Source organism: Epinephelus fuscoguttatus, linkage group LG1 (assembly GCF_011397635.1).
Source record: "Epinephelus fuscoguttatus linkage group LG1, E.fuscoguttatus.final_Chr_v1".
Classification (NCBI taxonomy): Eukaryota; Metazoa; Chordata; class Actinopteri; order Perciformes; family Serranidae; genus Epinephelus; species Epinephelus fuscoguttatus.
This window is the reverse complement of record NC_064752.1, coordinates 32,590,909-32,662,997: the sequence shown is the minus strand read 5'-3', so window position 1 is coordinate 32,662,997 and position 72,089 is coordinate 32,590,909. Positions and strand designations below refer to the sequence as shown.

Here is a 72,089-nt window from a genome sequence, read left to right as displayed (position 1 = left end):
TAGTTGGTCCATGCCCTCCACAACACAGATGCATTTTTGCATCAGATGCCCCAAATAACAGGACAACATAATTTGTCTGTGCCCTCCAAAACAAAAAAATAAATGATAATGATGATGATGTTTATGATGGGACATTGGTTAAGGGTTGGTTAGGTTTAGGCCCAAAAACTACATTATCTGCATCAGAGGAAAGATTGTGGTTTTGGTTTAAAATAGGTACTTGGTTAAACCTAGTTAAGGTTAGTGGAGCTTTGTCACTATGGTTACAGTAATAGACATGTGGATAATGTTGGGGAATGACTGTGGTTATGATTTAAAAAACAAATTCGACTTGTGGCTTGGAACAAGAAACCAACAGCGGTTGTTTGTGTTATATCTGAAATTACGCTGTAGATTTTTTTGGCTGACAGTCTTGGTTTTCATGCAGTGCTAATGTCTGATTTTTTTCCACTCCAAAAAGTATGATCTACCTGGATGTATTCTCATAGAACAGTTGAGATGATGAAAAATGCATGCACAACAGTTTTATATCCCAAAAATTAACGCCAAACAAATGACATCACGTCCTTAACGTACAGTTACATGATTAACTTAAAGTTACAGAGGTTAGGTTAAGGAAAAGAAACATGGTGAGAACATACCTGAAAATGACTCAAAGTTCACATGGTTCTGAACATCCATGATGGCAACCTTTTAAAATATGTGGGATATGTATGAATTTTGGTACGAGATGTACAACTTTGGGTGCCTTACTTTTCATAGGAAAACATACAGTTTGTGAGAACAGACTGCATACCTGTTTCCATAGAGGAAATATCACCAGGCCTCTTTGGTGATGCCACACAGACAATCTAAAGGACACAAATCTGTCTCCGTCAAATGAAAGAAGCCTGGTGAAATTCCCTCCTTGTTTGTCAGTGGTGTGGCCGTGTATGAAGCAATGACCAGGGGAGATTTTTTCCCTCTGTTGCCATAAAAAAGCTCTACAGGCAAGAGGGCAAAATGAAAACCCAGAACAATTACCCATTCTTTAGGATATCTATTACCTGATAAGGTCAGCGCTCATTCGTCTCCTTAAACACCCCGTCAGCTGTTGGCGAGCAGGGAGGTTGTGCCGTGATGATCCGACACAGAGAGGAACCGGACAGAGCGCGATCACCGGGGTGCCTTAATGAACTGTGGGACTGTTTTTATCAGCTCATGCCAGGAGAAATCCTCCATCACCATGACAGACTGGACTCACCTGGGGCTTGATTGTGAAATGTTTTCTTCCAATCCAGCTAGCAAGCGCTCTGAGCAGATTCTTCATGTTTTGTTGTTTGGTATTGTTCTTGGGTCATTATACCTGGAAGGAGAATTTATTATTTGTATTTAGGCCAAGGCTGTGAAATTCATCTCTGCTGACAGATCTGTGTTCACAAAAGGAAAAGTATCAGGACAGTTCAGCTGCAGATTGTGTCTGGATTACTCAAACTTTTCCAGTTTACTGGACAGTGAATGCTGGATTTTAGAGACTCTCTAGAATCAGCCTGTTCGGATGGCCTGGGAATAAACGTTGGTGGGTCTTTGCCATTTTCATAGACTTAAAAAAAGAATCAAATCTAGGATAACTATCATATTTATTCTCAAGCTGCCCGCAGCTTCGGATAAGGGATTTGTTTTAACAGGTAAAGTATCATTAACAGCCACATATGGTTTCAATGTGGGAGTGAGGTACACATGCCATGACTCAAAAGTCACAAGCACTGTTATGCTTATATTTCACACTTAAAATTTTATTTTTTCACAGCAAGAGTGTTCTGGGTTTCAATCCACCAGCCGGCCAGGGCTCCTCTGTGTGCAGTTTGCATGTTTTCCCCGTGTCAGTGTAGGTTTTCTCCAGGTACTCCAGCTTCCTCCCACAGTCCAAAGACATCCTCCCTGGTGACGTGTTAGCCGTAGTTCATCCTTGGTTCTCTTTTGCTTATATTGTGCACTCACCACTGTGATCATACATGAAGTCCTTACATTACTGATCCTACAGACATCCACATCCCACTCTTTGTGTTTGTTTCATTTTTCTTGCAGGTTCAGTTACTTTTGTTAAATAATTTACTTTGTCTAATCCTTCAAAATAGCCTGTCTCATTGTCTTGTCATGGCCCAGCAGCCAGGTTGTGCCATATGCCTCTGAGTTCTCTAACTGCCAACATAAATAGCAACAAAAAAGTAAAACTAAAGTAAGATCTCATTAAAAGTTAACAATGTAGAATTTCCTTTACTATTGTTTTCTGCCAACTCAGATTCGCATGCATGGTCTGTTACCACTGTTGCTCCACGTGTTGATAGAGGTTTTCATGCAATAGATTGCAAAGTCAAAGAAACCAATCAACATCAGTAAGATCATTGATTTGTCTGATAATGAGTCCAGATAGCCACTTTTCACAGGGGTCCCAAGGCATAACACATCAATACACACTGCATTTAAAAACTTTTTAATGCAAAATTGTATCAGGGAAATCCTTGATGGCAGTCAGATCTAATGCTGATGACAATACACTGTTTAAAGGCTCAAAATGCTGATTTAAAATTCTTTATGTGCTTTGCTCACTAAGCATGATACAATATGGGTCCATAAATGTTTAATTTATTTGTACTGTAATATAATCTATATTTAAAGCTTTGCTGAGTCCTTTATTGCAAACTAATGCAGCTGATGATCAGGACTAGCGATGCTTTAAAGGAAACACGCTGACAGATAATGAACTGGTACATGATAAAAAAAAATAATCACAGGTGTATGCCTCCATAAAAGTACCTACTTAAATTCATGAAGCAGCTTAAAGTGTCAAGCTGTGTAACATTTCAATTACTAAATCAATAAAGGGAAGAGGAATAATAATTGATGTTAATTGTTTGACACCAGAATAAAGTTGTAGTTGACTGTTGTACATGATACTCTGCAGCTTCATTTGTAAAAAATAAATAAATAAAAAAGATAAGGTATAAGGGTGCAAGCTGGAGACAAATAGAGTGTCAGCACTATAAAATGCATTTGGCTGATGTCCACTACAATGGCAGCAGCAGTGATTCTGCTTTATCCCTCCCAAACATCTTTGCTTGCGTGTGATCCAATTAAATGAATTTGTCTTGGTAGTAGGTCTGTGAGCACACAGTGGCGGTGCAGTGTGCTGAGGTATTACACTGTAGGGTCTCTGTGAATGGTGCAGTGAGTAAAGGGTAAACACTGGACTGTGGCACTTGGACTCAGATAACATTATGGTCCAGAGTTGCTTTCACAAACTTTAAAGCTGCACTACCCAACATGTTTTACATGGTTGAGGCAGAGTTAATCCCGTCTGATAAAAGCCAGAAGATTTGCTCTGTTTGCTCAAAAGAAATTTCCAGTCTACGCCTCAGTAGTGACAGAAAGAGAGAAATCATACCAACACTGCAGCTATTGTGTCGCTGGCATGCTCAAACCTGAAAGGAGGCCTGCTCTATGCTGCTGAAGACTTTCTAGTCCTAACTTAAAATTGCTACTTCCACACTAGTGACTCTGTGAGGCTGTACTAAGGCACAAGATGCACAACATGCCAATGTCAGCAAGCTAATGTGTTCCTAGTGATAATGTTAGCAATTGACCTATGGCTAAGTCCCGCCCTCAAACGCGATGAGCCAATCACAGTGCGTATAGCCATTCCCATACACTCGGACATTCTCTGCCTGACCACGGTACTAAAACTCCACAGTAGCCTACATATGATATTTCAAAGTCCAATCGCAAGATGGTGAGTGTCCATGCGCCGTCCTGGCATGCGCTGGTCAATAACAGCACGCGCCGGCCACCTGGCACTCAATATGCTGCTGTAGTGGTTTGTTTTCCAGGCATGTGAGTATCTTTGAGCAGTGAAAGTTATTATTTATTTATTTTTACTTGTCGGCAGTGATTTGTTTTCCACAGCTCTATGTGCGAGCATTTTACTCGCATTTGCGACTAAAAATAGTTTTGTGCGCGCAAATTAAATCATTCAGCTCGCTGTGTGAGTACAGATTTCAACCAGCAGCAGAAAGGAAAATCAAATCCTGCCGGCTGTGGGTTGAACGGGGGTCACAGACAGGATACGGCGGTCAAATACGGCGGAGGCTCATAGTGCTCCACGCCGCAACATAACGGCTTACCGGCGAGTCCGACTCCAGGTCCAGTAATTTCCTCTTCTTGGTGTCATGACTGCCCAGTAGTACCTGGACAACTGAGCCATGGTAGCACACAGGTCTGTGGCGTGTCAGAGGAGAAACGAGCCGTTCACATTTCTCTCTGTGGCAGGTAACGGCCCACAAACCTCACCACACTTTAGGGACTGTTCTTTACTTATGAAGGGACTGTTCTTTACTTGTCAGGGGAGGAGGGTGGCTGGTTGATTTTTATTTTATTTATTCATTTTATTTTGATCCTCCCTATGTTAAGCACTTACTGATGCTGTTTTTGAAGTATGAAGTAATTTATTCCATTGAAATATCATTGATGTATTATAGAAAAGTGATTTATCTTTTTATAAATGACAAAAGGCACATCTGCCTCATTTTTGCCGTGGTATCCTGATACTACTCAGAACCGTGATACTTTTCACTGGTATCATACCGTGGGTCCCAGTTTTGGTATGGTGACAACACTAGATGTCACAATCATTCCATTCGGAGTTGCGCAGTGAGGTGGCTCGGGTGCCGCTTAAAAAAGTGTTCCCCCACTTTTGGGAGTAGGGGAACACTGCTCTCTCAGAGACCCAAAGTGTTCCTCTACTTCTAATTTTACAAATTAAGCACCGCATTAGACCACAATATCAACTCAACATAAATAAGATTAACAAGGATGTCTACATTTGTTTGGTAAGACAGCATTGTGTTTGAGGCAAACTATTGTCACTTTGCTGGAAAGAAATATAAAGTTATCTTTAACATCTCTAGCTAACGTTAGCTAAAATTAGCTTAACGTTAGCTGCTAGCTGCGTTGTTCATCATGTCACCTTGTTTGCTGGGAGTTCATTAGCCTATTTTGTTCTAGTTTTGTTCTTTGGTGATCGTACATCATTGTTAGCTGTCATCCAAAAGGCTCTAGTTAAGCTAACATTAACTTCTGGAGCTTAGCTTCATTAATTTATCTGTAATTGCAGAGCTAACAAAGGTTGGCAAACGTTATGCTGAATGATTCAATGTCAATACTGTAGCACCAAACTAACGGAGAGACACTCTTGGTAAAGATGGTGAAAAGGCCGTTATCCTTTTCTCACATCTGAGCCAAAAACCTTAACTTCAGTGGCACTTAAACTTGTTGTCTTTGATGGCGACGGCAACGAGCTGCGGTTCACAAGTGTACACTGTTTCCTGTAAATTTTGTCTTGTAATTTAAGCTTTTCATCGACCTTCTCAACAATAAAATGATTAATATATCCCTCCAACGCATAGTTTAGGCCCTTTTGGTTACTTCTCAATGACATCTGATCGTTTTGTCCCCAAAATACATCAGTTGCGGGGCAGGGGCCCCATGTACAAGGCTGTTGCCGCAGCAGCCCGGGTTCGACTCCAGCCTGTGGCCCTTTGCTGCATGTCACTCCCCCTCTCTCTCCCCCTTCACACTTACCTGTCCTATCAAATAAAGGCTAAAAATGCCCCAAAAAATATCTTTAAAAAAAAAATACATCAGTTGCCTCCTGCGAAATGCTGTGTACTGTGACACCTGCCATAGTGCCCGGTCACTGAATGTTGATAGTTTGTCTGAGTGAGTGGAGGGGGCGTGGCTTAGCCATAGGTCAATTATACTGTTCACCAAGTTCATGATGGACCGTTTTGTACACCAACCACACGTGTCATTCAACACACATCTCTCCATATCTGCCATACCTCACCTTAACTGGATTTCTGCTGCTGCTGCAGATGCACACTCATTAGCTGCATGCATGGATTACTGAATAGACCCAGGGACCAAAAGTGTCAGGGGGCCCCTTGGCCTTTTCTTGCAAAATGTCACTCAAATTAACACATGCTAAACAGCAAGAGACTCAAAATTACCACAAAGAGATGCAAAGAAAGTACAAAGAGACACATAATAACCACAGGAACGCCAGGACAACGCTTTGTGAATACTGAAGCAAAGTTTTTCCACCTGTGTGTGAAGGTGCTCAGTGCAGCTACTTCTATCCAGCTGCTGGACACAACATCTGACCCAGCTGTCTGACATCTGTACCACCACCCAACTGTGACATCACAAGCACCTACCCCCAAACAACTTTTCACTCAGCTCTATCAATCCTCAGCACCCTGTCATTATTAAACATTTAGCAGCTTGGGGAAGTTGAAAGGGCAGGAGAGGCGTGGAGACACAGGTGAGTGTAGGTCTTATCTAGACCCTCCAGCTGTGCCCCAGTTACCCATCACTGCCTCTGGTAACAGGAATTCAGTTCACAGAGTTTAAAATTAGCCTGGGCATCTATCATTTCCCAGCGGCTGAATAGGTTGGTGTCGGAGCCCTGGCATAGGCAATCTGTCTCCTAACGTCTGTCTGTCCCACCTCGGAGCACCATCACTCAAATGCACCGCCTTGTCACTGAGGACAGAGCCAGCGCCCGCGGAGCAGAGAAATATTGCTGTAGGACACATAAGCAAACACAGGGAGTTAGTTTAACGCCTATGGTGAGCGTCAACAATGGCAAAGGAAGTATCACTCTGCACGCAACCAAACTGAATTGAAAAGCCAAGGAGAGTGCTTTTGTTATTACTTTTTAAGATCGCTCAAAAAAAAGCAATATTTAAAAAACAATCAGTTAATACATATTTTATTTAATTTTAAATAATGAAGAATAATGTAATTCCACTGAACTTCAATTTAGTTTGAAGTCTCCTGTGGAAGATCAGATAACACATTACAAAAAAGAATTCCTTGAAATTTTCTTTCCACTGAGGCCAAAGCTACAAGAGCATGGCTGACATCACTATAAATCTCCCCGTTTAAGAGCTGGAGTGTCTGAACATTGGACAAGAACTACAACACATCAGCTGGAGGGTACGCAGCAGCAGCACTAACACAGGGCAGCCTATCACTCAGCTGCCGTCCACTATGTGGGTTAATATACTGTGACATTACACACGTACCTCATTTTGCAGTACCAGTAGACAATGGAATAACACACCTGAGGTCTAAGATTTGTAACTGCAGCCTAAAAGCAATTTCCTTTAAAATCATATCTTTGTCAAAGTGGCTCCTGTTATATGAGAGCTTTACTAAATTAGCATATTTGAAACCACCGCAGAGTGACTTTGAAACTGATTCATTTCTTTTAGGTTCTCTTTGTTCCTTTGATTTACTTAATAATTTTCCATTTATTTACTTCAGGATGCAGAACATTGTAGGAAACCCCGACAGATTCTGTTTTTTGTCCTTCTTTTTTTCTATGTAATTCTAATGGGACTAATTGACCTTTTGCAACATTTACAGCAAAGATTACTCAGTATAATAACAAAAAGATTATTGATTTCACACTTAAGCATTGATCAAATGTCTGGACTGAAAAATGACCTTGATTACCACAAACAAGCAAATTCAGATTTACATCCACATCATTATTTGCATGGTGAAGGTCATTATGGACGCTTATGATGCAGGACAAGTTCACAGTAAGCCTGATACTGCAGATATACTGTGCTGTACATGCACACCTGGATGCACAAAAAACAAAACTCTGAAACTTTGTGTTTGTTTTTAATCATATGAGTGTCAGTTCAACTTTTGCAAATGAATTTCTTTGTGCCACTTTGTGGTGTGACTGAGCATTACAGGCGCACAAAGCTAAGAGGAGTGTGAGAGGTGATCATTAAGCTCAGGCTATACAAACCTGCTAAGACAGGAACTCTAACTGAGCACAGTAAAGCCTCTTTCACACTGGAATAAAAAAACCATCTGGCTTTTGTCTTTAGTGGGGAAGGTTAAAATCAGCATTCTTTCCCAGGACAAATGACTGCAGTAGTCACCGGTATTTTATCAGCTCCAGCTCTAATCATCTCTGATTGGCAGTGATGGAAACATGACAACTGGGTGGACATGCTAATTGACCTATGGCTAAGCCACGCCCCCCTCCACTCACTCTGACAAACTATCAACATTCAGTGACTGGTATGGCAGGTGTCACAGTACACGGCATTTCGCAGGAGGCAACTGATGATTTTTGGGGACATAACGATCACATGTCATTGAGAAGTAACCAAAAGGGCCTAAACTACGCATTGGAGGGATATATTAATCATTTTATTGTTGAGAAGGTCGATGAAAAGCTTAAATTACATGACAAAATTTACAGGTCACAGTGTACGCGTGATAAACCACATCACGTTGCTGTCACCATCAAAGACAACAAGTTAAAGTACCACTGAATTTAAGGTTTTTGGCTCAGAATATGAGAAAAGGATAACAGCCTTTTTACCATCTTTACCAAGACTGTCTCTCTGTTAGTTTGGTGCTGCAGTATTTACATTGAATCATTCAGCATAACGTTTGCCAACCTTTGTTATCTCTGCGATTACAGATAAATTAATGATGCTAAGCTCCAGAAGTTAACGTTAGCTTAACTAGAGCCCCTTGGACAACAGCTAACAATGATGTACGATCACCAAAGAACAAAACTAGAACAAAATAGGCTAATGAACTCCCAGCAAACAAGGTGACATGATGAACAACGCAGCTAGCAGCTAACGTTAGGCTAACTTTAGCTAACGTTAGCTAACGTTAGCTAGAGATGTTAAAGGTAACTTTATATTTCTTTCCAGCAAAGTGACAATATGTTGCCTCAAACACAATGTTGACTTACCTTAAAACCGATGTAGACATCCTTGTTAATCTTAATCACGTTGAGTTGATTTTGTGGTCTAATGTTACCACACAACTTTATCCAAAGGAGATACTTTTCTCTGTTGAGATGTGGTTTAAAGTGTAAAAAATACACCTCGTCGCCCAGCCTCTCAGGATACCTTGTGTTGGAGTTGCATGTACCCCATGCACACTGAATGAACATCCAGGCAGAGAACGTCCAGGTGTATGGGAATGGCTATACGCACTGTGATTGGCTCATCACGTTTGAGGGCGGGGTTTAGCCATAGTCAATTCCTGCGCGACTGTTGTTAAGTTCTGTGACTTGTCATCTCAGGCATGAATTACATCTGTCTCCATCCAAGCAGTGCTCGATGAGCATTACAAATAAGCCGGCACAGAGTTTGAAAGAGAGACTGAATCAGGAAAAGACATGAAAAAAGTCTAATGTTTTCACAGGCCTCCATGCAGCGTTTTACCGTTTACTAAACCCAGTTACTGGTGCATTTATGACACAAAAAAAGAAACAGAAAGGCATACTTGTCTACTGGCAATGGAAAAGAAGTCTGTCGCCTATTTTTTGCAGGCTTTACACTTCTAAAAAACTTATATGCACTGATTTTAATGAAAAACGGGTGTACGTGACACCACCTGTGGGGTTTAGCAGGAGTGTGTAGGAACCTCAAAAGTGCCCTCTTTGTTTTAATCCATCTGTCTGAGATGAAAGTTATGGTATTTAGGTTGAACTTGATGGAAGTGGAAATAATATCTTTATAAAAACGTGTCAAAACAATAAAGTCAAAACAGTGTGACCATGTGAAAGGGGTCACCTGCAGTGATGAACCTACAGAGAGTTGTCACTGAAATCTCCAGCTCCTTTCGCTCCACTTTTGATTCAGTCTCGCTGCTCTCATAGTGCTGCTCTCAGCCAAAGCAGGCAGCTGTTGACACTGAAAAACTCTGAATACCCGCTCTGCACCACCTGCTCAGCACCAAACAGCTGAAGGCTAAACAGCTATGACAGTGTTAGCAAATGAACAGGTAGCCTAATGCAGTAATTCCAGTAGATCCCAAATCATGGTGGACGCTGCATGTGGATCATCTTGTTTACAATAGCTGCAGAGGGATCTTGTGGAAAGCACAAATGCAAACATTTGTTTTCTGTCAAAAGTTTGCTCATGGCGGAGTTCTTTTTTTATTACATGAGAAACGTCATGTTTACTAACTTGAGAGCATGCAAACAGTGCTCCATCTTGAAAACACTTTCATGGGAAATAACAGTCAATTGATTTTTTGCAAGAAAATAATAACATTAGATGATTGTTGACTCTCGTTGTAAATAATGTACTGGCAGTTGTGAAAATTTAAAGTGCATGCTCACTATGTCTTTTTCCTGGAAATTATGCTAAAACACACACACACACACACACACACACACACACACACACCTTCCTCATTACCACCTGACAAAGACACTAAGTGATTTGACCCTTACCCACTCCACATGCAGCACACCACTCATCAGTGTTCCCAATTGGGGCTGCTAATATTCACCAGAATCGATCGAGGTGTCGGCGTTTGTGGAAGGTGTAATGTTTATTGATCGTGCTGCTGGGCTCTGGTTAAGGGTAAGGTCAATCTTTTCAATCACTCCTGAGGATTTCTTCCAGTCCCGTGGAAGAACCCCCCTTCAATCAATAGCTCATTATTGTGCTTCTTCACACAGCAGAGAGGGCAAAGAAAACAAAGGTCATTTTCTATGGAGGGATCAGCCTTCTCGTGAACTTTGCTCTGCTGTGTTCTAGATCATGTGCTCACTGCTGTGCTTTCTGAAAACTTGGGTTTTAGGAAAATAAAAGCTAACAAATGCTAGAAAAAGAAGCTTTTATAGTTTAACTTAATCAACCTAAATTAAAATAATGAGTTTGCAGAAGTATGGCTGAATAGTAAGATTTCAGGCACTGAATAGCATCAGCCTTTGGTGAATATAAATACATTGATAATTTTTACTTATCCCCAAATATTCAAATTACATTTTTGCTTGTACTGAATTCTATTCAAAAATTTGTACTTGTAAAACTTGTAGTTCCTGTTCTTTTTCGAAGTCATTCTGAGTTCAAGTTATTTTGTAGGTATGTGTGCAATGAAGAAGCTGCCTTTTGTCCGTAGGTGATATTATTTTCACACTGTACTGTACATGCAAATAATTTGTGTGAGCTATAATTATATGTGATTAGGCAAACATCATTATTGTGCTTTACTTAAACAATGTCAGTCATATAGTTTTATGTCTTCTTTTAAAACCAACACCTGTTTCAGTTTCAATATTTTGCCTTTTTGTTTTGACAGACTTTGTGCTGTGACATCTGAACATGTTTAATGTTTACAGTAATGTAAAGTCACCAATCCAGTGCAATCACTGTGACCCAGAGACAGCAGGTAGCCTCTCTGCTTGCCAATCTTTTTATTTTCCTGCCCCTCTCCCTGCTGTTCTCCTGGAGTTTGAATTCAAAAATTAAAAATCTGCCCTTTCAGTATTTATCAGAAATAGTGTTGTATTGCTGCTGTTTATGACTTAGCTTTTTAAATTGTGTAGCCATACATATTCCACATATGTATCAATAGTGTCTTAACAGACAACATGAGAGTCTAAAACACACGCACACAGGTAGACAGACAGCTCTATTTAAGTTGCTCCATCTCTTCCATCTATATTACATCCCCAGGCTCTACTTGATAGTTGAACAAAAAGATGATTACCTAACTGACGACCTGCCTTAATCAAAGGGCTGACAGACTACTTTTTTTTTTCATTTTCATTCTGATGCCAAACAAAAGCGTAGTGAAATGTAAATGTGAATGCAGCAGAGTGAGATGCTGTTTTGCTCTTTTTATTTGAATATTGTCCACTGTACAGCAAGTTAAAGGAGCAATAAGCGAAATTCATCATTTCTAGTTTGAAGGAATGAAAAAATTGCTGTGAAGAACTAGAGGTGTAATTTCATCTGGAGTATAGCATGACCTCACACACCCTCTCTCTGTGCTGATCTCCAGCCCATTGTTTACAAGCCGGTCCGGCTGCGCGTTCATGTGAATCCCTTGGCCCTCCCTCCCTATAAAAGGCTACAGCCAGTGAGCAATGGCAGCGCATATTTTCGAAATGAAATGGCAGAGAGCAGAAGGAAACCGGGGCTAACCGGTGCTTCCTCCTCAGGCTCCACTTCACTCAGCTGCCTCACAGATCCGCTGCCTCTCCCACTTTAACCTCAATAACAATCCGGAGCTAGCTGGGAGCGGCTGGCGAGGCGTTAGCCGCAGCATGACCGGAGGGAAGCACAGCCAGTTAGCCTCCGCTAGCTTACCAATTAGCCCCGGCTCTCTGTTTGGATCCAACCGGAGCACCGAGCCCTGGTTTGTTATTCAGGTTAATGTGGGAAGAAGCAGCGGGTTTATCGGGCAGCTGAGTGAAGCTGGGTGAAGTGGAGGCTGCGGGGGAAACACTGGGATGGGTTAATGTCTGGAGCTTGAGTTATTAGCGGCTCGGTCCCAGCAATGGGTCAGGCGTTACGGTTGTGTTAAGTGAGTAAGTTAGCCCGGCAGCCCAGCTAACATTTTCAATTAGCATTGTAAAATGTAGTCTCCCCGCTAGGCTACATTTTTGTAATATATTTGCTGAGATGGAGGTGAGGCTCAGTGACTAGAAGAGCTGATAGAAGCGCTCCATAGCTGTAAGTTACTCCAGTAGCTGGTGGCAGGTGACTTGGCTAGTGCTAACACCGGGAGCTAACGTTAACGTTCCTCCTCTTCTCCGTGAGTGAGAGCGATGTTTTAGCCTAGCGGGCAGCTGGCTCATGGGCTGCCCACGAGGCTAACCCATCCCAGTGTTTCCTCCGCATCCTCCACTTCACCCAGCTTCACTCAGCTGCCTGATAAACCAGCTGCTTCTTTCCATTTTGACCTGAAGCAATGTTTTAGCCTAGCGGGCAGCCCGTGAGCCAGCTGTCCGCTAGGCTAAAACATCGCTCTCACTCATGGAGAAGAGGAGGAATGTTAGCGTTAGCTCCCGGTATTATCACTAGCCGAGTCGGCTGCCACCGGCTACTGTAGTAAATTAACAGCTATGGATTGCTTCTACCAGCTCCTCTAGTCACCGAGCCTTGTCTCCATCTCAGCAAATATATAACATTTATTCCAGGTACCATCATCATTGAAGTAGGCAGGGGAATAGCTAAACACAGCAGAGACCGAGAAATCGCTAACTGCTAGACGAGGTGAGTGGGGTGGGGGTGCAGGGTGGAGAGGAGAGGTAGAGGGAGGAGTGGCTCATGACACACTTTGTTTTGGTCTACAGGCAGTGCACAACAGCAAACCTAGCGGTGAAACGATTTCACTTTTTGCCCCTTTAAGTCTTTGAAAATGAAATGTCAAATGCCATTTTCATTTTTATTAATTATGAGAAGATTGCATCTACATTTTTATTTTGACTTGAATATTGCTTGCACCAGTGGAATATCAGCCTACATTGTTTATAATACCTTTTAGTTTTCCAATTTGAAACAACTGCAAATATTGTCAACCGTGCAGCCGTACAACTTTGAAAATTGAATGTCCAACAGCTTTTTTCATTTTCATTTCAATAAAGAGAAAACCCATATGTGAAAATGAAAATGCAAATTGGATTATTTGATTTTCATTTTAAATTTTACTCAGACAACACCTACTTATGTGATAAATTTTAATGCTCTTGTGGAATTACATATTCATTTTCAAGTTCCCATTATCATTTCAATACAATCCCCTACTGGTTTTTATAAACTTGCAATAAAAATCAAACACGAGACATGAAGGTTACACAGTGTTTGAAGAGAAATAACTTCACCGGTGTTAGTGCAATAAGAAATCCGTTATTATGTCTTTTAACTGGAAAAGGAACTGGAATTAATGTAAAGAAAAAGAATGCAGAAAAATGGCATGTATCCCGCCCACCACACCCAAAAACAAAGTATGTCTATTTGTCTGCTTTAATGGTTTATTTGTTGTGTGCTTCACACTTCACACATATCCAAACATTGTTTATGAGGGCTCGTAGAATTCAGTGCATGCTTGTGCAGTTGTGGCATTGTTTGTACTTTCACACAGACCATTTCCTTTCTTTACCACTATGTCTTTCAGATTATCCTCTAAATCACAGAGTGCAGGTTTATGTCCAGCTACAAGACGTTGGAGGAATGTCTTGTAGGGGGCCGAGCACCAAATGGGGAATTTACTGCTTGTCTTTCATGTACCTTTTTTTCTGTGTGTGTCTTTTGTTCAAGAGGAATCTTCGAGAATCATCAAGAAATGGGAAAATAAATGGGAAATAGACAAGTTGGCTGACTATTCAAGCTTTTGCTGCATGTCCTGTATGCTAATACTAGGGGCTTTCTCTGGGTCTGGTAATTGAAGCCAACACAGAAGTGCCTTGAACCTGAATTCCTTTTATTGGCCAGCAGGGTGCGACTCCACTGCTTGCAACAACACGGTCTGAGTGTATGGAAATCTTTGAAAAATGGCCCTACTTCTCCTTTGATTTACTACCCCAATAAACATTTTCCAAATGAGTTTATGGTCTTATTCACAAGTTTCAAGTCTTCTCCAGTCTTCTAGTCTTAAGTCTTAGTCTTAGTAAAATAGAGAGTAATGCAAGGTACGCTTTAGGACACACCTACCTTGTGATTGACAAGTTACTACCATGGTTCTCAGTCAGAACCTTCGCTCTTCCACAGCTCCACCCTTTCATCCAAACGTGGTCACTTCTGGCTCCAAAATACAGCAGTGCCAAAATAAAATGTAAAAAGAAAAAGCCAAACTTGAAGCCAAACTTGAAGCTTAACAACTGTTGTTCAGAAACCAATGAATGACGTCAGGGTGGCTACATCCACTTCTTTTATATGTTCATTCATTCATTCATTCAATCAATTTCTGTAACCGCTTATCCTGTTGGGTGTCACGGAGGGGCTGGAGCCTATCCCAGCTGACACTGGACAAGAGGCAGGGTACACCCTGGACAGGTCACCAGACTATCACAGGGCTGACACATAGAGACAGACAACATCCCAGCATCCTGGCATCCCTGCACTGGCTCCCTGTTAATTTCAGGATCCAGCACAAGATTCTAACCATCACTTACAGAGCCAGATCACTGCGGTCCGCTGAAGGCCACCTACTTACTGTCCCTCACACAAGATTAAAGACGAAAGGTGATAGAGCCTTTAAGGCTGTTGCACCTAAATGGTGGAATGCACTACCTCATGAGCTGAGAGCGGCCTCTTCTGTGGACACTTTTAAAAAGCAGTTAAAAACACATCTGTTTAGGCTTGCGTTCCATTAATTGTCCATTGTATCATCTCTGTATTTCGCTGCACTTTACTTTTTATTTGTTTTTGTGTATTTTGCATTGTTTCTTTGTATTTTATCTTGTGAGGCACTTTGTGAGTCCTCTCTGTGAGAAGTGCTATATAAATAAATTTTACTTACTTACTTACTTACTTACAACCATTCACACTCACATTCACACCTACGGCCAATTTAGAGTCACCAATTAATGTTGCCTGCATGTCTTTGGACTGTGGGAGGAAGCTGGAGTACCCAGAGAAAACCCACGTTGACACGGTGAGAACATGCAGACTCCTCACAAAGGGCCTCTCCTACCCCAGGGCTCAAACCAGAAACCTTCTTTTATACAGTCTATGGTTTATACTGTCCTGAAGGGCTGTTACTCTGTACTTAGAGGGCATATTACCTTTTTTCAGAGATGTATTGCCTGGTGCTGCTGACACAGAGAAATGGTTTAATGTCGAACAATAAGACCAGTGATCCTTTTCAAGGACAACCTGCCTGTAGGGCATGCAGCACGATCAGCTTCTGTGTGATACGTAATGGCCAGGGCTTTTTCATTCTTCTGCTCCTCCCTTTGTGCTGTCGAGCACAGCGTTACAAATGTAACTGTGCCTTGTTACAGATCCATATTAATTACTAAGTGTCATTCTCTATCAAGGGCGTCTTAATTGTCCAGATCATTACAAGCATCACCAGTCAGTGACAGTGACAGAGGAGAACAACAACAGGCCTTGCACAGCTGATAAAAGGTTGGAGTTTGAGACTGCTGGCTCGTCAGTGAGGATTAATGCTGGGTTTGTAGCAACAGGAAAAGTAATTTCCTTTCTCTGGGAGAAAAGATTCATGCATCACCTGTAACTGCTCTAATGGTGATGTAACTGGTTTTGTGAAAACATGAATGGATGCAACTTCAGAACTTGGTGCGTGCCTCCTACCAGTTATGACTCAACTTTAATTGCTCCTGGACAGAATTCAGCAGTTAAATGCATGGTCACTGCCAGCACGCTCAGCCTGAGGTGAAGATAAAGAAAGGACTTTTCTTGTTAACCTGCCAATACAGAAATTTAGTGCACAGGACAGTTCAATCAACAACTGTTTGTCAGCTGTACGAAACTGTGTCTCCACATCAGCTAACATTTGAACTGCAAAAGCTTTGAATCAGTGAAATGTCCAGGTTTCTTTTGTACAGTCTTGTGTGTTGTCACCGAGCAGTAATGAGTGAGAGACTTTGGATCTGAAACCTTTACAAATAGTTATTTTCATATTTGCTTAAAATGACAGTGTAGAATTGACACATTGTAGCCTACATAGATACATGGCAGACTGCAACACCAAGCAGGAAGTGAGTGGTAGAAAAGTGGCACAGCACTGCCCCCATGTGAAATCCATGTGTGTGAATAGCATCTAGATTTTTAGGTAAGACCCTTCTGAGCGTTTTCTTTCATGTATCACAACAATAATGAGAGTGAGAGGCAATCATTTTAGTTCTCAGATTTATTTTATTCAGATCAGATTCATCTGATGTGATTTGCTTTAACATTCATCAGTCATGTTGCTAAGAAGGCTTTAACAAAATAAATCTGGTTTCAACATTTGATCGTGTTTCCTTGAGGTCAGGTTTACCTTCAGAAACTCTTGTTAAGTGATGTCAAACAGCAGAGTAAGAAATGCATCATGAATGGGTACAAATTTAGATTAAAATCAAGAGTTTCTGAAGGGAAAAAAATATATGGCTCTCCTTTTTAATAGCGTCTCAGGGAACTGGATGTTGAGACTGTGGACTTGGTAATAGTACCACCGCTCAGACCGCCATAACCACCAGACAAGCTGCCCCCATAGCCGAATCCACCACTGGAGCTCTGGAGTCCTGGAGCAGAAAAAAACCTGTAAGTGTTATCATTCCTCCATCTGTCAGTGTGGTGTGTTGGTTCACATATTACTTAAACTTACCACCTCCACTGGTCTGCTGCACGTGGATGGTTGCGTTGGAGCCTCCGCTGGCCAGTCTAATGGAGAAATAATGACGGGTTAGTTCTTCATTCAGAGTTGAAGCGGATGCTGCAGCCATGAATCTACATGAAATAATCAAGTTTATCCCACCTGGACTCCTCTCCTTCCAGCAGTTTCTTGTAGGTGGCGATTTCGTGTCCAGGGCCAGCTTGACATTCATCAGCTCCTGGTATTCACGCACCTGGCGAGCCATGTCCTGCTTGGCTCTCTGCAGAGCATCCTCCAGGTCCTTGATGCGGAGCCTGGCATCCTTCACTGCCAGCTCACCGCGCTCCTCAGCCTCTGCGATCTGAGCCTCAAGGCTGGCCCTCTGAGGAAAGTCATGTCACAGGTGGTTTAATAACTGCAAATCCTTTCAAACAATGAAGTGTGTTCATTAAAAGGCATCAGCCATGAGAAGGTCTTAAAATATACCTGTCCCTTGACAGCCTCAATCTCATTCTGAATACGGGCGATCATGCGGTTCAGCTCAGCAATCTCAGCTTTGGTTGTGCGCAGGTCATCTCCATACTGTCCGGCAGAGGTCTGCATCTCCTCGTACTATCATGAAAAACACAACAAGATGTATCAAGAACATGATCCAGAGGTGTTTAAAGAGACACAGGATATACCACAACTTAAATTTTTACTCACCTTCTGTTTGTACCAGCTCTCGGCTTCAGCCCTGCGGTTGGCAATGTCCTCATACTGAGCACGCACTTCAGCCACGATAGCATCCATGTCCAGGTTACGGCTGTTGTCCATCTCCACAATGACGGAGGTGTCCTTGATCTGGCTCTGCAGCTCACGAAGCTCCTACAGAACCAACGGTTGTTACACAACAGTTACCTCTGTCTGTTTGATTTACACGAGTGGATGATCATCAGCTTTAACTCAAATGGTTATTAGAGAATCATGAACAATGAGATACTATAGACACGTACAGCCTCATAGACGGCTCTGAGGAAGTTGATCTCATCCTGAAGAGCATCCACCCTGGCTTCCAGCTCCACCTTGTTCATGTAGGCAGCATCAACGTCCTGGAAGAAGACAGTCATGTAGAAGCAGGAAGTGTTACAACTGGTCACATTGTGCTAAACTCTGGAATTAAGATAATAATAATAATGATAATGATTGTCATCTTGATGTATTTGCACCTTCTTCAGGAGCACAAACTCATTTTCTGCAGCTCCACGTTTGAGGACTTCATCTTCATACCTGAAGAAACACGAGGCAACACTTTAGTAAATCTGCTCCACTTTGAACATCTGCTCACTGTCATGTATTTGTTGTATGTCATGCAAGCACTCACTTCTTCCTGAAGTCCTCAACCAGTCCCTGCATGTTTTTCAGTTCTCCCTCCAGCTTGACCTTCTCATTGCCCAGCCCGTCGAGCTGTCTGCGTAGGTTGGCAATGTAGGCCTCGAACATTGCATCAATGTTGGAGTGGGCGGTGGTCTGGTCCTGCAGGAGGCTCCATTTGGTCTCTAGCATCTTGTTCTGCTGCTCAAGGAAACGGACCTGCGGAGACACAAAACCAGGGATGAGTGTGAGATGTGTCAAAAAAGTATTTATATATATATATATATATATATATATATATATATATATTTATTTATCAAAGTGCATAGATTTGGTTTGGCTGCTGCTTTAATTGACTCTTGGAGTGATTAAGTGATTTGAAGAAAAACCATCATGTTTAATGTAAACAATCAATTGTATCTATTGGTAAGGTTGCTGTTACTGTACTGTATACTAAAGTTTTAACTTTCTAATCATTTCCTTTCAGTTACATGTTGAAGAAGAAAAATAAGACCATTCATTTCACACGTCAGTAGCTACTAAGATAATAAGGTCTCCAGTAAATTGTACAATCATAAAGAGTGCATAGGAACCAACCTTGTCAATGAAGGAGGCGAAGCGGTTGTTGAGGGTCTTGATCTGCTCCTTCTCCTGGGTGCGGACAGCCTGGATGGTGGGGTCAATCTCCAGGCTCAGAGGGGCCAGCAGGCTCTGGTTGACTGTGACAGCTGTGATGGGTGGAGGGATGAAGGCGCCTCCTGCTTGGCTAGAAGATAAACCATAGCCACTCATGCTTCCAGATGTGAAACCACCTCCATAGCCAGCACCAGAACCAAAGCCAGAACCAAAGCCAGAACCACCACCAGAACTGTAAGTGGCTCTTTGTACGGAGTAGTTGACTGGGGCAAGCGACCTCCTGGTGGAGCCACCCGAGCCTGAGACTGAGTATGACTTCCTCATCATCATGTTTGCAGTGGGAAAGGTTGTCAACTCTCTGAGAAGAGGAGAGCAGGAGATGAGATGTCGTCAAAAGGAGAGCCAAGTCCCTCTGAGTGTCTCACTGTGGCCCCTGCTGGCTTTTATGTCTTTGCTGAGTTGGGGGGGGGGGGAGGACTTACTGAGCCACCTCAACCTGTACTGTCACTTCTGATGTCCAGCCTCCCCTCCACCTCAGCCTCTGGCTCTGAATGCCAGGAGTGTCCAGTCCTGTAAAACAGGTAGGGAAGGATTGTCAGAAGATAAATTGTGACACACCCTGCACCAGGTATAGTGAAATGAATATTGGAGCTCAGAAGGGAGGGGATGTGTATGAGATGTTGTTTTGTTGTCACAGTTTTGTTGCTAAGTGATTTTTTTAAAATGAGCTGTAACATTAAATCACCTGTTTCATGTACCCTAAGTACTGTGTATGTGCTTGATTTCGTGGTGGTCAGCTGAGCTCACTGGCAGCAACGTTATTGTTCATATTTCACACAATGTTTAGTTTATATGAATCAACCCAGCAGTATCTTATCTTACTATACAATGATGAAAACTCTGTCTGTCTGTGGGTGTGTCTGTCTGTGTGTCTGTTCCACGTGTTTCTCCTCACTGACTTGGTCAATCCATGTGAAATTTGGCACAGTGGTAGAGGGTCATGGGAGGGTGCGAATGAAGCAGTATTACATCAATTGGCCAAAGGGGGGCGCTTTTGCAACCGATTGAAATTGCAAACTTTGAATGGACATATCTCATGCCCCATATGTCGTAGGGACATGAGACTTTGCACAGAGATGCCTCTCCTCGTGAGAAACAGATTTGCTTCAAGAACCCATAACTTCCGGTGATAGAGATTTTCCACCATTTTGAATTTTTTGAAAAACACTTAAAATCGATCTCTTCCTAGGAAGTTTGACCGATCTGCATGAAACTCAGTGAACATAATCTAGGGACCAATATCTAAAGTTCCCTCTTGGCAAAAGTTGGAAAACTTACTAAAACTGAGCTTCTATAAGGCAATGAATATTGCGGAGGGCGTGGCTCATCACATAAAGGTGTATAACATCTCAAGGGTTTCACCGATCACCACACAACTTTGTAGGCATATGACCATGCATAATCTGAGGGGATCCCTCCATTATTGACCCCATCAAACAAAATGGGGCGCTAGAGAGCTAATTTCTTATCTAGGCCGAACCGCCGTATTGATTTTTACTAGACTTGGTAGATATGTAGAACAGGACACCTCAAGGTGACTGGAGAAATTTAACTCTAATTTGCATCTGGGTGGCGCTATAACAACAGAAAAATGCTTAAAAATGGCTCAAATATGACGGATCGCTGTGGCTCCCCCTGTGGCTGAATGTCTTTGTTTTTCTAATTTTTGGTATGACTAAGTCATGGTATGGTATGCTGTACTCAATGGGTATGGACTAGTAAAAGTTATTAGCCATCTGTAAGAAGTCATCCTGTATAATGAGTACTTTTACTTTCTGGTACCTAAAGCAATTATGCTGTAATGATTTTTATACAGTGTTACTTAAATGAAATTTGAATCCATGGGGCTAATGCTACATGTGGCTATGTAATTGGTTTTTTTTTAGTCATTTCCAACATTGCCAACCTATATCTTTGTCACAGTTCAAATTATATTTAAATATATATATATATATATATATATATATATATATATATATATATATATATATATATATATACATATATATATATTAATGCTATACATTCACACTTACTTTAGCAACATATCTAATTCACTTAAGTAAAATCTGTAAAACTGCATTTTTCTCCCATCTTTGCATCAAATTGTCAGGACTTTGTCAGTTTCTTTTTAGCATCAAATATCATATCAGATTCAGCAACATATTGGAAGAATATAGAATATATGTTAAGACCAGCACAGCAGGTAGAAAATCTCACCAAATCATCTGTCAAATGATTGATTATGAGATGACCCAAACACAACCTGCTTTGCGAACATTTAACTGCCCAAACAAGTCATCCATATACATGTTGAGCAAGAACGGACACAATAAATCGCCCTGTCTAACCCCTTTACTGGCACGAAAGGACTCAGATAGAGCACCAACCCCCCTAACCTGTACGGTCACATAACACGACACAGGAGTCCTGAGATGGTGAGTAGATATTTAGGTCCTCCAAACCAGGCTTGCTTTTAGCCAATCTGTTTCTTTAAAGGCAAAAAACTGTAGCCAGTCAAGCAGCATTCTCGCTGTCATCTTGGCAGAGATGCTGACAGGGCTATAGGTGATAAATCACCTACCACTACTATTAATTTAACATGTTTTGTGTTCTATCTTTTATGAGAAAAACTAACACTAGCATAGAAATGTATAGTTCAACAGAGATATTTCACTCACTGAGTAACTTTAGCAAGTCCACGTGCCTTGTACAAGTGACTAAAGGTTGGAGTTTGAGACTGCTGGCTTGTCAGTGAGGATTAATGCTGCATTTGTAGCAACAGGAAAAGTAATTTCCTTTCTCTGAGAGAAAAGATGCATGCATCACCTGTAATTGCTCTAATGGTGATGTAACTGGTTTTGCGGGAAACATGAATGGATACAACTTCAGAATTTGGCACGTATGGGGTGCCGTTTGTAAAGTGACTTACACTGAAAATAACATCAACATTTTGCCACATTTAGCTTCAAACAATGTTTCACAAAGTGTTGTGAATTTTTTAACGTCACCTTTTACCACATTTACAGCAATATTTGTTAACTTAGAAATATATTAAATAGTTAAATCTAAATATTAAATGTGGCACCTAAATGTTAAATGTTAAATCTAAATATTAAATCTAAATCTAAATATTAAATCTAAATATTAAATCTAAATCTAAATGCTAAATCTAAATCTAAATGTTAAATGTTAAATCTAAATATTAAATCTAAATCTAAATCTAAATGTTAAATCTAAATGTTTTGGGTGGAACTAAATATTTAGCTAATATGCAAATTCACACTGCCGGTCACCGGAAGTACCAAAATAAAAGCTCGAGATGGTCAGACTCTGTTTATAGACTCAAATAACGAATTAAAACCAACTTAGCGGAAATGAACATTAATGAAATGAACACTTTACATTAACACAAAACAACACATCATGTTGTAACTAAGTTTAGACAGTTTAGAGTTAATGAGTCATTACAGACACCGCTAACGGGGTTAACAGCTAACGGTTAGCCCAGCTAATCTACGATAACCATGTTATTAATTTCAAAACATGCACACAGAAATAGTAATGTTTGTTCAATCATTGTGTTTATAGACTTTACAAACACCAGATTAGTCTAAACGGTGATATAGTAAAGTGAAAAATGTGAGATATTCATATATATATATGTAGCTAAAATCTGCTGGTTTTCTACCCGGAAGTATTTGTAAACAACAAAGTAATTCCCTCCGAAGGGACACTAACAACTCAAAGTACACGTCAAATAAAATTTCTCCAAACACGTTTCTTGTTATTTTAGGTAGTTATTATCACGCTAATGTTCAAGTGTTCATTTCCCCCATAAATTGGTTTTAATTCGTTATTTGATTCTATAAACAGTCTGACCATCTTGAGCTTTTATTTTGGTACTTCCGGTGACCGGCAGTGTGAATTTGCATATTAGCGAAATATTTAGTTTCACCCAGAACATTTAGATTTAACATTTAGCATTTAGATTCAGCATTGAGATTTAACATTTAGATTTAGATTTAGATTTAGCATTTAGACTCAGTAGTTAGATTTAGATTTAACATTTAGATTTGGATTTAATATTTAGATTTAGATTCAGCATTTAGATTTAGTATTTAGATTTAGATTTATCATTTAGATTTAGATTTAGCATTTAGATTTAACATTTAGGCCTCTAGTTTCGCAGACCGGGCGAGGCGGAGGTGCAGCGCACCTGTGCTTCACCAGCTGGGTGTGGCCAGGCGGATTTTGCAAGTTTGGCACACCGTGCGTGCTGGCGCAGCCACTCCTCTTTCCCACCTCCATCCCTCCTACTTGCGCAAGTCGGAAAGAGGGAGGAGAGAAGGCGTGGAGTGGGTTTTACCCAGCCGATTCACATCACACCAATCAAATGAGCCCCTCTCCTCGCCCTTAAATGCGCCGCGCAAAAGTGTAATGAGAGTTTACTCAATTCGCCATGGCAGAAGAGAGCAAGAGGAAACTGATGTTTTGGTCCGAGAGGTCCAAGCTCGCAGTGTCCAAATATAGGGAACTGCGAGCAAACCTCCACGGGTTTCCATTACGCATGCCAAACGTGCCAAACGGTGCCAATCCCCTTTGATCTGACATCAGATGTGACGGGACAGTCGATATAGAGATACATTTATGTGCTGATTGCAGATAGTTGCATTGAATAGTGTTTTTTTGGGTATTTATTGCATTGTTAATGTGCCTGACATTCTGGAAACCTGCCTGTGAGGTTTTGGTGACGTGTACACACTGTCCGGTCAGCCAAACTTCCGCTACACCGGCTGCGCTCCGCCTGCGCTGACAGTAGACCTGGTTTCAGCTGGCGAGCTTTTAGCGCACCTTCAGCGAAGCCTTTTGGCACGAAACTGTCACTGTGCCCAGCTGGATCTGTTGACACCTCCCCCTGCTGCGCCACCACACCCATCTCAGCGCACCTCGGTCTGCCAAACTACCAAACTGAGTGTGCCTCGGGTTGCGCTGCCAGAAACTAACTCTGCACGGGGTTCGGCACCCTGCACCACCCTGCACCGCGCCTAAACTAGAGGCCTTAGATTTAGATTTAATATTTAGATTTAACATTTAACATTTAGGTGCCACATTTAATATTTAGATTTAACTATTTAATATATTTCTAAGTTGACATATATTGCTGTAAATGTGGTAAAATGTGACATTAAAAAATTCACAACACTTTTTTAAACATTGTTTGAAGCTAAATGTGGCAAAATGTTGATGTTACTTTCAGCGTGAGCCACTTTACAAATGGCACCCCATAGGCGCGTGCCTTGTATCAATACTACTGTATGACTCAACCGTAATTCCTCTTGAACAGAATTCAGCACTTAAATGCATGATCACTGCCAGCACACTCAGCCTGAAGTGAAGATGAAGAAAGGATTTTTCTTGTTAACCTGCCAATACAGAAACTGAGTGCACAGGGCACATTTAAAAACACACCATTGTGTGTGCAGAAAATGATGCAGTTCAATCAACACAGTACTTTTTTGACCCAGTGGACACATAAGATAGAGATCTAAAATTAAAAGCATGCATTTTTTTTGGACACTTCCTCCTTCCTGTTGAAGAGAATAAGAGTGCTGTTAGTTTGAAAAAAATATGTATCGGTGGTATTTAGGCTTCTGTCTCTATATTTTGAGTGGCACAGGGTGGAATAGTGCTTACTCTGTGTGTCCTCCTGACTGTTTGTCTGCTGTGTGTGGGCAGTATCCTGGCTGCTCACAGTAACAGCACACATATACTTGGCTTGGCCCAGGACGTGAAGCAGGTAGGCTAATGAATTCACTGTGTGGTTAAATACTCTTTATGTTTGGCAGTCAAATGAGTTGCTGACTGGCTCAGAAAGTTTCTGTCATGATGAAGTCTGTACGGCATCAGCCACTGTCCCTTCCTCTTCCTCCTCACTCTCTGTGTGAGCCATGTTGGGCTTCCAGATCTAGTCATACCTAACCTGCCCAACAGGAGCTTACATCTGAGGAATTCTCTACGAAACTGTGTCTCCACATCAGCTACCATTTGAACTGCAAAAGCTTTTAATCCGTGAAATGTCCAGGTTTCTTTTGTCCAGTCTTGTGTGTTGTCACCGAGCAGTAATGAGTGAGAGATTTTGGATTTGAAACCTTTATGAATAGTTATTTTCATATTTACTTAAAATGACAGTGTAGAATTGACACATTGTAGCCTACATACATACACGGCAGACTACAACACCAAGCAGGAAGTGAGTGGTAGAAAAGTGGCACAGCACTGCCCCCATGTGAAATCCATGTGTGTGAATAGCATCTAGATATTTAGGTAAGACCCTTCTGAGCGTTTTCTTTCATGTATCACAACAATAATGAGAGTGAGAGGCAATCATTTTAGTTCTCAGATTTATTTTATTCAGATTCATCTGATGTGATTTGCTTTAACATTCATCAGTCATGTTGCTAAGAAGGCTTTAACTAAACAAATCTGGTTTCAACATTTGATCGTGTTTCCTTGAGGTCAGGTTTACCTTCAGAAACTCTTGTTAAGTGATGTCAAACAGCAGAGTAAGAAATGCATCATGAATGGATACTAATTTAGATTAAAATCAAGAGTTTCTGAAGGGAAAAAAATATATGGCTCTCCTTTTTAATAGCGTCTCATGGAACTGGATGTTGAGACTGTGGACTTGGTAATAGTACCACCGCCAGAGACCGCCATAACCACCAGACAAGCTGCCCCCATAGCCGAATCCACCACTGGAGCTCTGGAGTCCTGGAGCAGAAAAAAACCTGTAAGTGTTATCATTCCTCCATCTGTCAGTGTGGTGTGTTGGTTCACATATTACTTAAACTTACCACCTCCACTGGTCTGCTGCACGTGGATGGTTGCGTTGGAGCCTCCGCTGGCCAGTCTAATGGAGAAATAATGACGGGTTAGTTCTTCATTCAGAGTTGAAGCGGATGCTGCAGCCATGAATCTACATGAAATAATCAAGTTTATCCCACCTGGACTCCTCTCCTTCCAGCAGTTTCTTGTAGGTGGCGATTTCGATGTCCAGGGCCAGCTTGACATTCATCAGCTCCTGGTATTCACGCACCTGGCGAGCCATGTCCTGCTTGGCTCTCTGCAGAGCATCCTCCAGGTCCTTGATGCGGAGCCTGGCATCCTTCACTGCCAGCTCACCGCGCTCCTCAGCCTCTGCGATCTGAGCCTCAAGGCTGACCCTCTGAGGAAAGTCATGTCACAGGTAGTTTAATAACTCCAATTCTTTTCAAACAATGAAGTGTGTTCTTAAAAAGGCATCAGCCATGAGAAGGTCTTAAAATATACCTGTCCCTTGACAGCCTCAATCTCATTCTGAATACGGGCGATCATGCGGTTCAGCTCAGCAATCTCAGCTTTGGTTGTGCGCAGGTCATCTCCATACTGTCCGGCAGAGGTCTGCATCTCCTCGTACTATCATGAAAAACACAACAAGATGTATCAAGAACATGATCCAGAGGTGTTTAAAGAGACACAGGATATACCACAACTTAAATTTTTACTCACCTTCTGTTTGTACCAGCTCTCGGCTTCAGCCCTGCTGCGGTTGGCAATGTCCTCATACTGAGCACGCACTTCAGCCACGATAGCATCCATGTCCAGGTTACGGCTGTTGTCCATCTCCACAATGACGGAGGTGTCCTTGATCTGGCTCTGCAGCTCACGAAGCTCCTACAGAACCAACGGTTGTTACACAACAGTTACCTCTGTCTGTTTGATTTACACAACGAGTGGATGATCATCAGCTTTAACTCAAATGGTTATTAGAGAATCATGAACTATGAGATACTATAGACACGTACAGCCTCATAGACGGCTCTGAGGAAGTTGATCTCATCCTGAAGAGCATCCACCCTGGCTTCCAGCTCCACCTTGCTCATGTAGGCAGCATCAACGTCCTGGAAGAAGACAGTCATGTAGAAGCAGGAAGTGTTACAACTGGTCACATTGTGCTAAAACCTGGAATCAAGATAATAATAATAATAATGATAATGATTGTCATCTTGATGTTTTGTACCTTCTTCAGGAGCACAAACTCATTTTCTGCAGCTCCACGTTTGAGGACTTCATCTTCATACCTGAAGAAACACAAGGCAACACTTTAGTAAATCTGCTCCACTTTGAACATCTGCTCACTGTCATGTATTTGTTGTATGTCATGCAAGCACTCACTTCTTCTTGAAGTCCTCAACCAGGCCCTGCATGTTTCTCAGTTCTCCCTCCAGCTTGACCTTCTCACTGCCCAGCCCGTCAAGCTGTCTGCGCAGGTTGGCAATGTAGGCCTCGAACATTGCATCAATGTTGGAGTGGGCGGTGGTCTGGTCCTGCAGGAGGCTCCATTTGGTCTCCAGCATCTTGTTCTGCTGCTCAAGGAAACGGACCTGCGGAGACACAAAACCAGGGACGAGTGTGAGATGTGTCAAAAAAGTATTTCCTTCATATATGTATATATATATATATATATATATATATATATATATATGTGTGTGTGTATACATATATATTTATTTATTTATTTATCAAAGTGCATAGATTTGGTTTGGCTGCTGCTTTAATTGACTCTTGGAGTGATTAAGTGATTTGAAGAAAAACAATCATGTTTAATGTAAACAATCAATTGCATCTATTGGTAAGGTTGCTGTTACTGTACTGTATACTAAAGTTTTAACTTTCTAATCATTTCCTTTCAGTTACATGTTGAAGAAGAAAAATAAGACCATTCATTTCACATGTCAGTAGCTACTAAGATAATAAGGTCTCCAGTAAATTGTACAATCATAAAGAGTGCATAGAAACCAACCTTGTCAATGAAGGAGGCGAAGCGGTTGTTGAGGGTCTTGATCTGCTCCTTCTCCTGGTTGCGGACAAGCTGGATGGTGGGGTCAATCTCCAGGCTCAGAGGGGCCAGCAGGCTCTGGTTGACTGTGACAGCTGTGATGGGTGGAGGGATGAAGGTGCCTCCTGCTTGGCTAGAAGATAAACCATAGCCACTCATGCTTCCAGATGTGAAACCACCTCCATAGCCAGCACCAGAACCAAAGCCAGAACCAAAGCCAGAACCACCACCAGAACTGTAAATGGCTCTTTGTACGGAGTAGTTGACTGGGGCAAGCGACCTCCTGGTGGAGCCACCCGAGCCTGAGACTGAGTATGACTTCCTCATCATCATGTTTGCAGTGGGAAAGGTCGTCAACTCTCTGAGAAGAGGAGAGCAGGAGATGAGATGTCGTCAAAAGGAGAGCCAAGTCCCTCTGAGTGTCTCACTGTGGCCCCTGCTGTCTTTTATGTCTTTGCTGAGTTGGGGGGGGGGCAACGTACTGAGCCACCTCAACCTGTACTGTCACTTCTGATGTCCAGCCTCCCCTCCACCTCAGCCTCTGGCTTTGAATGCCAGGAGTGTCCAGTCCTGTAAAACAGGTAGGGAAGGATTGTCAGAAGATAAATTGTGACACACCCTGCACCAGGACAGACTGAAGGGGGAGAGTGTGAGAGGTAAACGAGTGGATTTAAAATGCAATTATGTAAAGAAAAAGAGCCTCTTTGGGTATAGTCTTCTTAATAGTCACAGGGCAGTGAAATGAATATTGGCGCTATAGCAACCGATTGAAATTGCAAACTTTGAATGGACATATCTCATGCCCCATATGTCGTAGGACATGAAACTTTGCACAGAGATGCCTCTCCTCATGAGAAACAGATTTGCTTCAAGAATCCATAACTTCTGGTTAACTTCCGATTTTCCACCATTTTGAATTTTTTGAAAAACACTTACAATCGATCTCTTCCTAGGAAGTTTGACCGATCTGCATGAAACTCAGTGAACATAATCTAGGAACCAATATCTAAAGTTCCCTCTTGGCAAAAGTTGGAAAACGTACTAAAACTGAGCTTCTATAAGGCAATGAATATTGCAGAGGGCGTGGCTCATCACATAAAGGTGTATAACATCTCAAGGGTTTCACCGATCACCACATAACTTTGTAGGCATATGACCACACATAATCTGAGAGGACCCCTCCATTATTGGCCTCATCAAACAAAATGGGGGTGCTAGAGAGCTAATTTCTTATCTAGTCCTAACCGCCATATTGGTTTTTACTAAACTTGGTAGATATGTAGAACAGGACGCCTCAAGGTGACTGGAGAAATTTAAATCTAATCGGCAACTGGGTGGCGCTATAACAACAGAAAAATGCTTAAAAATGGCTCAAATGCAACCGATCACTGTGGCTCCCCCTGTGGCTGAATGTTGTTTTTTTTCCTTCTAATTTTTGGTATGACTAAGACACATTCTTGGAACCCATCGGCTGTATTCGGCGTCTGTCTTCCGGCAGACGGCGATACACCCTCTGGGGGCAGATCCCCAATTTTTTGGCATTCCGTTTTGATTTGGGCGGAGGAGGCAAATTTACGTTTCCGTCTTCTGTTTACATATAAGTAAATACGCTGAACCATTGCGATGGATTCAGAATTTGCAGTGACGCCAATTACGTTCTGCCTCGTTAGTTAACCTCACGGACCATTTAACCTGGCAACAACTGCAGCTGGCTCAAATGTGATTGGTCAATATCACGTGGACTACAAACAGCCTACAACTGGAAACCAGGGCTCTTCCGCTCGTTTTCCGGAGGCAAGATCTCCGGGGTTTGCCGACAGACTCTACATTCACTGAATGTAGAGTCTGTATATAGAGACTAACTAAGACATGGTATGGTATGCTGTACTCAATGGGTATGGACTAGTGATACTTATTAGCCATCTGTAAGAAGTCATCCTGTATAATAAGTACTTTTACTTTCTGGTACCTAAAGCAATTATGCTGTAATGATTCTTATGTAGTGTTACTTAAATAAAATTTGAATCCATGGGGGCTAATGCTACATTTGGCTATGTAATTTTTTTTGTAATCATTTCCAACATTGTCAACCTATATCTTTGTCACAGTTCAAATTATGTTTAAATATATAAATATTAAAGCCATAACAAGGAACTTTTAACTGGATATGCAAAAGTTTCTCGTTTCTGCTGATGTCTGTGCGTGACCTACAACAGCAAATGAGACCATCGGTGTCAAGATAAGCTATTTCTATATAGGCCTAGGGTATATCCATACCTTTAGGAAACTGTCTCCGGGTCTGCCCCAGGTCGCTTCCAGGACGAAACGATTTACAGCACTCAGACGGCACACGTCATTTTACCTAGCTGCTTACACACAGAGAAAATCCAATCCTCGGGAAGTCAGGAAATCCTTCAGGATAAATGTTTTGTTCACTAGCGATCTAGCATTTACCAGCCCAATCCTGGCAGGAGCCGGCGGGTCCATGGCGTTAGCTGTCCGGGGAGCCACAAACAGAGGCCGCAGGTTCACCCCACGCCAGCGGGGACGAGGAGAGCAGGGGCCGCGGGGCTGCGGGGCTGGAACACCTCATCCGGGCCAACGACAGGTACCAGCCAGGCATCGACAGGGTCCAGCAAGTGCTGAGAAATAAAGAGGCGAGGCACCGCTCCATATTCAGTCCAAGAAGCCGTGGAAGTGCTCACCAAACAGGCCTTCAGCCTTACCAGCTGACCGCTGCGTTTACCCCGGTGGCAGTGGCGCTTACGCCGGAGAGGTGGAGCTGGGATGCGGCAGAGGTGAGCTGGGATCCCCGATAGGAGCGGGGACAAAGTTTTCCCATCTTGTTGTTTCATTCATCCCAAAAACAAACACATGCATGAGCCAGGTAAGCGTCTTTATGACAATATGCGCTAGAGCTCATGGGAAATGTAGGCTTCATTCTGGCAAAACACTACCGCTTTTGTCCACAGGGTCGCCAAAATCAACTCAAAATGAAAGTTCCGTGTAGGGGCTTTAATGCTATACATTCACACTTACTTTAGCAACATATCTAATTCACTTAAGTAAAACCTGTAAAACTGCATTTTTCTCCCGTCGTTGCATCAAATTGTCAGGACTTTGTCAGTTTCTTTTTAGCATCAAATATCATATCAGATTCAGCAACATACTGGAAGAATATAGAATATATGTTAAGACCAGCACAGCAGGTAGAAAATCTCACCAAATCATCTGTCAAATGATTGATTATGAGATGACCCAAACACAACCTGCTTTGCGAACATTTAACTGCCCAAACAAGTCATCCATATACATGTTGAGCAAGAACGGACACAATAAATCGCCCTGTCTAACCCCTTTACTGGCACGAAAGGACTCAGATAGAGCACCAACCCCCCTAACCTGTACGGTCACATAACACGACACAGGAGTCCTGAGATGGTGAGTAGATATTTAGGTCCTCCAAACCAGGCTTGCTTTTAGCCAATCTGTTTCTTTAAAGGCAAAAAACTGTAGCCAGTCAAGCAGCATTCTCGCTGTCATCTTGGCAGAGATGCTGACAGGGCTATAGGTGATAAATCATCTACCACTACTATTAATTTAAAATGTTTTGTGTTCTATCTTTTATGAGAAAAACTAACTCTAGCATAGAAATGTATAGTTCAACAGAGAGATTTCACTCACTGAGTGACTTCAGCAAGTCCACGTGCCTTGTACAAGTGATAAAAGGTTGGAGTTTGAGACTGCTGGCTTGTCAGTGAGGATTAATGCTGCATTTGTAGCAACAGGAAAAGTAATTTCCTCTCTCTGGGAGAAAAGATGCATGCATCACCTGTAATTGCTCTAATGGTGATGTAACTGGTTTTGCAGGAAACATGAATGGATACAACGTCAGAATTTGGCGCATGCCTTGTATCAATACTACTGTATGACTCAACCGTAATTCCTCTTGAACAGAATTCAGCACTTAAATGCATGATCACTGCCAGCACACTCAGCCTGAAGTGAAGATGAAGAAAGGATTTTTCTTGTTAACCTGCCAATACAGAAACTGAGTGCACAGGGCACATTTAAAAACACACCATTGTGTGTGCAGAAAATGATGCAGTTCAATCAACACAGTACTTTTTTGACCCAGTGGACACATAAGATAGAGATCTAAAATTAAAAGCATGCATTTTTTTGGACACTTCCTCCTTCCCGTTGAAGAGAATAAGAGTGCTATTAGTTTGAAAAAAATATGTATCGGTGGTATTTAGGCTTCTGTCTCTATATTTTGAGTGGCACAGGGTGGAATAGTGCTTACTCTGTGTGTCCTCCTGACTGTTTGTCTGCTGTGTGTGGGCAGTATCCTGGCTGCTTACAGTAACAGCACACATATACTTGGCTTGGCCCAGGATGTGAAGCAGGTAGGCTAATGAATTCACTGTGTGGTTAAATACTCTTTATGTTTGGCAGTCAAATGAGTTGCTGACTGGCTCAGAAAGTTTCTGTCATGATGAAGTCTGTACGGCATCAGCCACTGTCCCTTCCTCTTCCTCCTCACTCTCTGTGTGAGCCATGTTGGGCTTCCAGATCTAGTCATACCTAACCTGCCCAACAGGAGCTTACATCTGAGGAATTCTCTACGAAACTGTGTCTCCACATCAGCTACCATTTGAACTGCAAAAGCTTTTAATCAGTGAAATGTCCAGGTTTCTTTTGTCCAGTCTTGTGTGTTGTCACCGAGCAGTAATGAGTGAGAGATTTTGGATTTGAAACCATTACGAATAGCTATTTTCATATTTACTTAAAATGACAGTGTAGAATTGACACATTGTAGCCTACATAGATACATGGCAGACTACAACACCAAGCAGGAAGTGAGTGGTAGAAAAGTGGCACAGCACTGCCCCCATGTGAAATCCATGTGTGTGAATAGCATCTAGATATTTAGGTAAGACCCTTCTGAGCGTTTTCTTTCATGTATCACAACAATAATGAGAGTGAGAGGCAATCATTTTAGTTCTCAGATTTATTTTATTCAGATTCATCTGATGTGATTTGCTTTAACATTCATCAGTCATGTTGCTAAGAAGGCTTTAACTAAACAAATCTGGTTTCAACATTTGATCGTGTTTCCTTGAGGTCAGGTTTACCTTCACAAACTCTTGTTAAGTGATGTCAAACAGCAGAGTAAGAAATGCATCATGAATGGATACTAATTTAGATTAAAATCAAGAGTTTCTGAAGGGAAAAAAATATATGGCTCTCCTTTTTAATAGCGTCTCATGGAACTGGATGTTGAGACTGTGGACTTGGTAATAGTACCACCGCTCAGACCGCCATAACCACCAGACAAGCTGCCCCCATAGCCGAATCCACCACTGGAGCTCTGGAGTCCTGGAGCAGAAAAAAACATGTAAGTGTTATCATTCCTCCATCTGTCAGTGTGGTCTGTTGGTTCACATATAACTTATGATAATGATGTATAAAATTTGAAACTTACCACCTCCACTGGTCTGCTGCACATGGATGGTTGCGTTGGAGCCTCCGCTGGCCAGTCTAATGGAGAAATAATGACGGGTTAGTTCTTCATTCAGAATTGAAGCGGATGCTGCAGCCATGAATCTACATGAAATAATCAAGTTTATCCCACCTGGACTCCTCTCCTTCCAGCAGTTTCTTGTAGGTGGCGATTTCGATGTCCAGGGCCAGCTTGACATTCATCAGCTCCTGGTATTCACGCACCTGGCGAGCCATGTCCTGCTTGGCTCTCTGCAGAGCATCCTCCAGGTCCTTGATGCGGAGCCTGGCATCCTTCACTGCCAGCTCACCGCGCTCCTCAGCCTCTGCGATCTGAGCCTCAAGGCTGACCCTCTGAGGAAAGTCATGTCACAGGTGGTTTAATAACTGCAAATCCTTTCAAACAATGAAGTTTGTTTATAAAAAGGCATCAGCCATGAGAAGGTCTTAAAATATACCTGTCCCTTGACAGCCTCAATCTCATTCTGAATACGGGCGATCATGCGGTTCAGCTCAGCAATCTCAGCTTTGGTTGTGCGCAGGTCATCTCCATACTGTCCGGCAGAGGTCTGCATCTCCTCGTACTATCATGAAAAACACAACAAGATGTATCAAGAACATGATCCAGAGGTGTTTAAAGAGACACAGGATATACCACAACTTAAATTTTTACTCACCTTCTGTTTGTACCAGCTCTCGGCTTCAGCCCTGCTGCGGTTGGCAATGTCCTCATACTGAGCACGCACTTCAGCCACGATAGCATCCATGTCCAGGTTACGGCTGTTGTCCATCTCCACAATGACGGAGGTGTCCTTGATCTGGCTCTGCAGCTCACGAAGCTCCTACAGAACCAACGGTTGTTACACAACAGTTACCTCTGTCTGTTTGATTTACACAACGAGTGGATGATCATCAGCTTTAACTCAAATGGTTATTAGAGAATCATGAACTATGAGATACTATAGACACGTACAGCCTCATAGACGGCTCTGAGGAAGTTGATCTCATCCTGAAGAGCATCCACCCTGGCTTCCAGCTCCACCTTGTTTATGTAGGCAGCATCAACGTCCTGGAAGAAGACAGTCATGTAGAAGCAGGAAGTGTTACAACTGGTCACATTGTGCTAAACCCTGGAATTAAGATAATAATAATAATGATAATGATTGTCATCTTGATGTTTTGTACCTTCTTCAGGAGCACAAACTCATTTTCTGCAGCTCCACGTTTGAGGACTTCATCTTCATACCTGAAGAAACACAAGGCAACACTTTAGTAAATCTGCTCCACTTTGAACATCTGCTCACTGTCATGTATTTGTTGTATGTCATGCAAGCACTAACTTCTTCCTGAAGTCCTCAACCAGGCCCTGCATGTTTCTCAGTTCTCCCTCCAGCTTGACCTTCTCACTGCCCAGCCCGTCGAGCTGTCTGCGCAGGTTGGCAATGTAGGCCTCGAACATTGCATCAATGTTGGAGCGGGTGGTGGTCTGGTCCTGTAGGAGGCTCCATTTGGTCTCCAGCATCTTGTTCTGCTGCTCAAGGAAACGGACCTGCGGAGACACAAAACCAGGGAAGAGTGTTCAAGAGTGAAAAAGAATCATGTTTAATGTAAACAATCAATTGCATCTATTGGTAAGGTTGCTGTTACTGTACTGTATACTAAAGTTTTAACTTTCTAATCATTTCCTTTCAGTTACATGTTGAAGAAGAAAAATAAGACCATTCATTTCACACGTCAGTAGCTACTAAGATAATAAGGTCTCCAGTAAATTGTACAATCATAAAGAGTGCATAGGAACCAACCTTGTCAATGAAGGAGGCGAAGCGGTTGTTGAGGGTCTTGATCTGCTCCTTCTCCTGGGTGCGGACAGCCTGGATGGTGGGGTCAATCTCCAGGCTCAGAGGGGCCAGCAGGCTCTGGTTGACTGTGACAGCTGTGATGGGTGGAGGGATGAAGGCGCCTCCTGCTTGGCTAGAAGATAAACCATAGCCACTCATGCTTCCAGATGTGAAACCACCTCCATAGCCAGCACCAGAACCAAAGCCAGAACCAAAGCCAGAACCACCACCAGAACTGTAAGTGGCTCTTTGTACGGAGTAGTTGACTGGGGCAAGCGACCTCCTGGTGGAGCCACCCGAGCCTGAGACTGAGTATGACTTCCTCATCATCATGTTTGCAGTGGGAAAGGTTGTCAACTCTCTGAGAAGAGGAGAGCAGGAGATGAGATGTCGTCAAAAGGAGAGCCAAGTCCCTCTGAGTGTCTCACTGTGGACTCTGCCGGCTTTTATGTCTTTGCTGAGTAAGGGGGCGGGGGGAGGACTTACTGAGCCACCTCAACCTGTACTGTCACTTCTGATGTCCAGCCTCCCCTCCACCTCAGCCTCTGGCTCTGAATGACAGGATTCCAGTCACCTAACCTGCCCAACAGGGGCTTGCATCTGAGGAATTCTCTACAGATCTTAGCTCTCTCATTTTTAACTACTGCACACCCTCAGTCCCAGTGAGGAAGTGGCTGTAGGGTTGCAGAAGTCTCAGGCACCATTTCTCTGCCATCATGCTCACGTTTCTTGTGCTCCTCTTCCACAGGTGTCTTGTGCTCATCAGCTGTGTGCGGTCAAGACAGGATAAAATATGTCTTTTCTGTCCATGGAGTTTAAAGGGAGGCCTGTCAAGGTTTGAGCTGTCACTCCGTGAGCAGCATGGGTTTGGTTTATGACAGAATCCATCGTACAGGCAGATTCAGATAATGTACTCAACATAAACTAGCAGGTAACAGAGCATTTGCATTGTTGGGAAGATTACTTTTTAAATGGTTACAGACTAATTACGCTGTTAAAATATAATAAGTAATGTAACTATTTCACTTTGGTTATCAAAATAATGTAACTTATAAATTCTATTGATTACTTTTCTAACAGATGTTTGAAACTGAGCAACAAAGCAACTTTTATTGCCTAATGCTGTGAGAAAGCGCAAACAAGGTAACACACTGCAACAGCTCAGCAAGGAGCAGAGTAGGGAAAATGGCAGCGCTCCATGCTGACAGGCAGGAAGGAGAGCACACAATGGTGTCACCCGATATCAGTCACATGCTCTGTTCCTGCTCAGAGCAATGCACAGTACTTTGATTGGCAGGCTAGAGGTGGTGCAAATTCAAACAAGAACCAGTTCAAAACAAACATTTTAGCACATACTGCCAAATAAATGGAGCCTGTCTGGACATAGAGACAGCTTCTTCTAAGCCATCCTACCCCGATGGTGTTGCTGTCAAATTTGTCCCAGCAGCTTTGCTGACTGGCCTTGTCAGGAAATATGCCAAAAGAAGGCATTCCCACATGACAAAAAGATGCAAAGCAATAAAGCGTATGTTATGTTCTACACATAAGCTTTTTACCAAATAGAGTATATGCAGATGTGACATTTTTAACACCAACATTTTGTTTAGAAACTGTAATTTACTGACATATTTTTCTCAGTAAGTGTTATGGATTACAGTCATATTTATTGTGTAACTGAATCATGCAACTCCGTAACATGAATCTAGTTACTCCAAAACACTAGTGACAATCCACAGCCACTCTAAGATATGGCAAAACTGAGCATGCCCATGACAGCTGATGTTTAAACTGCAAAAGCAGTTCAGTGGTGAAATATCAAAGTCTCTGTTTTTCAGTTTTTGTGTGTCCTTGCTGAGTTGTAAGGAGTGAAGCTTTGTGGATATAAAACCTTTATGAATCATGATTTTCATATTTACTAGAAGTGACAGTGTAGAATTCACAGCCAGAGTTTCAGCATTATTTAAGTGTGAATTAAAGGTTGATTGTGGATCAAGATTGAGTCACTAATGAATTTTGCTTTGATTTTACAAAGTGAATCAGTGTTGATTTTACAATGCCCTTTCGGTGTCTTACTTTTCAACATGGAGGAATCACAGTTTTGTGTTGAATTAGGTATTGATTTTGCAAACCGAATCAACACTGACATTTTTTTGCAGCGTTTTCAGCACTGAATGAACTATTGATTGAGTTTTATTTTCATTCTTCATGGTGCACATTTTGCATTCAAATAAGATAAAACATATTATAACTGGATCAACAACACTGACTGAATCCATTGATGTAGATTTCTGGTGGGACGCAGGGGACACATCCCCCTCAGTATTTCAACATGAGTATTTGTCCCCCACAATTAAAACAGGAAAGTTGAAGAAGATTTTTGGTTGAGATCATTTTAAACATTTACATGCAGAAAAGGCACAAATTGGTGCATAGAAATTCACCAGAATGCAGGAAGTTAAGTGCTTGATGCTCAAGAGGTCATTTCATACTCTGAATCACAGATCTCACACAGCTCCTTTAAGTAAAACCCTCCTGTGCTGTTTCTTTCATTTGTGACAACAATAATGAGAGTGAGAGGCAGTCATTTTAGTTCTCAGATTTATTTTATTCAGATTCATTTGATGTCAGTTGCTGCAACATTTATCAGTCATGTTGCGAGGAAGTGGCTTTCACAAAAATAAATCTGGTTTCAACATTGTCTCATCTTGAAGGGAAGGAGAGGTAAAACTAAGCATGGAACCATTTGGCAGAACGGTAAAATGAACAAATCAATAGCCAATCAGTTCAAAGGGAAACTGTAAACATTTATCATGCAAATTTTAAATTTTGTGTTTCTCCAGTGATCAGATTCGGTCAGTGACTTGTTCCCCTTACTAAAATCAGCACTCAAATGTAGGAATGAGGACATACACCCAAAACTGGAGCATAAGAATTAAGTTGTCCTGCACATATGATACACATGATCTTATCTCAGACCAGTTTATTAGTGCACTACAGTACAAAGAGTATCTAAGTTGACAGAATTGAGTACAGATTTTCAAATGCTTTCCTTGCTTAGTTTTTACGCTCCTTAAAAACCTTGTGTCTGTATTTCTTGAATGTCAGTGCAGAAAGGACTGACCTGGCCCTTGTGTGTTTAAGGCCATGTTTACCTTCAGAAACTCTTGTTAAATGTTGTTAATCAGAGCGGAGTAAGAAATGCAGCCAGTCATCCCTGAAACACAGTTGGTAGCAGTGTAACACAATATATCCAGCTATCTTGTTGAGCATGCTTTACAGTACTGCATAGCACCATGAATGGGTACAAATTTAGATTCAATTCAAGAGTTTTTGAAGGGGAAGAGGGACGGCTCTCCTTTTTAATAGCGTCTCATGGAACTGGATGTTGAGACTGTGGACTTGGTAATAGTACCACCACTCAGACCGCCATAACCACCAGACAAGCTGCCCCCATAGCCGAATCCACTGCTGGAGCTCTGGAGTCCTGGAGCAGAAAAAAACATGTAAGTGTTATCATTCCTCCATCTGTCAGTGTGGTCTGTTGGTTCACATATTACTTATGATAATGATGTATAAAATTTGAAACTTACCACCTCCACTGGTCTGCTGCACGTGGATGGTTGCGTTGGAGCCTCCGCTGGCCAGTCTAATGGAGAAATAATGACGGGTTAGTTCTTCATTCAGAGTTGAAGCTGATGCTGCAGCCATGAATCTACATGAAATAATCAAGTTTATCCCACCTGGACTCCTCTCCTTCCAGCAGTTTCCTGTAGGTAGCGATTTCGATGTCCAGGGCCAGCTTGACGTTCATCAGCTCCTGGTATTCACGCACCTGGCGAGCCATGTCCTGCTTGGCTCTCTGCAGAGCATCCTCCAGGTCCCTGATGCGGAGCTTGGCATCCTTCACTGCCAGCTCACCGCGCTCCTCAGCCTCTGCGATCTGAGCCTCAAGGCTGGCCCTCTGAGGAAAGTCATGTCACAGGTGGTTTAATAACTGCAAATCCTTTCAAACAATGAAGTGTGTTCATTAAAAGGCATCAGCCATGAGAAGGTCTTAAAATATACCTGTCCCTTGACAGCCTCAATCTCATTCTGAATACGGGCGATCATGCGGTTCAGCTCAGCAATCTCAGCTTTGGTTGTGCGCAGGTCATCTCCATACTGTCCGGCAGAGGTCTGCATCTCCTCGTACTATTATAAAAAACACAACAAGATGTATCAAGAACATGATCCAGAGGTGTTTAAAGAGACACAGGATATACCACAACTTAAATTTTTACTCACCTTCTGTTTGTACCAGCTCTCGGCTTCAGCCCTGCTGCGGTTGGCAATGTCCTCATACTGAGCACGCACTTCAGCCACGATAGCATCCATGTCCAGGTTACGGCTGTTGTCCATCTCCACAATGACGGAGGTGTCCTTGATCTGGCTCTGCAGCTCACGAAGCTCCTACAGAACCAACAGTTGTTACACAACAGTTACCTCTGTCTGTTTGATTTACACAACGAGTGGATGATCATCAGCTTTAACTCAAATGGTTATTAGAGAATCATGAACTATGAGATACTATAGACACGTACAGCCTCATAGACGGCTCTGAGGAAGTTGATCTCATCCTGAAGAGCATCCACCCTGGCTTCCAGCTCCACCTTGTTCATGTAGGCAGCATCAACATCCTGGAAGAAGACAGTCATGTAGAAGCAGGAAGTGTTACAACTGGTCACATTGTGCTAAACCCTGGAATTAAGATAATAATAATAGTCATGATAATGGTCATCTTGATGTATTTGCACCTTCTTCAGGAGCACAAACTCATTCTCTGCAGCTGCACGTTTGTTGATTTCATCTTCATACCTGAAGAAACACGAGGCAACACTTTAGTAAATCTGCTCCACTTTGAACATCTGCTCACTGTCATGTATTTGTTGTATGTCATGCAAGCACTCACTTCTTCTTGAAATCCTCAACCTGGCCCTGCATGTTTCTCAGTTCTCCCTCCAGCTTGACCTTCTCATTGCCCAGCCCGTCGAGCTGTCTGCGCAGGTTGGCAATGTAGGCCTCGAACATTGCATCAATGTTGGAGCGGGTGGTGGTCTGGTCCTGCAGGAGGCTCCATTTGGTCTCTAGCATCTTGTTCTGCTGCTCAAGGAAACGGACCTGTGGAGACACAAAACCAGGGAAGAGTGTCAGATGTTGTTACAGAAAGCATTTTCTATAAATAATAGTTAATAAATAGCCTCAATTGAAAAAAATCAGGACATTTTTAATGGGAGGTATTAGTGCAAAACTGATTTGAAGGGTGTGTCCTTGGTGTCGTTGTTGCCTACATGATTGTGTAGATAGCTACAAATTGTAATTGCTACACCCTTGTGACGACAATCGTAATTTATGATGGCATTTATTCATGTTTGCTGTTCAAGCAATTTCAGTAGTGCTCACACATCATCAATTTTTCCTTCTTAAAACAAAATGTTCTTTCCAGATTTTTCATGTGCTTGTGGCTTTAAGTGTTTCACATATTGTATCTGTCTTTTCCTATGACTCTTTGTGCATGCTCAGTTGCATGCTATGAAGGCCACACAGTCACTCCGGCTATAAAAAAAACTAGGTGTGGCAGATAAAGAAGACAAAGCAGTGCACTATTATGGGATGAGTGCTTTGTTTTGTGAGTTTTTGTCCAAGTGCCAACCTATAGTGTTTAGAGAGTCTGACTCTACAAAAAGAACAACTCCTCATATAGCTTGCATGAAAATATTAACACATATGTGTGATTGTAGCATAAAAGACAAGTGAAAGTGGATTTACTGCTCTGCACTTCTCTGTACAGTCTTGTTGCCCATAACAACCAGGTGATAGGTGCAATGTGCAAATGACAGACTTTGAACTCTGTGGGCATAGTGCACACAGATTCCTATTTTCTCCACCAGACTCCCAGGTAAGGGATGGGTGAGTCACTGCAATATAATCCCCACCCATGTTTAGATAGTGGGCAGAGAGGCCGCCACAGGCTCAGAGAGGGCAACAGGCCAACTTTGGATTTGCCAGTGTAAGATGGGGTCACAATCAGTGACAGAACTTTGAGATTTTTATATGCTTCCCAGAGGCTGTAAATCACTGATGGATACAACATCACAGACATAAGATCCACAGTTGTCTTGCTTTGTCAGCTCTGCACATATTGGGCAGATTGCTGTGACAATACTATAAATTGTTATATTTCTAGTCATTTCTTTTTAACTACAGGATAAAGAAGTAAAATCAGACCCCTCGCTTTAATTGTCAACACTAAGATTATGATGCCTCCAGTAAATTATACATGAGACAGTCATGCAGAGCGCACAGGAACCAACCTTGTCAATGAAGGAGGCGAAGCGGTTGTTGAGGGTCTTGATCTGCTCCTTCTCCTGGGTGCGGACAGCCTGGATGGTGGGGTCAATCTCCAGGCTCAGAGGGGCCAGCAGGCTCTGGTTGACTGTGACAGCTGTGATGGGTGGACAGCTGAAGGTACCTCCAACTTGGCTAGAAGATAAACCATAGCCACCCACACTTCCAGATGTGAAACCAGCTCCATAGCTAGCACCAGAACCAAAGCCAGAACCAAAGCCAGAACCAAAGCCAGAACCACCACCAGAACTGTAAGTGGTTCTTTGTACGGAGTAGTTGACTGGGGCAAGCGACCTCCTGCTGGAGCCACCCGAGCCTGAGACTGAGTATGACTTCCTCATCATCATGTTTGCAGTGGGAAAGGTTGTCAACTCTCTGAGAAGAGGAGAGCAGGCGATGAGATGTCGTCAAAAGGAGAGCCAAGTCCCTCTGAGTGTCTCACTGTGGACTCTGCCGGCTTTTATGTCTTTGCTGAGTAAGGGGGAGGATCCTCTTCAGCCGCTGTAACCTGTACTCTCACTTTTGCTGTACAGCCTCCCCTCCACCTCAGCCTACACGCCTCTGGCTCTGAATGACAGGAGTGGCCAATCCCGTAAAACAGGTAGGGAGGGATCGTGAGGAGATAAGCTGTGACACACCCTGCACTGGGACATGCTGAAGGAGAAGAGTGTGAGAGGTAAAGAAGTGGAGTGAAAATTTGATTATGTAAGGAAAAAAGAAGGGCCTCTTTGAGTCTGTAACTCCTGTCGCCTGCTTAGTGGTCACAAGTCAGTTAAATGAATATTGGATGATAATGGGGTTGTGGGGAGAGGTTGAGGATGTATTGAAATCCCCTTTTCTTAAAAAAAAAATATATATATATAAATAAATGTTACAACTAAGGCAAGCATTAGTCCATTTCAATGACCAAGCCATTGCCTTTTTAGTGAACTAAAAAAGCTTCACAGTGGCCTCGAACATAAACCATAAATCATATACTGTATAGCTGTACATGCGTTGATGAATAATATTCAATAGTAGGAAACTTGTTTAGCAAAGTTTCCAAAGGTGGGGGGGTGGGGATGGATGCAGATTTGACCCCACCCCTACAGTGTTGACTCCATGGCTACGACCTTGTAGTTATGTAATGGTTTTGTTTGATTTTTGACACTTTCAATGTTTTTCTTGTGTTATTCTTATGTTATATTATATAATTTAGCAATACGTCTGTGCTAGTAGGATTTGTGAAGCAGGATTTTTCTCCAGTCGTTGCATCAAATTATCATTAATTTACTCTTATCAGCATGAAATCTGACATCAGCAACATGTTGGAAGAATACAGTATATTTAACAAATGTTGAAAACCACCACAGCAAGTAGAAAATCTTACCAAAGCATTTGCATAGTTAAATTAATAATGATGAGATGCCCGAAAACACAACCTGCTTACACACATTTACCTGCCCTAACAAGTCATCCATACACAAGGTTCTCCTCATCTGATTTTAGCCAAACTGCTATTTGTGAAGATAAAAAATTGTAACCAGTCTACCAGAATTCTCCCAGTCATGTAGGAAGAGATGCTTGCAGGGCAATAAGTGATCAAGATGTGATTTTAAGGACAGCATACTAAATATAGACATGCTTTTATTTTTAGGTGAATTTTGAAAAACAGATTACACATTCTTCTTATTGCAGATGTAAAATTAAATTTACGAGCAACTAAACTTACCAGTGTTAAGTACACTGATGTTTGCTGCTATGACCTTACTTGGTCTGGTATGACCAGTTGATCGTGGCTAATGTTAGCAGATGTTAGGTAAATATTGTTGTGTAATCTTGAGTTAGCAGACTAAATGGTTCTTATCCCTTTGTGCTACTATTACAACATCTTGACACTTAAGGTAAATGCAAACGTAAGTTTTGCATTTACCATCATCCTAAATTTGTCATTTGTAGTCATAGTGGCTGGTGTTCAGTAAAACATCATTTTGCTTTTAGGTCTTTGAGCAAATGACTAGTGCTATTCTCAAGATGTGCATTTTTGAATATCTTTGCTCTGCAGAGGTGAATCTGTTTGTTTTTAGCATGGCAGGTTCATCTTGACTCAGTGTCTACATCTTAACAAGAGGGGCTTCCACAATCATCTTGCCATTTGCAATTCTGTGAACTTTCAGTTTGGTCAGTGCATGTGTTCCACCTGCCCACACTTTTTGGACTTAATGGCTAGCTCACCGGTCAAACCACACTACAGCAATAAAAATGTGTGTCTGAACTCAAAAAGGTGTTCAGAACAGTGCTCTTTTAGCCCCAGCCACTCATTCTTTCACATATTGATGTTGGTCATGGACCTGCCACATCCTGATACAACGTGAAAGGTACCCTGAGTGTGTTGGTTGTTGAGAATCTTGGACGCTGTGTCATGTTCTGCCTGTTATATGCATTGTCTTCTTTCAAATACACTTCCATTTTCACAGGAAATTCACCATTTGCATACAGTCTCTTTCAAAATAAATGCACTACATCAGTGCAACAATGGAATGGACATTTTTTTTCCTCACACGTGGTTGGGTTTTGCAACAAAAACACATAGGTAGGTTTAGGAAAAAAGAACAGGGTTTGGCTTAATAATCTTAAGGGATGTGAACACTGCTCTCCTGGGTGAAGGTCAGTGTTTGGTGGACCCATCCAACACCCCTACTCGGACTCTTGCCACCTTAAGTTTTGTTCTTGTCCCTCTGCATTTCCCCCGATGCGGCCGAGCACTGTTAAACTATAATGGCGACCATCCACGTATCATGCCGACGTTAAAGGAAGGTTTTTTACATCAGTGTCTGACACCTCAAGTCACTGCCCAAGCACCTGATTTCAAGGACTTCGGAGTGAAACCAGGTTGGCCCCAGACAAAAGTCACAGTACTTAATAAAATACCACAAAACAGATCCAGTGGAGCTCCCTCCATTGACTGGTCAATAGCGACAGTCACTCTGCTCTGTTTTTTTGTAAACACTATTCATACTGTGCAGAGTTTTATTAGTAGACTGTGACTATAAAATGAAAGGATGTATTAGTCGGAGAAAAAAATAACTTAATTCACTGGGCCGACTGCCGGCGAATTTTAAGGTGGAAAGTTAACTGTGATGTTACTCAATGCATGAGTTGATGATGGAAATCCATCAACACACCTTGAATTTTCCATATGACAGCTTTGACCATTACTTTAGTTTTTATATGACATACACTTTTAGTAATGAGAGGATCTTCAAGCATTTATATTAATTGCGACCTGGTTATGTGTACTGCAAATCGTCTTATCCTCACTCGGAGAAAAAAGTTGCATCACGGAGCATTGTTCCTGTGAGCTACAGCAACACTAAACCCCTGTGCTTGCTTTGGGAGGGCTAAATGCACAAACCCGCTAGATTTAAATATCCCATGGAGAGAGACTCTCACTATGGCCTGTTCTATTTTGTTCTGAAAATGTTGGCATGCAGCCTTGCTCTGTGGACGATAAACTAGGTGCAGACTTCCATCTGTGCCACCAGTAATGAAGAAATACAGTGAGTGCTGGACAGAGCAGTGAGTGACAACAACCCCGCCCACATACAAGGGTACTGTTTGCAGTGGAAACGCTAGGGTCTGGGTACCATGTCTGAAGAGTTACTTTTGGTTCCAAAGGTACCATACGGAAAGTGTTTGGTGGAAACGGGGCTTATTTTGACTAAAAAAAACACCTCACCCAGATAGGATAGGCGAGACTGAGCTGCGCCTGAGCCATGCTGCACATGCGGGCAGTGTAGCTGCTTTATTCTTTTAACATGGGGGCTGAAAAATTCAAAAACAAAAACACATGATGCACAAGCCATAAGGCCTGGGCATAAGACAGTAGCTTCTGCTCTGTCTTGTATATTGAACTGAAATCTGGACATTTTAAGCCTTCTAGTTGACATAAAACAGCCAAGCCTGGATTAATACAAACAAAGGACTAAATTATAAGCCTAAAGTGTTATTAAAGGTTATCCTACTAAATGCCTTTGGCAGAGATATGTCTCATTGGATTCTTTTTATAAGAAAGAAAACAAAATGTCTTCAGTGCTGCCAGAAAGTTGCCACACAAATCTTATGCTTCAGGCTTACAGTATGTTGGATTTTTGTTTTGTTTTGTCGGGGGATCCTTGTTCTGGTGAAAACAATCTGACACATGAATCACTGATGTGCATTACAGATTTACTGGCTTTTTTCTCACTTGATCCACGTTGTTCCATACTCAAATACTACCTTGCTTGTTTCTCTCCTGTGCACCTTTGGTTTAGTGGGAGCCTGCATTCTTTTTCATTCTTCCCCAACTTTTCACATGCACATGCCTTTAATTTCTACCTTGGTGTGGAACTTTACTCTAAAGCTCAAATCTCTGCTGTCCGACAGCTATTTGGAGAAAATTTATGTGTTAGTTTTGCCGCTGCCTAACTTAACTAAGAGATGCACAGAACTCAATGAGAAACTGAGAGCTGTGTGACCTTTTGCTTATCACTAGCCACCACCCTCACCCCGCATGCAGATACCTGTCTCTCTCTCACTGCTTTCTCATGCTGTGCCAGACTTTAACACCAGGACTCAATGCACATATTTGAGTGCTAATAAATCACAACCACACAATAGCGATGGGCAATACAGGGTGAGGCCTCGACAGCCGGTCCAAACAGTCTTATTATTGAGAAGTTCGATAAACATGGATTAAGAGTGATGAAAATTTCACTGGAGCGGCAAAGCTAGAAATCCTGAGAAAACCTTGTTGCTGATGTAACCCGAAGAAAAGGTCACATCGTTACGAGCTTTGCCTGTGCTTGTCTGAAATGTCATCAGTCATGGCTGTCATAACTCACGAACTCAACCCTGGTCAAGCCTAGATTATCCGAGGCAACTGCAAAACCTCATTCACCAAGTTAAAAGTTCATGTTACTAGATGTGTGAAATGATGGTGTGCATGTTTTTGCATAGCTTTATGAACCTTGAGCAATAAATCAAAATGTGGCCATGTGTGTCAGTAGGTGGGGCAGGGTGAGGGTCTGTAACAATGCTGCGTCCATCTGTTAATGTGTTTGCATTATTTCTTATGGGAATGTGAATTGTCTGAAAGCATTTTGTCTTCTATGTAAAAAAAAAAATACTCCAGGAACAGAAATGATATTCCTCAAAAGGATTGTATTTACACATACATGCATGAATACATATGGGCGTATGCAAAGACACACAAGTGTGCACAGGTAGCTTCCACACACTAGGCTGTTCTCATGCACTCTTTGTACATTGTCCTACAAAAAGTAATACACCACCATTTTGTTACAATGCAATGTTCTGCTGGGAGACCTTTGGTCATGGCATTCATGTGGATGCCACTTGACACCTTCCACCCACGCAAACACCACTATGGGCTAAGTAACCCCCCCCCCACGGCGATGGTACTCCCCGATGGCAGTGCCCACCCGCAGCAGAAAAATGACAAAAAGCTCAAGGTGTCGACCTGGCCTCCAAATCTCCCACACCCCAATCTGATTGAGCATCTTGGGAAGTGCTGGTACCCCACATCACAACTGACAGGTCTCAAATGATCCAAAGCAAGCACCCCGGTGCCAGACACCACAGGACACCTTCCAGAGGTCATGTGTCCATGCCTTGACATGTCAGAGGCATCCGGTCCAGTGAGGCCCCACCGTTGATTAGGGGTACCTCTGACGTATCAGCACATCCCATGGATGCTTGATCAGACTTGGATCTGAAGGTCGATGCCTTCAGCTTTTTGCCACGTTCCTCGGGCCATTCCCGAGCAGTTTCTGTACTGTGGCATGTGGCATTTTCCTGCTGGGGGGAGGGGTGGTGAATGGGTCAAACAAGTGCAGGACTTTAACCCAGGAGACGGGTGTTTGCGTCCCGCAGTCAACGTTGATTTTTTTTAATAAAAATAATAGCATAACATGCTAGTATGTCTAGCATTCTATACTATGACATATGTGGCGTGATATATGCGAGATTACATATGTGACGTTTATCATGTGACATACATGACATTACATTGGTAAAAAAAAAAGTACTTATTTTACGCCAAACCATGATGTTTTTTTAAACTTTACCACCTAGTTTTGTTGCGTAAACCTTAACTAGAAAGATTTACAGTGTAAGATCAACCGTTTCAACGTTAAGGGCATGTTTAAAACTGCAGTTGTTGGGATGGTAATAAACTGTGTGCTGTTTTGGGGACATGTATTGGTGAAGATACTTGTCATCCAGGTCATGGCAATCCTAAGTGCTATATCATAGGCAACTGGACTTGCTTGAGATTCTTAAAGACATTTCACCTCTCAAGAGGTATCTTCAGTCCATCATATATGTAGTTCCTGAAGTCAGTGGAAATCGACATATTGTGTTGTTCAGGTATGAGAGAGCGTTGACCTTTTCACCTGATTCTTGCAGTTAATTTATTAACTACTTATTTATTTGAAAAGTAAAGTGAATGCACGATGAAAACCCAATGATAGTGTTACTGCATCCACCTCCTACAACCACTGTAAATCTGGCTTTGGCTTCCCCTTACTAGATTTGCATTTTCTATGAAGTGACAAAATCATACAAGACCATAGTTTCTGTCACTCCTTTTTTTTTCAGCAGAAGTGTCATTGCAGCTGCAAAGCTAATGTCACAGCTGCGTGCATAAACTATGTGTCAAAGCTTTGCACCAAAATAGTAAGTAAGTAAGTAAATTTATTTATATAGCACTTCTCACAGAGAGGACTCACAAAGTGCTTCACAAGATATAATACAAAAAATACAATAACAGAAACAATGCAAAATACACAAAAACAAATAAAAAGTAAATAAGTAAGTAAATACAGCAAATAATTGTTGTTTCATTTAAATGCTTTGTGATTTCATTTCTTATCTCAACTTAACAAACAAAACTAAGTCACTTGGTGTAACCTACTTAGCCTTTCCTTCTGTACCTCTGCAATATATGTAAACTGGGTGTGGCCCTTTTACGATGTTGAAGGTGTAGTGTGGCAGGCTGTGTTTCTTTATGCTACACATGCAAAATGAGAAACCATGCAGAAAACTGAAATGAAAGACTGATTCAGCAATGCAGCGAGGCTGAGTTGACAGCCCTGTTGAAGAATTTGTTGTAGTAAAAGTGAACAATGACGGTGTTGTTTTATGATTGGCAATTCCTTCGCAGCCAAAGGCCAAAGACTGACAGTGAATTCCACATGTCAAGTGTTAAAGGGCTTCCTGTCTCTGGCTTAAGGCGCTGTGCTCTTAACTTTCCTTTGCTGTTTTAACAGCTTTGCCTCTGGATGCTGAAACCTGTTGAACAGCTCCAGTCTCCCATGTCTCGAGGTAATTTACTTTTCTGTCTTGTTTGTTTAAATTCAGTTGTTTAGTTAACATACTCAACATAAGACATCCTCCTTAGTTGTTAATGCAGCAGTCTGGTGACATAGGAGTGGCCAGTGATCATTATCCACTGTTGTTGCTATTGCTAATTAAAACAATGTCACTACTTGTGGTGCAGTAACTCATATCTGTCCTTCGTTTTATTATTTCCTGAGAACATAGCTTTGGAAAATGCTCTTACATTGTTGATCCAGTCACCTTCATATCTGATGTGCATCGTCTTTGGGTGGAGCACATTCTTGTCAAAATAAGCCACAGGTTGTGAAAAGTCATGAAACTTTGCAAACATCATGGGACAATGACTCTCGCGTCGGGTGTACAACAGTTGAGAAATATGTAAGGTCTATGAAGCATTTGATCAGTCATAGTAAAAATTTTGATATTTTTTAAACTATTTTCATAATTATTATGAAATTATTATCTTCTTATATACATACAGTACATCGTGTACATTCCACAGTTGTGAATAATCCAACCCTGTCTCCTGGATATAGTGTCTGTATATTACTATAGTGAGTTGCAGTCCTAATCATGTAGTGGTGACAACGTAATCGTTGCCTGGATTATGTTCAGAACAGCATTTATTTGAAATAATGAAACAATCAGTTATCGATTTACAGAGAGGAGTTTGGGGTGGATGGCTGACATACAAAATGCAGGACTGTGACATCAGAATTCCAGGTTTGCATCCAGACTCCTGTTTTAGGTTTAGGCAACAAAAGCACTTTGGTTAAGGTTAGGGAAAGATTGTAAGTTTGATTAAATGTTAATTGAAATAGTAATAGAAAACGAATGCTGTAGTCAGCATTTCAGCTGTTGCATCTTAGATTTTCTGAGCCAGAAGTGACCAGTTTTGGACTAGAGTGTGGAGTTGTGGAGTGAATCTAACTCTTAAGCCCTTTTTAAACAGGAATTGTGCAAATTTGCAGGAAAGCCCAATCAGTCTTTTTTCAGCATTGGCAGTATAAAAACAAAATTGGGGAGTCCAGCAAAATGCCGCCTATCTACTTTTGTTTATACGGAATGCGCCTTTTTCGGGGCAATGGGGGGCGTGAGCAAGTAACAAAACGTGTAGCTCAGCGTGTGACGTAAAGAGTGACGTGGGAAGGAAGCCACGGCTGGTCAGTCCTTCTGCGATTCTCTCGTAAGTCGTCCCGTTCTTCACCGTCCCTGTCATCTGACGGTTAATGGCCTCTTCATTTGTGAGGACAAGGAGTGTGCGCAATTCCTTGTCTCCCCAGTTGCTCATCTTTACAGTGTCTGTCAGGTTTGCATTTCTCTCTTGCTACCAGCTGCTAGCTAATTCCTGCTATCAGCGGTTTCCTGTTTATCCACCACCAGTGGCTTGCACGTGCGGCGTCATCAACAGCTCCTCCCACAAGTCTTCAACAGCCCCTCCCGTTGTGGAAGGCAAATGTTAAATTAAATTAAATGTAAATGCTTGAGTCGCATACAAATATACAGTTGTTATGAGTGTTGAAATTAGCTATAGAGACAAAAAAAAGTTTTTCTTTGTACCAGGCTGTAAACTTCTTTATTTCTGCTTTAAGTTGTGCATTTTAACATGGAGGGCCTATGGGGATTGACTCTGTTTTGGAACCAGCCTCAAGTGGCCATTTTAAGGAACTGCAGTTTTTGGCACTTCCTTAATGGCTTTGTTTTTCAGCCCCAGAGGCTGACGCTTGGGCTCGAACAATTAGCTACTTCCTGTAATTATAAAAGAACTTTAATTATAGGTACATGATCCCTTGATTATTAAAGAATGTTAAGAATTTAGCCAAAGTCAAGCTCAAAGTCACTGGTTAAACTGGTATCTGTGGTACTTTGCCAAGTGAGGAGAACTTTTTGCTGCATGTGGTATGATAGTCATATACTCGCACATGTACTACTTTATTTATTAATGAAAGGTGTCATTTCTCTGTTACACACATGCATGGACACTTTAACTCTTCAGTGATGTTGAGACTCAGATTTGGAGGAGGATCAATTTTCTTCATGTCTACTTTCAGTGTCTTTGTCAAGTGTTTCGGTCCAGTATATGTTGAGCATAGTCAATGACACATAGCATACCTTATCCATGTTGTGCACTGACATATTCATGTGTATTTTTACTGTAATATCACAGAAGGGGGTTACAATACAGCTTTCACTAAAGCTTCATTGGAGCAAAGTTCAGGAAATTCAGAAGGCCAAAAGTCCTGTCAGATCTAAATGAGTATAATCAAACTATTCATTGACCAAATGAAGAATAATCAACAAACACAATAGAAAAATCTGAAGCCTTTGGATACACACAACCACACCCCTACGTGCTTGTTTTGGCGTCCTCAGAAGGTTGTGGGTGTGTTCATTATGTGGGAGTGTTGTTGGATTGGATTTTAATCTAGGCTATACAGTTTCACCACCTGCAAAAAGGTACACACCCTTACAGCACAGCGGCTGCAAGTCATGCATGGAAATATGTTGTGGAGGCCAAGTGAAGAGAATGTGGTTAGCCTGCAGTATATGCAGAGAATAAAAGGTGACAAACAATGAGCATGTCATGAATGTCTCTCAGGGAATGTCTCACTGAGCTCAGCTGCATTGCAGAGTTGCTGTTTTTTACTGATTTTACACAAGGTTGTGAAGTCAACAATTTGTTGGCATGCAAACACATTTCTAAACACATCCACACTGTTGCTTAAAATCAACACGAGATATCACTTTACAATGCTGGACTTTAACACCTTGCTTAAAGCCCCCTCAACACACACACACACACACACCGCCTCACTATAACTGTGGGAGCTCTGGCACAAACTGCAGTCTGACTGCATGACTCATTCTCCGTCTGACAGGGAAGATCATGCAGGTTGTCTAGCCAAACAAAAACCCTAGCAACAGAGTCAAACTGCTGTTTGTGTGAGTTGACATTTAACAACATCTGCTTTTACAGTGAAGTCACACACAGTCATCTTGCTGATGAAAGATTGAAAATGAATACAGTCAGTTTCACAGACTAGCTAAAGAAACATAGCAAACATCTTTGCATTGATAAAACCAGCAGATTTGCTTTTTTGTCACTTTTTTACCAGCAGTGTGGCTCTTAGATGGTGATGTCAGTTTGTCAGTCTCCTTATGTCTAGACTGAAATATCTCATGAACTGTTGTCTTTGTACAAATATTCAAGTTCCTGAAAGATCCATTCAAATGAATTTTGTGATCCCCTCATTTTTTATCTAGCACATTGGGTCAAAGTGTCACTTCACCAAATACTTTGGTTTATGACCAAATACCTGCAAAACTAACGACTTTCATCAGCCTCAACTGTGTTTTGTGTTTGGTGGTAACTGGCAAATGTTTGCATGTTAATAGACTAAACTATGATGGTGAACCTGTTAAAGCCTGCATTGACCAATCAAGTACATAAAAGCCCACTTTTCTGGTGGATTACTTATTATCTCGATGGCTGTTCTACAGTAGTGTTTGGTAACTTTCATAGTAACTTTCCAGAGTTGTAAAATCTAGTCTCTGGGTATTAAATGCTTTGGAGTGTTTTGGCATCTGATAACCTAGATAGATAGATAGATAGATAGATAGATAGATAGATAGATAGATAGATAGATAGATAGATAGATAGATAGACTTTATTTAATCCCCAGGAGGAAATTTAAAATGTCCTCAGCAGCAGGGGCAATAATGACAAAACAGACACAAATCACAAGAACACAGCACACATACTGACACAAGAAAAATCCTAAAAGTACATAAGATCACAAGGTGTGAATAAAAGGTATAAACAGGTGTGTAAAAACAGTACAATAGATATCTTTGTAAAAAAAAAAAAAAAAAAGGAAGAATGGTTCAAAGTGCATATGTGCATATAGTTGTACAGTTGTATTGCTGTGGGTATGAATGATTTTTTGTAGCGCTCTTTTGAACAGAGGGGGAGTCTGTATCTGGTGCTGAATGTGCTTTTGAGTGTGTCCAGTGTTTTATGGAGAGGATGGGTGGTGTTGTATATGATCCTATTGAATTTGGCCTGGATTCTGTCCTCCACCACCTCCTCAAAAGTGCTCAGCTTCAGGCCAACAACGGACTGGACCTTCTTAACCAGCTTGTTGAGCCTGTTGGCATCCTTTTCTTAACACCTGCCCCCCAGCACACCACGGCAAAGAAAAGAGTGCTAGCTACAACAGTCTGGTAAAACATTTGCAGCATCTTGTTGCATACATTAAAGGACCTGAGTCTTCTCAAAAAAATACAGCTGACTCAGGCCCTTCTTGTACACTGCCTCTGCGATGGTGGACCATTCAAGTTTATTGTCCAGTAGGACACCCAGGTACTTGTACTGCTCCACAATCTCCACGTCACTCCCACTGATGCAGACAGGAGAAGCTGGGGGCTTTTTCTTCCTGTAGTCCACCACAATCTCCTTTGTTTTTGCTACATTGAGTAGCAGACAGTTTTCCTCACTCCACTGCACAAATTTGTCTATCACCCCCCCTGTACTCCTCTTCTTGACCCCCCTCCATACACCCAACCACGACTGTGTCATCTGAAAACTTTTGGATGTGGCATGACTCTGAGCTGTACTTAAAGTCAGATGTGTACATGGTGAAGAGGAAAGGGGAGAGCACTGTTCCCTGGGGGGCCCCGATGTTAGAGGTCAGATGTTCAGACACACAGTTCTGCAGCCTAACAAACTGCGGTCTGCCCGTCAGGTAGTCCCCAATCCATGAGACCAGAGGAGCCTCCACCTGCATGTTCTCCAATTTGGCCTTTAACAGACTGGGCTGGATTGTATTAAAGGCACTTGAAAAATCAAAGAACATGATCCTTACTGTGGTGTTGGGTCTGCCCAGTGAAGAGTGCACCCTCTGCAGCATGTAAATAATTGCGTCCTCCACACCTACATGGGGCTGATATGCAAATTGCAGGGGGTCAGTTGATGATCGCACCTGTGGCCTGAGGTACACCAGGACCAGTCTCTCCATCACCTTCATGATATGCGAGGTCAGCGCAATTGGTCTAAAGTCATTTAGGCCTACAGGATGCACCTTCTTGGGCACTGGTACCAGGCATGATGTTTTCCAGAGGGAGGGGACTCTTTGTAGGTGAAGACTCATATTAAAAAGATGTTGCAATACTTCACACAGCTGACTGGCACATGCCTTCAAGACACGAGGGCTGATGCCATCTGGTCCTGCGGCCTTCCTCTGGTTGAGTTTAGAGAGTTCTCGTCTCACCTGGTCAGCTGTGATGTTTAGCCCTGTGGGTGTTGAGACAGGTTCTGTGGTGGGTGTCAGCATGTGGGTGGATGACGAGGGGGACAGAAGGGGCAGGCGAGGATCTGAGTGGGATGGGCTACAGGGATCGATTACGGGCGCCGGGGGAGATGGAAATGCCCCCAGGTCACAGCTCGGTGAGACAGTAGTGGAATGGCTGCTGCTGGTAAGTGTGCCTGAATCAAACCTGTTGAAAAACTGATTCAACTCATTAGCCCGCTGTACATTTCCCTCAGCTGCCTCGCCTTTCCTCTTGAATCCAGTGATCTCTCTCATCCCACTCCACACATCTCTGACCTTACTCCTCTGTAATGTCTCCTCCAGTTTCCTCCTATAGGCATTTTTACTCTCCCTAAGTCTCTGTTTGAGTTCATTCTGTACATGTTTTAATTTTTCTTGGTCCTCTGACCTAAAGGCCACTTTTTTTCATTCAGTAGGGCCTTCAGGTCACTGGTGACCCATGGTTTATTATTTGGGTAACACCGGATCTCTTTGGTGGGGGTACAAGTGTCGACACAGAATTTAATGTACTCAGAGACACAGTCTGTGATGCTGTCCATGTCCTCCCCATGTGGCTGATAGGGGGCATTCCAGTCAGTGGCCTCCAGAGCCCCACGCAGGGACACAATGGCCTCAGGGGACCATTTTCTCACTGTTCTTGTTGTGATCGGTAACTGCTTAACAACCTGTTTATATTTTGGAGTGAGCAGAACTAAATTGTGGTCTGAAGTGCCAAGTGGGGGGAGAGCAGTGGAGCTGTAGGCATCTTTGATATTTGCATACAACAGGTCCAGAGTTTTGTCTCCCCTGGTTGTGCACTCCACATACTGGTGAAAGGTGGGATGTGTAGAGGAAAGTGAGACGTGGTTAAAGTCTCCTGTGATGGTGATGAAAGCGTCAGGATGCCTTGTTTGTAGGCGTGCCGTTACGCCGTGGATGACGTCCCACGCCGCTTCAGCATTCCCAGAAGGGGGAATGTAAACAGTGACAGCAATCACCGAAGTGAATTCCCTTGGGAGGTAATATGGACGAAATCCAATGGCAATCAGCTTGATGTTCGGGCTGCATACTCGCTCCTTGACAGTGATGTGCCTGGCGAGTCCCCCACCTTTCTGTTTTCCGCTCGCGGTGGTGTCTCTGTCCACCCGGACTGTGTGAAAGCCGGGTATAGTCATGTTGGAGTCTAGTATCTGTTCATGTAGCCATGACTCTGTGAAGCACATCATACTGCATTCTTTGTATTCCCTTTGTGTCTTGACAAGCGATTCCAGTTCAACAGTTTTGTTAACCAGGGACCTTACATTTCCCGTGATGTTTATAGGGATGCAGGATTTAAATCTCCTTTTCTTCATCCTCAGTTTAACACCCACTCTGCAGCCTCGCCGTCTCCTTCTCAGCTCCTCCGGGATGCTGGGCTTCACTCCGAACACCGTCGTCGGCCTCAGAGTGATCAGCTGATCTCGTGTGTAGGAGACACCGGCTGTGTAGCATGCATGGCCTCCTGTTACCAGGAGTGACCCGATCAGGATGAATAAAACGCATCCTAGCCCCTGGATACGCATCTTGGCAAGATATATTGTCCCTGATACTCAGCACTTCTGGTACACGTAGAACTGTGATGACAGACAACGTTTAAAACAACAAAAATCAACATAGAAGACACAGAGAAGGGAGCTGCTGTGACAGGCTGCCACTTGCCACGGCGCCTTGGAGAGGCCTCGAACAAGGACAAGGACAAAATCTAGTCTCTGGGTATTAAATGCTTTGGAGTGTTTTGGCATCTGATAACCTCTTAAACTTAAGGCTCTGACACACCAAGCCAACAGTCAGCCATCGGTCATAGTTGGGCAGTTTGTGAGCGTCTGATGCCCTCGTCAGTGTGGTGTGTCCCGCACCAATGGCCCTCATCAGGACTAGTTGTCTTTTTTTTATCGCTGATGCAGCATGTTGAATCAGCATCAGTGAAAGCCAGAAACGGAGGTGAGGAAAGTAAACAAAGTGCATAAGGTAAGATTATTTTTCTTTAGCCATTGAGCTTATAGCAGGAATGTTTTGTGATGGATTGTATTATTGTTCACCAGAGCCAAGTAAATATGCTTTGGTCTTTCAACATTGGATTGTGTTGTTAATGCGCTTACTTGTTAATTGTCAAGACGTTCTTCCAGTTTCCCTTTTTGAATGACGATTACAGATGGCCGCCGACTGGTGGCATGGAAGGGTATGTCCTGTCACATAGGTGCACAACATACATGTTGGTCATCAAGTTGGTGTGTTCATGTGCAACATTTTGGCCAAGACACAGAGACGTGAGGCAACACAGCAGGGGGCTCTCGTTGCCTCGAGTTCTCTGAAGTTGGTTTCGTGTGTCTAGATATTTAAAATAATGTAACCAGATTAGCACTCAGCTTGTTGTGCTCAAAGCGCCAAAAAAAAAAAAAATCTGTGCAGACCTTGTTGTAAGCAGTTTCATGTAGGAACTACAGTACTACTTTGACCCAACTACACCTGCCAATAGTATCACCATGCAGAAAGAAGTATGCACCTACTGCTAGCTCACCTAGCACCACTGAGCTAGCTAATGCTACTGTCAGCCCAGGAGGACACCATTAATGTTTAAAACTTGTGCTGTCATGAGCATGAGGCTCTCCTCCATGAGTAGATGCACACTTTCCTCTACATGGTGATTCGGTGTGCGGATGTCGTTGAATAGAGCTGATATCTCGAACATTCAACAGCTCAAAACTATCTAGATTGACAAATAGCGCTACAGGCAAAAAGAAATATATGTATCTTTGTTTTTGAAGTAACCTGTCCCTTTAATATCTGTGGTCTTCCTGGTATCACTTGTAACTTAAACATCACACCTGCATGACTGTTATTTTAACACAGGTCTGAATGCCTGCTTGGAAAAAGGGAAACTCCCTCTCAAAACAATATTCTTTTATTTTGATCATTGTAAGTCATTCAGATTCCCATGCTTTGAGTGAGCTCTGGGCAGTCATTACAACACACACAACTTGTCTAAGCAGGCCTGTTATGCCTGCAGTGAACACATTCCTAGGACACCACCCACCCAATCAGTCAGAGACTCAGCACTATCACTGGCCCCACAGTGACTCAATACAGCACACTTAGAAAGTCATGCATTGCCTTGGGTCTCGGCCTACAAGTCCATCATAAGTTTCATTTGAAATTAGTATAATCTACTGCTAAACACTCTCTACATATAGGCTACAGACACCTATAGGATCGCTATACAAATCAAGTTGTAAAAGGGTGTGGCTGCTCAGTAAAAGCTCAGTCAACACAGTCATAGGTTGAAGGCTCCTCCAGGGTGTGACACCTACAGTATTTGGTGTTGCAACTGGACCTCTCATTCATAAGATCTGGGAATTACAGACATGACATGATTATTTGTAGCTTCTTATGTCAGAATTACAATGACTTATAGGTTATTAAGCCTTTACTCTTAGGTGTGTCATAGCTTTCACTGAAACGGGTGTTGTCTGATGTAGGCCTACTTTGAGTTTTATCTCAGAGGATTCTTTTGATGTTTGTACTCAAGCACGCATTCTGAGGGTTAAGCGGGGTAATGGCAAACTATCTGAATGTGCTGAATCAGTTGAGTGTATAGAGAAAATAACTTATGAATCTGTTTCTTGTTATCAGACTACATTCTTTTCCCACAATTCACAACCAAAGATGTGCAGCCACCCTTTGTTGCTGTTGCTACAGTGCCTAGCAACCACTGTCTTGTCATTAGATTACCTCTGTAACTCCCTTTATTGTTGGTGTTTTGTGTGTGTGTGTGTGTGTGTGGGTGTGTGTGTGTGTGGGTGTATGTGGTGGTTTGTATGCCCAGATATAACCACAACTGAGAATCTGTGAGAAGTTTTGCAATAAAGATTTAGTTTACTTAGGTAAGTAAGTCATTTAAGTGGATAAAACCGGGGGGGGGGGGGGGGGGAGACAATAGGGAACGGCAGCTTCTAACAGCAGACTTCTTGGCACATACCTGCATACTTGCAAGTTTGAACAGGTGAAAGAAAAGGAGAATGTGTCATCAAAACCACCCCACCCTTCCAGCTTTCAGAACGCCGCTTTTGATAGTAGGGAATTATTAACTTGCACTCATAAACCACACTCAGCCAACAGGAAGCCAGGACTTTGCTGATGGCAAACTTATCAACACTCGAGTTGCGATACTTTAACACTTGATTCACCTAGTGTTTAGACAGTTGCAGAAGGTATAAAGGAGCAAAGTATGATTACTTTTAAGATTAAAATAGTGGTTTGAGAGAAGAAATCACAGTATACAGGGGTTAGAGGAGACATTTTTAAGGTGCTTTAAAAAAAATGTGGTGTAAAAATGGGTAATTGAATCATGTCAAATGTCATTTAATAACCCAGTGAAACCTGCTCTAAAGTTTCTCACCAAATAAAGAATGAACTCTAATGACACCAGCACTATTTTGTTTAAGATCTTTGGGTAACATGGATCTGATAAGGTAGGCACAGACTGTCAGCAGACAATGAATAAATGTAAAATGAGAGTGAAGCCATGCAAGCTTCTGCTTAGAGCATGGACGGACGTCAAGAAATCAAGCCCCTAGGGGTAAACGACAACATCCTGCCATCAACATGCACCTCAATTATATACAATTTTAAACTATAAGTAAAGTTGTAAAGTATAAAGTATTTATATGCAAAAGATATAATTTTTCTGCACATCTTAAACAAACAATTTGTGCGTAGATATCAGCATAATAATGGCCTCATGAAGTGGAAAATCTTGACGGGAAAAAGCAGTAACTTTGATTCCATCTAAAGCATTCAAATGTTTATGCAGGACCAAGAGAATTCAGTGGGACACACCCGTGCATTCTTTACAGTGAAAGTTATGTGTGAGGGACACAGTGAAACACAGCATGCTTGTGCACACCCACATGCATTTCTATCAAAGTCAGACATCGGTGATTCAGTTTTCAGGACAGCCCCACACCTCAAGTGTCTCACCGTGAGTGTTTTGCAGACAGATCACAAAATCAAACAAACCCTGCACACACCTTTTATGGTATGAATAGCTTGTGGACTCAGTGACCGTGAGTTACCCAATAATGACAATGAGTGAGCTCCTTCTCACTGTCACACCACATTGTATTAATGTCATTTGTTGTCATTTTAACACATATCTTTTGTTGAGAAAATGTCTGTTGACAAAAAGAGAAAATGCTGAGAAACATTTCAAACAATAGACATGCATCCTGCTACATGCAGAACTTACTGGCAGCCTCATTTAAAGGATATAGTTTAACCAAGAAAGAGCAATAAATGTGTATGTCTGTGGTTTAGGTGGGAAATTAGGAGGAAAAAGATATGATCTTTTGTTGTGACCAAATACTTTTCTTTTACAATGAATTGTTAGGACAGAACAAAAAGGGCTGTGCAACTTTGCCACTGCACTGTTATCATATCTGTGAATAACTGTTGATCTAACGATTGGTGATTGGCACGCTGTTAAGATGTGATTCTAAATAACTCTGCAAACATCTCCTGAGGTTGGATACCATCTACCATTTAGACCTACACACCCAGACCCAACCCTTGGGGCAGGGCAGCTTAGTGCTGTCAGATCATAACTTAGATACCTAGCTGGGACCAGACTGGTTCAGCTGACAGGTTGGTCCAGCTGTCAGGTGCCCCAAAGTTATGCAGTAATTTAACCCAAAGTGTCTTTTCCACTCCCATCTTCCAGAGAAGGCCCGCAGGGACCTGTCAATCAGTTTCAGTGGGAGATGACAGATGATAGTATCCTAAAAAGCAGCGAGCTTCTCTGGCAGGTCATAGAAACCAAACAAGAAATATTTAGAGTGATTGAAAGGGGTGCAGCAGTGAAGGCATGAGGAACATACTGCAAAGGTTTGACCTTTAAACCACAAAAGTAAAACTAATCTGATTAACTGTCGCCTGCAAATTCTCATTAAGCACAGCATGCAGGGCAGACATTAGGAATTATGGACAGGGGAGGGAAATGTTCCAAATTAGGCCCCTTATCCACACCCACTCCAGCACCACCGTATCAACCAACCCACCCACCATTAGCTCTAATACCAACCCCCAATTTATGTAATTCCAAGACTGTTAGGGACCCCGGTATGCAGAAATATTCAAATACACTGCTATAAAATTTTGGCAATGCCACTTTTTCCTTGGCCCAAATTAAGCTTAACTATGAAGCTTTATTTAGCCTATTCCTGACAAGCTAGCATGTCATGGTTGGTACCAATGGATGCCATATTTACTAATAACTTCACTCTAGATTTAAAGCTGAGCCCATTACAGCAGATTCATACCTGGTGCTTCTTTAATTTGGTCTGCTCTTTTCTTGCCTTGCCTTGCCTTTAATGACAAGACATGCAGCAAAGTGCCACAGGCTGGAATCAAGCCCACGGCCACTGCGGCATTGACATTGCCTTTGTGCATGGGGTGCCCATTCTACTCACTGTGCTACTACTGCAGGTAGCCCTCTGTCTCTCTGCTCTATTTGATTTCCTTGTTTTCCCTGCTAACCCTGTTTTTTGGTGCAGCAATCTGACTTAGCTACACACATTATTGGCACGTGTGTTCTGCACATTTGATGAGTTTCACTCTCACCATTTTTAAAATAATTGCGGACGGTGAGATATCACATGATGAGTCAAAATGTGTTTTCATGATAATATATTTATTTATTTTTAAAATGCATATCATGTGTGTTATCATTCACATATATCAGTAAGTAAGTTACAAGTAGTAGTACAACCTGAGCCTTGGGCCAAGGTCACGTGTCTGCTTTGACCCCCTGACAATGAGGCTGCATCAGCCAGTACTCCTTTGACAGAATACATGGCCCCAGGTTTTCTGTTTGTCAACTACTTTGTAGTAATTTGATTGTACTCAAATTAAGTGGAGCCTCTCAGAAAGCCCAGACAGACAGCTCAAGTTTCACTCTTGCTCGCACTGGCGACATTATCCAGTGCACCTTAACAACCCTGCGGCTTCGTCAGGCTTTTAAAAATGCCCAGCTTTCCCTCTGCAAATGCTGCTGCTGCTTCATTGTTGTGCGGGTATCTCTATGCCCTGATTGTCATTTTTAGAGAAAGACTTTAAACAAATACTCCTTCTTCAGCTGACTGACTGAACATAATGTAAGAATATGCACCAAATGAACAGAAAATAACACAACAAATTCAGGTTGAGCCTCAATTTGACACACAGCCCCTCTGGTACGCAGGCCCACAAGACGAAGTAACCAGGCAGGAGCTGCCTTACTTGATTTGGTACTCAAGTACTGCAAATACTTTAACAGATTTGCATTGTTGCTGTGAAATTGTTGAATGATATGATACTTGCATGTTGTTGCAAATGCTACTTAATGTCCATTACTGAGGTTGTAGTGAGTGGCGGTGCTCTGCCAAGTGAGTCGCCAGAAAAATGTTGGCATTGCCTCTTTCTTAAATGACAGATACATCACATTTGTACATTACCATGTAGCAGATATGCTAAAATGTAGTTTCAACAATGCTGTGGTTAATATGTGGTTTTGTTTAGGCACAAATAACACTTGGGGATGATTAGGAAAATATGGTGTTTTGACACCTGGTTCTGGGGGCACAATCCTGGCTTGAAATGCACGGATGTCTCAGCAAAAAGCGACTGCATTTCGTAGCACTATCCCCAGTGTACATACAACATGTTCATGGTTTGCAAAAACATACAATGCAAACATACTCTTCAGATAACTGGGTCGATTCTTCTGTGGTGCATTATTTTGTTTAAAATATTTTGCCCCCGTCATGTGCAGTAAGTGGAGTGGACAAAGATAGTCACTTGATGGTATTTGTATGTTTATGCATTTCTACATTTGTCCTTCTATGCTGGTATTCAAATACATTTTCACATTATATTAGATTACTTTTTACTCTCAAATGCTTCTATGTTGTGAATTTGATTTGATCTAATCAATGTGTCATGTCACTGTTGGAAGAAGACAATTGTCCACCATAGTAGATCCTGTAGATCCTGCAATCCTGTATATCATTACAAAATGCAACACAGATGTCCTGCAGCCTAGTCTGATTTCTTCAGAATGCCGTAGCTGTTGTTGTCGTTGTTGCATGCTTTGGTTTTAACACAAGAAAAGGGGCACTCCTCACACAGGCATCCAGAGAGTTAAAAGCTCTTCCTTTTACAGATTTTGATTCTTTGTCTGTCAGCAGTCTCCACCCTGAGCCTGCAGAAGAATTCAGACCTGTTACTCGAGCTGAGAGAACATCTTTTTTCTTTTTTTCACAGTTAAAAAAAACAACAAAAAAAAAACACTTGTCAGTCTTGTACTTTTATACTAGGTCCTGTATAGACATATCATGGATATGAAAAATTGATGTAATGATTAAATACATTGCTGCAGGTGTAGTTTCAGTCTAATGAGACAATTAAATCTGACAGTTTACACAGCTACATCATAAAACCTTGGAGAGACATCAAAACATAGTTTAATCATAATGTTTCTTTATTGGCCTTAGGTGTAAGTGAATCAGGGTGAGTTTCACATTTGATGGACTGCCATTGGGCACAACAGGTGAATTAAACCGCAGGGTAGCCATGCCAAAGTTTGTGTCAGACATCTTAATGTCTTTCAGTGAGACAATAGTTTGTGTCTGATGAGCTCATGGACTGACTCATTGCTGGCTCTGGTGCTCAGTACTCACCTGTAATTATACACTGTACATTTGTGTGCTGTTTGTCAGGTACTGTACTACAGAGATAACAAAAGCTGCCATGCCAGCCTGCTAACTTGCATGGAAAATCAAGAGCACTGTCAAAATAAAGTTCCCAAAAACAGCTTTTTTAACTGCAGATTAGAAAAATCAGTGTCTTGATAGAGATGACCAGTATAAAGGACAAAGGACTTACCTTTGAGTGCACTGTTTCATCATTTGCCTGCAGGCAGTTGGATGAATCACTTCATTTTCCTTTCTCATTGAAGTGTAGAAGTGTTTACTGTACTCTGTAATACTTACATACTGCAATAGACAGAGACCTATTGTACAGATGACATAACACAAAGGTAAAACTGGAACCTGTGAGTACACGACATATTGTTAACCCCAGGTTAGGCAGAGGAATGTGAGTGAATGCTCATCAATCAATCACAGTTACGCCGCCAAGTTTCTTTCAGTGCTCTCGTTTGACTCTCGTCACTCTTCTCAGCCTCAGCTCATACCTCGAACTTACATATCTGGAAAATCTTTTGTATTTTGTTTCAGTGTTTATTCGTAAGGACTTATTTTCAAATTCTGTACTTGTCACTGTGACAAAGGTTTTGTTCACAGGGGCAGATTTCAAAAGGGTGCAACAGAAAACTTCAAGGTGAGCCAGGTTGTCAGGTTTAGATCAGCCCAGTGGCCTGCAGCGTGGACACCTCTGCCTGCTCCAACAAGAGCAGTGCACATAGGTGCAACAGGACTGCAGAGAGGAGGAGGCTGTGTGATCCTGGTTCAGTGTGTCATCTGTAGAGTAGTACCATGCCTCCTAGGGGCAGATATGGCAACTGTTAGTGAATGAATAAATGTTTTCAATGAATGAATGCACAAATGAATTCTAATCAATGAGATGAGATTGTGGATCCAGCTGGTGTTTTTTATCAACCAGCAGACCTGCTTGCAGAACCAGCAGCAGCTGCAGCAGTATGCAGTAGATCTGCCTGTGTTGCTACAGAGGCTGTCAGCAGATTCCTCTGCAAGGCAAACAATCAGAGGTTCAAGCCACTCAAGGGTTCAAGCCTCAGTCACTCAAATAGTTGGACAAGACAAAGGTAGAAATGGTGCATGATTAAGTAGGTCACATGTGAACAGGGTGTATCACAGCAAACAATACCTTATGCCACACAATGCATTTTTTTAATCTACTGACCATCATCAACTTTGCAGCCATGTACTTTGTAACATTTGACCAAAATATGATCACTTTACTCTGCACAGTTCATAAGCTGACTGTGTATAAATTGCTCACAGTTTGATGGGGACTGTGCAAGTTTGACACAATGACACAAAAGGAGTCAGAGCTGTAATCTGAACAACAGATGTCAGGTACTTTTTTTACTTTCAACAAGGCTACTGTGCCTACCTGCAGCATTTTCAACCTACTTGACGTGACTATTTCAACTTTGTTCTTGTACTTTTTCTTCCGCTACATTTATCTGATATCTGTAGTTACTTAGCAGGTAAAATATTTACACAAAGAAAACGTGATAAAACATGATGCACCGTAAATCTACTAGCAGTGTGTGAGCAACTTAGAGGTAGTTTGGTGCCGTTGCTGCCGTAAAGCAAGAGTTTTGATAAACAAGCTTATTTGCTCTCAGGTGTAGAATTAAATGAGGAAATACCACGCTGATAAAACCGGGGAAAACAGCTAACCTGGCTCTGTCCAAAGGTAAAAACAAAATCTGCCTAGCAGCAACTCTAAAGCTCACCGAATAATATATTCTGTCTTGTTTGTCTTATCCATGTGAAGAATAAAAAGAAATGTTTTACAAGGGTTATGTGCTTGACTTGTATTGAAACGTGATTGTATTGTAAATTTTTGGAGTTTTTGCTGCTAGAGTACAAAGCTGAACTAGACAGCCTTAAGGCCAAGACATACCAAACAGACATCAAGGAATGAAGTGGCAACAAGGGCCAGATGTTGCATCACCTCACGTCGCCTGTGTTTTGGCCAAAAATTTGCATTTGAACACCCTGCAGACTACAGCCAATGGCCAACTCACACACAAGAGGAAATAACTCTCCATAGTAGCAGGTGGTGGTAGTCATCATTTATCATTTAAGAAGGGAAACTAGATGACTGACAGGACGAATTCAAGACGCTATTAGCCAGTTAGCATATTATTGATACAACCAAATGTTGAAATAACAAAGGATATTTACTGTGTGCTAGCAAACAATAACACAAACAATTACGAACTGTTTTTGCTGAAGAGCTCACTCCCACTACCTGTTGACTTCAGCTGTTTGTTTACTTTCCTCACTTCCACTTCTTGTATTGTGCGCTGACCTAAACTGCCAATCAGAGTGATTTTATTCAGTGACTCACTCCACTGGCTCTGACGCCAATTCAACATGCTAAATTGGGCGAAAAGAAGTCAACAAGGTCCAACTAGTGCCAACGGTGTGGGACACACTAGAGTCTTGCATGGGACTGTTTTTTCTAATCCCTCTCCTGCACCACTCCTGCTGGTTTTCTGACCATTACGGCCCACTCCCACGGAGTGTGTTATCTAATCCAGCCCTTTCTCACAGGGTGTGTGTCAGCTTTGCCCACACCCGCAAACATTCTGATGATACATGCCCGCACTTTTGATTGATTATCAACTGATCGAGTCTTCTCCTGTCCTGCAGAGAAAACATGTTATTTTACTGTGATATTAAAACAGATGTGTATACCTGCTGGTAATAAGTAGCAAAATTACTTTATAGTGTATAATGACATTCATAATTACAGTTATCCTGGTGTCTCTTGGATCCAGTGTAATAAATATTATCTGTAATATTTCTGAGAAATTCCCCCAAATGTCTGACTTGCCTTGCTTTTCTTTTATAATGTAATGCCCTGCTTTTATCTTCTTTTCTACCTCACTTGTTGACGTCTCCATCTTTCATGTTAATTAATCTTGGGGAACTGCACTTTTTTTTCCCGCCCACTCCCACCCACAACAAAGATAAAACCGCAGGACCCGTGGGATCCCTCTTGACCAGGCTGCAAAAACAAGGGCAACAAACACTGATGGCCCAACACTGGGCTTGGTGTTACAGGGCCCTTATATTTAATTTCAGGTTGTCTTATTTATTTGTAAAAATCTAATCTCTGCATACTGCAACTGAAAACACGAGCAGATGACAACATGTGCAGCACATTTAGAAATGATATGCTGCAAAGTAAGAAAAAAACCCAACCAAATATTGCGACATGTTATCAAAACAGAAAACCCAACCACATACTGATAACACAGCCAACTAGAGAAACATGTCACAAAACTAGAAAAGGACTGAATACAGAAGCTCTGAGTTGCACAGAACTCAACAGATGTTTTCAAGGAACACGACAATGAACACGCCCAGACACACTTGCCATGGTTTGTGGCTAAAATTAATAAAAGTTTTTTTAAGCTTTTTAAGATAAGACACACATACTTAATATCCACATACACAGGTACATAATATCTGAAACATGCAATCAGAAGATTGAAACAAAAAAAGATATGTGAGCTCATTCCCATTAAATGTATTAAATTTCTTTTTCATTAGTTTCCATTGTGCTCTGTTTGACTTACAGCGTTTCTGTGTTTGTTTCTTTACGCTCTGATAGTGCTTTTAGCTGAGTAAGCAATAAGAGTCATTCTTCCAGCTCCGCTGCAAATACATTTTCTAATTCCTTTAGTGAAAGCAGAGTCAGTGTCAACCACCACAGCTTCTCATACAGGCACAGTTTGTGTTCTGAGCAGTTTATATTAAGCACAAGAAGACGAGAGGTGGAGCTTTCATTTCAGGTCGGCTGTTACATCTCTTACTGTGAACATATTTGTGTGTGCAGACTGCTCGCTGTGATATCATGTTTATGCAGTTAACTAATCAAACCTTCAACCCTGAAAAAGCTCCAGTCTAGGCTGGAGTTCTGTTAAGAGCATTGAATGGTGTGTTGTATTGTGGGATTTGTGCAGTTCTCTGTCCCAAACTTTATGAGAGGTTGTATAGCCTTGGGTGCGGCACCACCTCCCACAACTCATGTTCAAACCTGTTCCTCTAGGGCTGCAAAGGCCTCTTTACGTAATCATTTATTTAAAGAAGAAAAAGACCTTATTCCTCAGATAAGTCACATATGGTACATCAGTGCACTCACAGCCTCTCACACATATTAGCTTTGGCATGAGTTGCTGGGTTGTTTTCCTTGATTCGACTCTTGGAGTATTTGAATTAGACTGTATCTTTGGATTTGTTTGTTTTGTATGCACTCTGCGTGAACTTTAGATACATGCTTATTGAAAGTGATTAAAGTGTTGGCAACATGACATTTGCTGATATTTTATAGGAATACATGACCTTCAGTTCATTTTGTTAAAAATGAACCCCTGCAATTAGCATGCACCTGGACCGAGGCAGGCTGGGACCTGTCAGAGAAATGTGCAGAATATTATGTAAGTTTTCATCTTTGAACTTTTAAAATTACAACTTGTTTGCGTTCATGTTTGCGTGCGTACGTGCGTGTGTATGACTTAGGCGGGGCCACATTTTAGAGGAAAGACCAGTTTTGTGGCCTGTTGAATTTAGGATAAAAGCTGTGTTCCCAGCTATGAAAAGTAAGCTGATTTTTGGGTCTAGGGTTAGGGTTAGGGAAATTGTGGGTTAGGGTAAGTCTCCAGAAAATGAATGTCAAGCCCCTTTTGCTCATGCAGGAACATTCCCTGCATGGACTCATGTATAAAGGGGAACAATGATCAGTATTCAGAGAAATGCGCTCTGCTAATGTCCCACCTACAAATCTAAAATTTCAGGGGAAATGCCTGTAGTAGCAGGTAGAGGCACGTAAGATGTTACTTCCTTCTAACACTTTCATGGGGAGCTAGCAAGCCAATCCTCTGCTCGTGATGAATTTAAATCTGCGACTTAAATACAGTTTAGTTTTCACATCAGTGCTTCTGCAGGTGATTTGATAACTACCAAGTAAAAATAAACACATTAGAAGAACACTGACATCAGATAAAAACAGCAAGAATCTTTTTCTGTTACTGTTGAGTTTCACGCATCCAAAAGTGTTGCATTGCCACCATCTGCTGGACTGCCCCTTGCCCTATCTATTCAGGCACCGTCATGGCATGTGTGAAAGGGCACAAGATACAAATGTGCATATGTGAACAGTGAAAATCTCAAGCGGTGCCTGAAAATTATCTCAGTAATGTGAAAGAGGCTTAAGTCTTTGCTAGTTTACACAAAAGAGACCTAAGTTAACAAGTGTGTGTTTGTGTGCATGTGAGTGTTGACACACCAGATCATGTAGCGAGTGCCTTCAGGATGATTACAAATGTTTTCCCAGCATACAGTCTCTCATTGTGACTTTCAGTGTTTTGTTTTTTAAATATTTATTTTCAAAGTTAAGCTCCTCATTTTCCAGCTTTCTAAGAGCATTGAAAGATCGAGCTATTTCCTGAAGTGCACTAACTTATGTGGAACCCTACAGTCCCACCAAACATGACAGAACACCAGGTAAAATACTGTTTGAAGAAGATTTATTGTCGCGCAAACAGAACTCCAGGTGTTGCCAAAGGTAGCACACCGAAAAAGGTTTTCTCTGAGCAGAAGTCGTGAAGACTTTTGTGGCAGATTTTAATCTTAGTAATCTGTTCAGGTACAGCAGGTTCAGCATGAGGAGATCAACATGGAGATGTTTTATTTTTCCCAAATTACTCCTATCAGCAGTTTGCTTTTACACTTGATGTGGCAGCAGTGCAGGACAAGATAGAACAGCAGAGGAAAACACGTACAACAGTGCCACCCACTGGATAAACAAGTGTGGTGCAGTGATCACTGAACCACAGGCAGTGACTCAGACTACAGTTGACAGCAAAGTTTCAGAAACCTGAACAAAGACTCATCCATTAGCACCTCTTCATTAAAAAAATCTGTAGGATAGTTGTTTACACCTCTTACAGCAGAAACACTATTTGGTGAAGGCACTTTGGTGAATGAATCGTTAAAGAACTGGATAATAAAGCAGAGTAGGTGTGCTTTTTCTTAACTTCCAAGACCAAGATCATCAACATGACAAGACAGTAACAAACACATCACTCCGCAGCCTCAGGCTCAGGCTCAGCCTCCTCCTGCTCCTCCGTTTTCTCCACAGCAGCCTCCTCCTCAGCTGCTATCTGTACTTCCTCCTCCTTTTGCTCTTCCTGCTCTTCCTGCACCTCCTCCTTCTCCTCCACTGTCTTGTCCTCGGTCTTGATCACCACGGTTTCTGTCTTGGTGACTGTGGTGCTCTTCACTGATGCCCCCTCGATATCAGCAATAGCATTGCCGCTGGCCTTGACTCCACCGAAGGAGCAGCTGACGTAGGATGGGGTTCTGGAGCTCTCCAGGCCGTAGGCGTTGTAGTTCACAGCTGCACATTGAAAAGTAAAAGGCTGTCATTAGCATCGACACACAGTAGCGGGGAAAAGGGTGGTAAAAGGTGACATTTGGATAGACATGTGTCTATAATGATCAGAATATCCTTTTGTAACGTCAAAGGCTGTGGGGGAGTTACTAATAATCTTAGAAATCTCAGCACATGTCAGAAACAGAAGGTGATGAAGGCCTAAATTGCCAAGCGAGACATTAAATGACTGTATTACAGTATGGGACATTTCATCAGACTGCAGTGCAGCAGGTCATTGGAGCTTCCAGCCATGTCCAGGTTACGCTCACTGAGGTCATTTGACTTCACCTGTAACGGCATCACAGCAGTCACGCCAAGGTTGGGTTTGTTACAAAAATTATTTTATTGAAGGTGTCTGACAAGAGAGACTTTTACGGCAGGTGTGAGATGGATGACCTGATGTAAACGACAGCAGCATGCAACTTTGATGATAGTGATGATTGTGATGATTCTTCCAGCACCCATCACTGCCACCTTAACCGAAACGGTGGCTGGCCACATTTGGCTGTGAGGCAGGGACAGCCACCGTTGGTATTTGTTCATTCATAAAGCTTTGACGCAGATGTTTCCACTCTATATATCATTCCTTTTAACTCTGACCTCACATAATCTTGGCAGTCGTTCATAGAATAAGATTTAATTTCTGCTTTAACTGATATGCATGATGGGTTTTTGTTTGCTTAGTGACTGTTTTATCTTTGTCAAAGTCTTTGTTCATGCTCAGCATCATTGAAAATGAGGGTCTCCCTCAATCGATTGATCTTAAATAAAGGTCTGAATGAATGAATGAACTGTATAAAGAGTTTTAACACAATATCTTTTTGAGCATGTATTTGGTGTTTTGCAAATGGAAACACAGTTTTGGTATTTGCTTCATCTCTTCTCTTAAGCAGGCTTACCCTTCCAATAACTGCAACTTCCCTTGACTGCAGTGTGAGTGTGTCAACTAGAGTTGAAATCAGGGGCTTAATTTATGAAGGGCATGTCCCTTTCAGAGAGCAACATTTGAGCCCTCTACTTTTAACAGTCCTACAGCTAACATTATATTCAATCAAAAAATTTAATAAAAATAAATATATAATAACTTTACACACTAAGACTACACGGAAACAGTGCCCACTCAAGTTCCTAGTCCCTCCTTTGACTCCTCTTCCCCTCTCCTCTCATGCAAGCTAGTTGTAAACCCTCAAGATTACAGACGGAATACATACGATTTTTCTCCACAAAATGCTGTGATTGATTTCTTCATACACACTCCATTACGTTAGTTAACATTACGTTACAAGCATTCACAGTGAGGTCATGTTGGAATATCAATACCACTTGGTAAATATCTTAAAGTCAGCTCGCCATAGAAGATGGCTTTGTTTAACTGCTGTGTTTTTACATGTTCTGTGTTTTATTTCAAACAAGCACAGTCAGTTCACAGCTGTTATTTATTGGAAATCATTTATTGTGTCTGACTGCATGTAGAATGTGTAGAAAAAAAACCACATGTGGAATAAAACCATCTCCAGGGTGCTATTATTTACCCTCCACGTGATGAAGGGGACATATCAAAACTAATAAAACACATTGTTGTGCCTTGTTCTATTTTGGGTAGGGGTGTCTGAAAAACTAGAGCCCTTTTAAGGGAATGTGTCTATGCTAACTTTGTCCCCAGCCCTCCCAAATTCCACCCTGGTTGATATATTCCTTATCTTATCATATGACATGTATTATTTTGACTTCTTGTACATGAAATATGAAAGGTTTTTTTTTGGTTTCCTGATTTTTAAAGTGTGTTGTGGGTTTATATTGTAACATGGCAAAAGTCAAGAGTTAAACACTTTAACCCAGGGGTGTCAGACATAAACGAATCTGTATCAGTCTGTCTTAAAACAGTATGGCAGGGGATGACTTCACCTGCTTCTTCAATCGCTTCTACTTTAGTGGAAAATTATGGGAAAAAAGTCACATGTAATGAACGTGAGTAGTAGAATGACTGAATGTGGAAAAACTGAGACATACTGTTGAACTGAAAAAGGGAAACATCTGAGAGGGGTTGTTATTTAAAGGTTATTATGTAGTGGTTTTACTGATCCGGCCCACTGGAGATCAAACTGGGCTGTATGTGGCCCCTGAACTAAAATAAGTTTGACACTCTTGCTTTAACCATTTGCACCATTTGAGGTAGAAAATGCACTTACAAGTCTGTTTGGAAATGCTGGTCTTGATTCCAGTTGCTAACCTGTAGAGAAAAACAGTCAAACACAGGAGCAAAGAGAACACCGTGAGATACGCATGATGATAGTCCTACAAACAAGACACTTCTCATCACCTCCACAGGGTGGTGCTGTTACAGCACTATCCTACCTGTACTCC

General features: G+C 42.0%; 3 protein-coding genes and 2 pseudogenes across 3 annotated transcripts in view; all 5 read right to left on the bottom strand.

Moving 5' to 3' along the window:
• Nucleotides 1–16,932: 16,932 nt before the first annotated feature.
• LOC125900469 (keratin, type II cytoskeletal 8-like) lies at nucleotides 16,933–19,540 on the bottom strand (annotated as a pseudogene).
• Nucleotides 19,541–25,587: 6,047 nt separating this feature from the next.
• Nucleotides 25,588–28,426, bottom strand: LOC125900397 (keratin, type II cytoskeletal 8-like; annotated as a pseudogene).
• Nucleotides 28,427–33,077: 4,651 nt separating this feature from the next.
• LOC125900331 (keratin, type II cytoskeletal 8-like) lies at nucleotides 33,078–35,824 on the bottom strand. The gene is made up of 9 exons (XM_049595276.1): nucleotides 35,386–35,824; nucleotides 34,924–35,132; nucleotides 34,769–34,829; nucleotides 34,557–34,652; nucleotides 34,261–34,425; nucleotides 34,042–34,167; nucleotides 33,717–33,937; nucleotides 33,567–33,622; nucleotides 33,078–33,460 (listed from the first exon to the last, which is right to left on the bottom strand). The coding sequence occupies exons 1-9, from the start codon at nucleotides 35,752–35,754 to the stop codon at nucleotides 33,336–33,338; spliced, it is 1,428 nt and encodes a 475-aa protein (XP_049451233.1). The 5' UTR covers nucleotides 35,755–35,824; the 3' UTR covers nucleotides 33,078–33,335.
• Nucleotides 35,825–38,005: 2,181 nt separating this feature from the next.
• Nucleotides 38,006–42,247, bottom strand: LOC125900238 (keratin, type II cytoskeletal 8-like). Its single transcript, XM_049595170.1, has 9 exons — nucleotides 41,772–42,247; nucleotides 40,370–40,578; nucleotides 40,215–40,275; nucleotides 40,002–40,097; nucleotides 39,706–39,870; nucleotides 39,487–39,612; nucleotides 39,162–39,382; nucleotides 39,012–39,067; nucleotides 38,006–38,905 (listed from the first exon to the last, which is right to left on the bottom strand). The coding sequence occupies exons 1-9, from the start codon at nucleotides 42,150–42,152 to the stop codon at nucleotides 38,781–38,783; spliced, it is 1,440 nt and encodes a 479-aa protein (XP_049451127.1). The 5' UTR covers nucleotides 42,153–42,247; the 3' UTR covers nucleotides 38,006–38,780.
• A 26,561-nt stretch (nucleotides 42,248–68,808) lies between these two features.
• Nucleotides 68,809–72,089, bottom strand: part of LOC125892442 (keratin, type II cytoskeletal 8-like) — an 8,698-nt gene continuing 5,417 nt past the window's right edge. Inside the window, exons 7-9 of the mRNA XM_049582470.1 lie at nucleotides 72,081–72,089; nucleotides 71,915–71,955; nucleotides 68,809–69,689 (exon numbers count right to left, since the gene is read on the bottom strand). The exon at nucleotides 72,081–72,089 is cut by the window's right edge and continues 212 nt beyond it. Of these exons, the coding sequence (XP_049438427.1) occupies nucleotides 69,373–69,689; nucleotides 71,915–71,955; nucleotides 72,081–72,089 (367 nt within the window). The 3' untranslated portion in view covers nucleotides 68,809–69,372. The remainder of the gene's footprint in view (nucleotides 69,690–71,914; nucleotides 71,956–72,080) is intronic.

Bases quoted from the DNA above. Each gene is read 5' to 3' on its own strand.
- LOC125900238 (XM_049595170.1), bottom strand. From the start codon at position 42,152: ATGATGATGAGGAAGTCATACTCAGTCTCAGGCTCGGGTGGCTCCAGC. The intron at 40,098-40,214 runs GTGCAAATACAT...GTCTTCTTCCAG, and splicing joins AGTTTGTGCTCCTGAAGAAG to GATGTTGATGCTGCCTACAT. The intron at 38,906-39,011 runs GTAAGTTTCAAA...TTTCTGCTCCAG, and splicing joins GCAGCAGACCAGTGGAGGTG to GACTCCAGAGCTCCAGCAGT.
- LOC125900331 (XM_049595276.1), bottom strand. From the start codon at position 35,754: ATGATGATGAGGAAGTCATACTCAGTCTCAGGCTCGGGTGGCTCCACC. The intron at 34,653-34,768 runs GTACAAAACATC...GTCTTCTTCCAG, and splicing joins AGTTTGTGCTCCTGAAGAAG to GACGTTGATGCTGCCTACAT. The intron at 33,938-34,041 runs GTATATTTTAAG...GACTTTCCTCAG, and splicing joins TTGAGGCTGTCAAGGGACAG to AGGGTCAGCCTTGAGGCTCA.